The 61,730-nt window shown below is 40.4% G+C and overlaps 6 protein-coding genes and 1 pseudogene across 6 annotated transcripts; 5 read left to right on the plus strand and 2 right to left on the minus strand.

Annotated features, from left to right (window-relative positions):
• The first annotated feature begins 1,972 nt into the window (after positions 1–1,972).
• Positions 1,973–4,775, plus strand: LOC116190444 (protein WEAK CHLOROPLAST MOVEMENT UNDER BLUE LIGHT 1-like). The gene is given in 4 exon segments (XM_031520125.1): positions 1,973–2,291; positions 2,638–2,801; positions 3,053–3,767; positions 3,770–4,775. Coding segments are annotated over 3 exon segments (1,758 nt in total). The 5' UTR covers positions 1,973–2,291; positions 2,638–2,699; the 3' UTR covers positions 4,711–4,775.
• A 5,187-nt stretch (positions 4,776–9,962) lies between these two features.
• On the plus strand, positions 9,963–14,329 carry LOC116190445 (probable LRR receptor-like serine/threonine-protein kinase At1g74360). The gene is made up of 2 exons (XM_031520126.1): positions 9,963–10,281; positions 10,855–14,329. The coding sequence occupies exons 1-2, from the start codon at positions 10,218–10,220 to the stop codon at positions 14,100–14,102; spliced, it is 3,312 nt and encodes a 1,103-aa protein (XP_031375986.1). The 5' UTR covers positions 9,963–10,217; the 3' UTR covers positions 14,103–14,329.
• A 2,665-nt stretch (positions 14,330–16,994) lies between these two features.
• On the plus strand, positions 16,995–17,987 carry LOC116190441 (dCTP pyrophosphatase 1-like). The gene is made up of 2 exons (XM_031520122.1): positions 16,995–17,245; positions 17,570–17,987. Exons 1-2 carry the CDS (start codon positions 17,099–17,101, stop codon positions 17,813–17,815), a joined length of 393 nt encoding a protein of 130 aa, XP_031375982.1. The 5' UTR covers positions 16,995–17,098; the 3' UTR covers positions 17,816–17,987.
• A 14,634-nt stretch (positions 17,988–32,621) lies between these two features.
• LOC116190442 (pentatricopeptide repeat-containing protein At4g21065-like) lies at positions 32,622–33,986 on the plus strand. The gene has a single exon (XM_031520123.1). The coding sequence runs from the start codon at positions 32,622–32,624 to the stop codon at positions 33,984–33,986; it is 1,365 nt and encodes a 454-aa protein (XP_031375983.1).
• An 80-nt stretch (positions 33,987–34,066) lies between these two features.
• LOC116190440 (pentatricopeptide repeat-containing protein At3g47530) lies at positions 34,067–34,429 on the plus strand. Its single transcript, XM_031520121.1, has one exon. It carries the CDS (start codon positions 34,067–34,069, stop codon positions 34,427–34,429), a length of 363 nt encoding a protein of 120 aa, XP_031375981.1.
• Positions 34,430–34,712: 283 nt separating this feature from the next.
• On the minus strand, positions 34,713–39,038 carry LOC116190443 (annotated as a pseudogene).
• A 7,244-nt stretch (positions 39,039–46,282) lies between these two features.
• On the minus strand, positions 46,283–50,961 carry LOC116190439 (flavin-containing monooxygenase FMO GS-OX-like 9). The gene is made up of 7 exons (XM_031520120.1): positions 50,261–50,961; positions 49,812–49,882; positions 48,934–49,095; positions 48,369–48,451; positions 47,584–47,719; positions 47,257–47,436; positions 46,283–46,778 (listed from the first exon to the last, which is right to left on the minus strand). The coding sequence occupies exons 1-7, from the start codon at positions 50,844–50,846 to the stop codon at positions 46,557–46,559; spliced, it is 1,440 nt and encodes a 479-aa protein (XP_031375980.1). The 5' UTR covers positions 50,847–50,961; the 3' UTR covers positions 46,283–46,556.
• Positions 50,962–61,730: the final 10,769 nt, after the last annotated feature.

The raw sequence follows: 61,730 nt of genomic DNA on the forward strand, positions 1-61,730 counted from the left end.
GGCTAGTTTTCGTATTGTGCGGGTCCGCTTGTAACTTAGGGCACACTGTCCGCGCAGTTCCGCAGGACTAAAATTATTTCGAAAAATAATACCGTAATCGTAATTTATGTAATAACTAATACAACACATAATCTTATAATCATATAGTAATAGAATCAATATTATGGACGCTTGATTGTTAATAAAATTTTGAACATTTTATAAAGTATATAATTATTAATATATTGGTTATACGATATAAAAACTAACATCCCTCAGTACTTTGTCTAAATTTTATTTTTCATATTCAAAAAGTCATTTTTTAATTGGTCATTTTTCTCAGCTGATATTAAAACTTAAAAATTATTATAAAAAATTAAAATTTATTATAGAAAATTCATTTTAAAAAATCAGAGAATAGAACTTTGCGGCGAAGAGGAAATAATTTTGTACAATTATTCGGTAAATGTGAAAGTGAAAATATGGACAATCAAATAGACAGTAAATTAAAAAATGTCGAGTTCATTGGTAAAAAAGCATGAGCACAAGATTTCAAAAGGGAATTTTTTTTTCAGTTGATTGAATATTTTATCTTATAATTGTAAAGAAATTTCAAAATGATAAAAAGAATTTGTGGTATGATTTTGTGAGATGACTCGATACCGAAACTAACTTTAATTCATCATATACAAATAGATAGAATAAGATCTTAATCTTAATGTAAGACATGATAGTCTGTATAACTTAACTTTAATAGTCTAAATAGAATATTGGTGCTTAAAAATATTTTGAATATCTATTTATATTACTACAATAAAAATAAAATGAATTGCCAAAAAATCGCTTCATTATAGTTTAAAAACTTTCAAGAAATCACGTATGTAACCTATTAAATTAATTAATTTCTAAAGAAAATAAGAAGGTCCGTCTCTCGCAACAATCCATATTTGTTTAAAGAGTTAATTGCACTAGTGGTTTAAAAAGTTTCATAAATGTTACAGGTTGATCTAATTTTTTTTTTGGTAACTTGTTGGTACATTAAGTTTCAAAACCGTTTCAATGTAGTACATTTCGTCATCTCACGCTTGACGTCGTTAGTTCGACGTTGACGTGGCTCACTACGTGTCAGCACCTCTCTGACGTGGCCGAAACAATAAACAGAAAGGCGCCAAAATGTTTTGCAGAAGTTACATGATGGTGCAAACTCTTTTGAAATTGTAATTTAATAGTACAAAATGTTTTACAGAAGTTACATAATGGTACATAAGTTACAAAATGTTTTATCTCTCGTCCCTTTACTCTCCCCCTCATTCTCCTATGCGTGCATCCTCATAACCTTCACGCCTTTCTTTCCCCCATGGCCGACTGTGTATGTCAAAGCTCGGAGCAGTAGGAAGAGAGAGAGGTCTCCAGTGACCACGAGCCTTCCAACTACCGCTCCGAGCTTTGACATAGGTCGGCCATGGGGGAAAGAAAGGCATGAAGGTTCTGAGAATACACGCATAGGAGAATGAAGGGGAGAGTAAAGGGACGAGAAAGAAAACATTTTGTAACTTCTGTACCATTATATAAAACATTTTGTACTGTTAAATTACAATTTTAAAAGAGTTCGTACCATCATGTAACTTCTGAAAAATATTTTGGCATCATTCTGTTTACTGTTTTGGCCACCTCAGAAAAGGTGCTGACACGTAATGAGCCACGTTAGCGTTGAATTAACGACGTCAAACACGAGATGACATAATGTACTATATTGAAGCGGTTTTGAAACTTAATGTACCAATAAGTTACTCAAAAAATATTTTAGACCAACCTGTAACATTTAAAAAAAAATTTGGACCATCAGTGCAATTTATCATTATTTAAAACACATAGTTAAGTGAGAAATATTTTCTCTTACTTGAAAGCTACCTATGAGAATTGGGCCTTGGGTTTGGGTCCATTTTTTGAGCCCATTAAGCACTTGATTGACTCTCTTGCCGTCAGAGATCCCAAACCCGCAGCAAATCGGAAACGCCGCGACGTACCCCGGTCGACGATTTTCTGACATTTACGACGGCGACATACGGAAGACTCCGACCATGGAGCTTCCCCATCGATCGTTCCGAAGAACCGGCCCGTCAGCCTTTGTTCTCCAACTTCGTGGTCTCTTCGATCATGACGAGCTTTGGCAGCATTGTGTTCTAAGACACGCGATCCACGACAGCTCTCCTCATAGCCATGATCGCCCCTCCGAAGCTCCATTCCAGAAGATCTCTGGTTCCTCTTCCAATCCCCTGGTCGCTGGAAAATTCTACGACTGAGCTGTTCAGGTTGTCGTGATTACGGGTTCGGTCACTTTAATGATCTCTACTTGTCGCTAAAATGTGCTATTTTTGTCTACAAAAGTTGCTGTTTTTTCTCTTCAAATTCTGTGCTTCTGTATGTAAAGTTCATCATTTTCCGGGTTTGTTCGATGTTGAAGGCCGTCGTGTTTCTTTCTCATCAAGTAGTAAGCCTTGAACTCGTTCGAAAATTTGCCTTCTCTCAGTTGAGGACTCTCTGTGCTAGTCCCGATATCACCGGTTTTTCACGTAATTGGTCTATGGTGCTGGAGCTTTGCTTGACTTCGCGTGTTGGTTTAAGGGTGTCGATTAAAGCTGGCATTCATCTATGCAGGCTGCATTCTGTGCACTTGTGAGGGTCACAAGTAAGGTTGAGTTTGGATCGGGACCACAAATATGGGTGAAATCGATACCAAACCAATTGAGTCAGTCCAAGCTGCACTTTCCTTGTTTGGCGAGAAAGGAGATCAGAAGAAATACCGGACGAGCAGCAGTGAGGTAAGACGATCACGGTCTTGGTTCACAACACAACTTAAAAGAACGTGATGTTATGACTGGCAGGTCTGCTTTTGATTGCAGTTTCAATCATTTGTTAACGTGGAATAGTTTCATAGTGAACATGCTTTGTATCTCCGAGTCTGTGTGACATATCCAATAATCAGCTGAAAGTCCTTTGACTTAATCTGATGGGTTTGTTTGTGATTTTTGGTATTGATCTCTGATAAGTTGTCTGCTTGATGTTTTTACAGGGAGAAAGCGAGAAGGATGAGCTTCAGGTGCTGCAGAAGGAGTTGGCCAACTACAAGGTGCAACTCGAAGCAAAGGACTCTGCTCACATGCAAGTCCTTTTGAAGCTAAATCAGTATGAGGAGCGAACAAATGAACTTTCCTTGATGCTGATGAAGTCTGAGCTCGAGAGGGATCACCACATCGAGGAGTGTAGAGAAGCTGGAAACCGTGCTGATGAGCTTGAGTCCAAATTGAAGGAGATGGCTAATCATGTGTCGGAAACAGAGAAAATCCGTGAGCAGCTCTCGCATGTTATGAACGAGCTGAAAGCTACACAAGCGGAGCTTCTTGACCGGGAGAGTGAACTTGCCAGTGCAAGAGAGATGGAACTTAAGGCTCTGACACAGACAGAAATGATGGAGATGTCCGCTGCTATGGAGAGAGAGAAGATGGAAGAGCTGTTAAAGCAAGCAGAGGAGCTCGGCGAAGGTATCCTTGTGTTGAAGGCAGCTGCAGTGGAGGCTGAGAAAGAGAAAAGTTTGATATTGGCGGAGAAGGATGCTGAGATTGAGCAAGCCACAGAGGCATCAGTTCAAGTGCTAGAGCAGTTAGAAGATATGAAGAAACGGGTTGAACTGATGGAAGAATTAGAGAACCAGCTCCAGGCCAAGTCGGCGTTCATCGAGTCATTGCAGAGAGAACTTCAGGAAGCAAACGAGCTGCTCAGCTCATCTGAAAAGCCGCTTCTGAGACCCTGGTGAGTTTGGAAAATTTGAGGGCAGACTTGGGAGTTAAGGAAAGGAATGTCTCGGATTTAACTGTCTACATCGAAGTGATGGAAATGGAACGGAGCCGGTTAAAGGTAGAACTTAGCAACAAAAATGAAAATATCAACCACTTGAACGGCGACATTGAAGTGCTTGTGAATCACTTGGAGGAAGCAAAAGCCGAGTTAGCTGAGATCAAGGAAAAGGAGAGCGATGCTCAAGTAGAAATAGCTTTGCTGAAGGCTGAGCTTCATAAGGCAAGATCGAGACTAGCAGCAGCTGAGGCAGCTGAAGCGAGGGCTAACAGCATGAAGTCGGGACTCTACCTTGCTGTTCAACAGCTCGCGGTTGAAGCGGGAGAGGCCAAGAAGGAGAACCAGAGGCTAAGAGTGGGAGCTGATAACATCGAGGATGAAGCTGAAGCTGAAGACAAAGGCGACTTCCCTTTCGGCGGCGACCCCCAGATCCAAACCTCATCTTCTAATGAAGGACACCACGCAAAAACCAAGTCTAATATAACAATCCTGTTGGAGGAATACGAATCTCTTATTCGGAAGACTGAGATGGCTGATCAGCTATCAAGAGCGGAAGATCCCAATCAACACCCTATATCTGAAAACAAGGACGAAGTCGAAGCACTGAAGAAAGAGCTCGAAGCAGCAATGGTGAAGACCGGGGAGTTTAGGACTCGGGCTGAGCAGGCAATGAGCAGGGCGGAGTCGGCGGAGAAAGCTAAGTGGGCTCTTGAAGATCAGCTGAGGAAATGGCGGGAGCAGAAGCAGAGAAGGAAGATGGCTTTAGCCGTCCTTCGGGACGAATCCCAACCCCCGAAGTTCAATCCTCCCCCTGCATACGATGAGACCGTATCGACACGTCCTCCACTCGGCAAGTTTCTTAACATGAAATTCTAGATCCGAGTTGTAACAAAAACAAAAATGGACATCAGTTCCGAATAAAGTTGGGGACTTCGATTAAATGCCGATGCCTCATCAAAGCTGCAGGGATGTGATCATTACGAAATCGGTTACTTTCTTATCGGAGGTGAGTCAAAACAACCCGACACAGTAATGATGTAACGAACTCAAAATTCGGCATAACCTCCCTTTCCGGGCCGATCATTAGATGTCTAATCTCATTCCTATAAGAAATGAACTCACAGTGTATGAATGCGGAATTGTTTTCTATCAGTAGCTGTAAGAAACTGGAAGCAGAAACTGTCGTCTTTGGTTCACACGGATGAGGAGACGAGACCTCTTCACCCGTGCAATCCGACGATATCTTGGACCGTAGGCTCCCTTTTTTTAAGTACAAAAAAAAGTTTAATATTACCATATAGTAGTACAATATTTTGAAAAATTTTATCACATAACACGTGTATTTTTATTTTCACCATTTAGCACGATATTTTGAAAATTTTTTATGGCATAATACAACAAGTAATAATTTTACCAGATAGTACAAAAATATATATAAAAAAATTCACTAGATAGCACAAAATTGTGAATTTTTTTCATCATAGAGCACAAAAAACTGACGAAAAACTAAATTCGTGTTACATGGTGAAAAAATTTCAAAATTTTGTATTATGTGGTGAAATTATTATTTAGTGTGCTATGTCATAAAAAAATTTCAAGATATCGTGCTGAATGATAAAATTAATATAATATGTGTCATGTAGTGTAAAATTTTAAAATATCGCACGATACGATGATATAAATCCAAAAAAATAATTATGCTTAGGCAGCAGTCATTGCCAGTCAAAACAATGATATCCTGGTCTGACTTCCGCCCGCACCTCGTCACACGGAAGAGGAGCAGTAATTGCTGACCCCCCAAAGTCACTCCTCTCCGCATGTGAATCGACCCCGACAAGCACGTAAAAGAAAACCTCCGAGCTAAGTTTCATTACAGGACTCGACTTGACATTTTCCGGTGAATACCGAATAATGGACGTGGATAATCGTTTAAACTCGACGTTTGTTCTGTCCGTCGGATTGACGAGTTTCGGAATAAGATTACACATTATTCGAGAATGGTCTCCACAGTTGATTATTAAGTCGGGTTTGAGATATAGAAATACTTGCTCTCTCTCGCATGTTGTATAAGAAATGGCCAGTCAACTACTTGCAAAATGAAAGCGAGACATAAACTTTTTTTAGCTAATAATTACACATTTTTTACTTAAATTAGGTAATAATTCAATTAATTTATGACCGACCAAATGGAATTCGCTGTAGGGGGGAAATTGCTTATGTGTCTGCTGACGTGTGTGGTGCTGGCTGGTCCAACTTGCTTTCTGGATGATGATTTAAAAATTTTAACCTAATTAATATTGATTTCAACTTTTTCGGCTTTTAAAATTAAAAATTAATTGGTTAATCAGTCAATTGAATAAATTGTTCTCTTTTTTTTTTCTGGGTTTGGTCAATTAAATTGATTAATTAGTTCGTCTAGTCGTTCTTAGCGGATGCTAAACTTCAATTTCACGTGTGGGCCACTTTAAATTGTTCGAGTAAATTTTACAAAGAAAATCATACTTGTGTATGTTAACATGCAATGCAATATGTCACGATAGAATCGGCGTCTTTAATTTTTGTTTTTTTCCCTTAAATTTTCATTAAGAGAGAAATGGTGTATCAAAATACACTGATATGATAAAAATAATCTCGAACTTAACTATTTTTATAACGGAAGGTGCATCATAGACCTAATATGATAAATCCTGCACTCGCATGTAAGGTAGAGGTCCGTCCGTTTTAGCTTTATTTTCAAGTTATGTACGGTCAAAAAAATGTAATAAAAACAATTTTTAATTATTTTAAAATATAAATTGGAGAAATTATTGAGATGTCCAAATTAGTTAATGCTGCACTCTGAGATTTTTCATTTTTTTCTGGTGGGTATTTTAATTCAACTCCACAACCAGTATTAGTTGACATCCGCGCGTTGTACGGTAAATTTTTATATTGAATATTTAACATATATAATGTACAAATGGATATAGATGTAAAAACTATATGATAAAAATCTTATATTTTATCAAGTAGACAAAACAAATACTACAAACAATGAAAAAACTAAATATTATGATGGCAAACGAATATGTAATCAAACCATTTGATTATATGTGAAGATTATATGTATAGAGAGCCAATAATCCTATAGTATTAACCCGATAGTTGACATACATGGCTGGATGACTTGTCTCATGGGTTTGCAAGGAATTCATTGTATGATTGCAACGATTAGTCATACGAAATCTAAATACTCCATGTTATAGAAAAATATATTATAAATTTATAATTTGCATTAGTGTAATAGAAAATGGGGGATTTAGAGCATGGGAAAAATTGTCGTGTATAAAAATATGATGCAAAAAGAAGAATTTTCGTTTCGTATTTATAGAGCATTTAGTACATTGAATTTGAGAAAATATCACTTATATCGAGGAATTCGTTGAAGACATCGAGAATTCTTTTAATTTTTCAAAAAAAGAATTATATATATATTATTACATACAAATAATATAGACGAATAATCAAAATACGTCGAATATGATTAAAAAATATATAGTAAAATTTATTGAACTGAAATTGAAAGGTCAATTCAATGTGGAATTTAGGGTTATCGAAAGAATTGATTTGAGAAAATAACGATATTTTACCAGGAGTCAAAAGTTTTCAAATGGAGCTCTCATATTCCGTTCTTCGATTTCTATATATTATATATTGATCGATTGATATGTTAATAGTTGATAATTTGAATCTTCTCTTTTGACTTTTGACTTGTAACTAAATTATTATATGAACTATGTGTCTTTTATTTATTTATTCAAATTTATGAAATTCCATCTACTCGTGACCCTTAATAATCTTTTATCAATACACCGAAAATTCCTTTTAATCCATTAAATATTTTAAATAATTAGATATTAACAATCAAAGTTAAAGTTTCCTCTTTAAATTTTACATATAGTACGACATGAGAATATTGGTTTTAGAGGTTTGTCGTAAAGATTCTGTCTTGTCTTCTTAAACAAATCTTAGGGTTGTTTGTTAAAATTTGCATTTTAGTAATTTTCCTTCAAATGAGAGAGAGAGAGAGAGAGAGAGAGAGAGAAACTAGAACAATCGCCTTTGTATTTTTATTATATAAATAAGGAGCGATTCAGCAATTATATCAGAAAGAAAACCTCAATCTTACATTTTTGTATTAAAATGCTTTGTTACTCCTCATATTGTGATGATAAAATCTATATATATATATATATATATATTAATAAAGTTTCCAAAATCGACATAGTTTAGCTCAAAATTGAATTGAGGTTGAAAGTGAACAACTTCAAACTAGAAAGTGCTAAATGTCTACAGATTGAAAGCACAAAACTGTATTGCACATGCCTCGACATATTGCTTCTTTTCCGGCGGTCTAATTTCCATTAAGTAAAATTATATTTCAGAAATGATCAAGCGTGCTCCTAGTTAGGACGGTATGCATGTCGTGATTATTGATTGTCAAATATTTTCTTTTAGGTAATATTCAAGTTAGCCATCTTCTAAGTTGTCATATACTTTTGCATCCTTAGATTGATTAGGGTAATGTATCTATATATATGCCTTTATTCAATAGCTACTCGTCGGGAGCAAATGGGTGGATTTGGAAAAGAGGGTCCAAATGGGGAATAACGGGAGCAAAAGATGATAAATTAATTATATTTGGGGGAAGAAAATGATGATAAATTTAAAATAACGGTGCAATACAAATGTGAAATTCCACGTCAGCCATTGACCAAAAAGCAGTGGCTTCTAACCTCTTCTTTGATTTCTTAATCCGCATTTTGACTAAAACCGCCAAAACCACCTTCTCCAGTCTCTTTGTCCTCGACATAGGGATGGCAATTTTGCCCCGATCCGTCCCAATCCGTTCGAAGCGGATATTACCCGCCCCCGAGGCTAGGGCAGGATAGGGATGAAGCCAACATTGGATACCCGTGCACATGGCACGGTACTGGATATCTGATTCACATTGACTTTAGGATAATTTATCATCACCAGATTAAATCAATGCGGTTTTATTAGATTATTGTGGCCCGATATTACTATCATATCACGATAAATAACATCGAGTGGCTCCCCACAACATCATATCAAATAAAAATATTATTGTTCAAACCATTAGCTCAATCCACGATTAACTTGAGTTTAGGCAGGGCAGCTAATCACTATGCCTAATCTTTCAAACTCGGTGCTATAAACCCACGGCTAATTTTTATTATTCAACAAAACTTAATGGGGTTTAAAACTCTTAAAATGAAAATTGTCCTCTTCAAAAAGAAATTATCCGCTTTTATAGTTGTTGTTGCTTATAAAATTCACCAACCAAAAAAAGTGCCATTTTCGTCCACTTCCTTTGATGGTATTTAAAGTTTAAAATGTTACGACTCAACGACAACAAATCACAAAAGAGAAACATTAAGAAACAAATGCAGTTTTCATTTGAAATTAAGAAATTTCGTACTCAATTTTCACTAATTATTTGTCATTTTATATTTATATATTGAAAGCATGAGCTTTTTTATAATAAAAAAATTAAAGAGAAATTGAAAAAATATTTAAAAAGAGAGAGAGAAATTAGAGGACGCAAATGTGTCCTTCTAGAACTGACAAAATAGAACGACATATATAAATGGGAAAAGCTGAAAAATTGACTCTTTGCATCGAATACACGGGGCAAACCGGTCAATGGAGGCGGCTCAACTGCCTCTTTTAATTGGGAAACATGCTATATTGCAGTTTTTCATAGTTGGTCAAGATTCCAAATTCGCTACTCAGATTTTTTGTAATTCTTTATCCTATTTCCTAATTCTTATCAAATCCATAAAATCTCGTCATAATAGAAAAAATACTACAAAATTTTATTTAATTGGCAAAAAGAAAATCAAAATTTTAAAAGGAAACGAGAAAATTCAACTTCCAATAAGAAATCATATGATTAAGTCATATGAAAATTACGATCTTTAGATAATATGAAATAAACAAGAGCGTGCGTGCGGAAAGAACAGCGACACCCATACGAGAAAACAAACTGCTCAAAGATTATGACTCGCCGGACATTGGTCCACCGTGACATCAATATTTATTATAATGACAACAATCTCACAACTCAAATTAAGAAAAAGGCTTTAGAATAAAACAAGCAGAGGCTTGCTCCAGCTTCTAGTTTGCCTTCCTTGGTCGTTGTTATCTGCAGGTGCCCAACATCATATTTGTGCTTTCGCTCTTCAATTTCTTATCACGTTCTACAATAAGTTATCGGCGAACTTCTTGCTTCCGACTGGTCGGAGCCTGGCAAAGCGAAGAAGAGCAGAGTTAAAGAAGAAGAAGAAGGAGAAGATTGAGAGGTGGAGGAGAGAATTATCATGTCAGATGAAGAAACCGATTCCTGGAAAATTCTGCTGACTGTTTTCATGCTGTTCCTCGGGGGTAAGAAGCAGAAGCTGATTTTTCAGTCTGATTTTCTTTATTTTTATGCCAAGTTTTTGCATTTTTCGAGGAAGTCGATGTTTCAGATTAGAAAAATGAGGAGACCCTTTTCCCGAGGATGATTCCGGTTAACATATCACATGGTTTTCTGAGCTCAAATTCTATCCCGATTGATGGATTCTCGGAAAATGTTTTCTGGGTGTTTCCTGGGTACTGTATTGGTTTTGAGCTCGAAATCCATTCCCGGCGATGAATTTGGCAAACGCGTTTTTCTGGTATTACCCGATTCTTGTATTCATTTTCCAAGAACGCTGCTGTTTCTTTTTTTGTCCCTCTCCCTCTATTTTGAAAACGAAAACCCGACTCCGAGGAAGAGAAAACGAGGGAGATTCTACCAAACTTAAAAGTATGGTATCTGAGGCTTCCATCACTGTCAGATGGCAGAATCCCTGTTTAGCACAGGGACAACGGATTTTTAGTTTCCAGAAAGTGACCATTTTCCGTAGCGCCGAGGATGATCTCAACTGACAAGCATTGGTGTCGGTTTTTTTTTTTTGGTTGTTACGGTGACAGTTATAGCAGTTCTTGGGGATTCCATAGACAGAGACAGAGAAGTTCTGCTGAATCTGAAGCAATTCTTGGAAGAATCCAATCGGGTGAACCGAGGCCACTACTCGGAATGGAATTCAAGCTCCAGCCCCTGCGTTTGGAAGGGAATCCGTTGCAGCACGCCAAACGGCAGCACATCGGCAAGAGTCAGCGGCGTTGACCTCTCCGGGAACACCATCTCAAGTGCTATCTTCCATAACTTCTCTGCCCTGACAGAGCTCTCCTACCTCGACCTCTCCCAGAACACCATCGGCGGCTCGATCCCCCAGGACCTGAGCCAGTGCCCAAAGCTCTCATACCTCAACCTGTCGCACAACCTCCTAGAAGGGGAGTTAAACCTTACAGGATTACGCAACCTCCGCACTCTCGACTTATCGATGAACCGTTTCGGTGGAGAAATCCGGTCGAGCTTCTCCACTATATGTGACAGTTTGGTAGTCTTGAATATCTCATCCAATAATTTGACGGGCAGCATCGGGGACTCCTTTGATCAATGCTACAGGTTGGAGCACCTCGACTTGAGCACGAATAAGTTCATTGGGAACATATGGGGCGGGTTCGGGCGGCTCCAGAAGTTTTCGGTCTCAGAGAATTATCTCAGCGGACAGCTCTCAGCCTCGAGCTTCCCGCAGAACTGCAGCCTCCGGATAATGGACTTTTCCCAGAACAACTTCTCAGGTCTGGTCCCCGAAGAAGTGTCGAACTGCCGGAATCTGGTGATCTTGAACCTGTGGGGGAATAATTTCACGGGGCAGATGCCAGGTGGAATTGGCTCGATCTCGGGCCTCAAAGGTCTTTTTTTAGGAAACAACAGCTTCTTGAGGGACATCCCTGAGTCACTATTAAACCTCAGTAACTTGGCATTCCTGGACCTAAGCAGAAACAAGTTCGGGGGCGAGATACAGGGCATCTTCGGGAGGTTTACAAGTGTCAAGTATCTAGTCTTACACGGGAATTCATACACGAGCGGGATCAAGTCGTCGGGAATCCTAGAGCTGCATAACCTCGTCAGATTGGACCTGAGCTTCAACAACTTCTCTGGCCCTTTGCCGTCTAAGTTGTCTCAGATGCAGAGCTTAAAATTTCTGATTCTCGCGTCCAATCAATTCAATGGAACCATTCCAGTCGAGTTCGGGAGCTTTCCCAGACTTCAAGCTCTTGACCTTTCCTACAACGAGCTTACTGGCACGATCCCGCCATCGCTTGGGAACTTGACCTCTCTCTTGTGGCTAATGCTTGCGAACAATCAGCTGACGGGCCAAATCCCACCTGAGATCGGTAACTGCTCAAGCCTGCTGTGGTTAAATCTTGCTAACAACCAGCTCACCGGAAATTATCCGCCTGAATTAGTCAATATTGGGCAGAACCCAAGAGCGACTTTCGAGTCGAATCTGCTGGATAACGATCATGTCATCGCTGGCTCAGGGGAGTGCCTTGCCATGAGGAGATGGATTCCTGCTGATTATCCTCCCTTCAGCTTTGTATACACATTACTCACCCGGAAAACTTGCCGAGGCATATGGGATCGGCTTCTAAAAGGGATCGGGCTATTTCCGTTATGTGGTGCAGAATCCTCCACGCAAACATATCAAATCTCAGGTTACGTACAGCTCAGTGGGAATTCGCTATCTGGTTTGGTTCCTTCAGAGATTGGGAAGATGAAAAATTTTAGCATGATTAATCTGGGAATGAATAATTTTAGCGGTGAGTTTCCTAGAGAGGTTCGGCAATTGCCCCTCGTGGTGCTAAACTTATCGAGTAACGGATTTTCTGGTGCAATTCCTAGTGAGCTCGGGGACAACAAGTGCCTTCAAAACCTCGACTTGTCTAATAATAATTTTTCGGGTATGTTTCCAACAAGCCTCAACAACTTGACCAACTTGAGCAAGTTCAATGTTTCGTACAATCCATTCATCTCAGGGGCGATTCCAGCGACGGGGCAATTGGCTACGTTCGAGAAGGAATCCTTCCTCGGGGATCCGCTATTGCATTTACCTTATTCCTCCACAGGCCAAGGTCACTCCCCGAATAGCACAAGACATCGAGGGTCCGGTACCCCAAAGAAGCCCTCGAAGCTCGTTGAGTCCATGGTGTTCCTAGCTCTTATCTCGGTCTTCCTCCTATTCGGAATCTTCTCGTTCATAGTATGTACCCTCATTGAGAGCCCGCTCGACTTGGCAGACAGAGATCTCTTGGAAAATGCTAAGTACGAGCAAGAGTTTGGATCGAGTTCGGGCTGCTCTTCCCCATGGCTGTCGGAGATGGTCCCAGTGATCCAATTAGTAAAGCGGGCCTTCACTTACGCTGACATTCTGAAGGCGACTGGGAACTTCTCAAACGATAAGGTCATCGGGAAAGGAGGGTTCGGAACGGTTTACCGGGGAGTGCTCCCTGATGGAAGAGAAGTGGCTGTCAAGAAGCTCCAGAGGGAAGGAATCGAAGGCGAGAAAGAATTCCAAGCTGAGATGGAGGTCTTGTGCGGTGATAGCTTCGACTGGCCACACCCGAACCTCGTGCCCCTATACGGTTGGTGCTTATACAGGTCGGAGAAAATATTGGTGTACAAATACATGGAAGGTGGCAGCCTAGAGGATCTCATATTGGATCGGTTGAGGCTGACGTGGCAGAGGCGGGTCCATATCGCAGTGGACGTGGCCCGGGCCCTGGTGTTCCTCCACCACGAGTGCTTTCCCGCAATCGTCCATCGGGACGTGAAGGCAAGCAATGTGCTGCTGGACGGTAGTGGGCGGGCCTGCATGACAGACTTTGGGCTGGCCCGCACAGTGGATGCCGGGGACAGCCACGTGAGCACGGTGGTGGCAGGGACTATTGGGTACGTGGCCCCGGAGTACGGGCAGACGTGGCGGGCCACCACGAAGGGGGACGTGTACAGCTTTGGGGTGCTGGCAATGGAGCTGGCCACGGGGCGGCGGGCCTTGGACGGAGGAGAGGAGTGCTTAGTAGAATGGGCCAGGAGGGTTTTCGGGCCACCCGGCTCAGACCGGGCTGTGCTGCCTGTGGCCGTCCTGGGGTCGGGCCTGGCAGAGGGAGCCGAGGAGATGTGCGAGCTGCTGAAGATCGGGATCCGGTGCACGGCCGAGTCGCCCCACCTGAGGCCGAACATGAAGGAGGTGTTTGGGATGCTATTCAGGGTTTCTAGCAACTGGAGGGATCAAATTCACAGCAACGGATCTTCTCCAGCATCAAAGTGATTAATTAATCACACACTTCAATTGAAGAGCCAAATGTGAATAGTGTTTTTTGCTATTTACAACACACAAGCACATTGATTAGAATCTCAGACTTGTCTTCTTTTTTTTTTTCTTCTTTTTTTTTTCCCCTTTTTTCCCCCGCCCCCTTACTTCAGAGTTCAGAGGTTTTTATTCTTCTTGTACACAGAAATCATTGTCAATAGATTTACCACAATTTTGATCGGAAATGTTCCTGCTAGAGTAGACAATAACGTGTCGGGATCGAGCTCGGCTCGACTCGCCTAATAATAACATGGATAGTACTAGGATGTCCTCAAAATCTGACTTTACCCACAAAGACATCCGGAAAGTGTTCATACCAAATTTCCGCAGGACTCGAGATGGACTGCATGAGAAACGAAGAAATTCAACTGAGTGAGTGGGGAATTCGGCCCATTGATGTTTAATTATGGACTCGGGCTGAACTATGTGCTAAAGAATTAATGGCAAATCACAATTAGTGGAAGGACTAGGAGTGGGGCTAAACGAGATTGATTTAACTGTAATGGCTAAGATCGTTAGTGGACGAGAAGAATTGCGAGTTGATGATTATCAAACAAATTGGTTGCAAGCATGCGAAATTCGTGGGGGAATTCGGTCAATTGTTGAATAATAATTATCTCAAAATTAATAATGGGACTCAAGCGTTGTGCGAAATTATTTATTAACTATCTTTAGTATATTCTATTATTTAAAATTAAATAGTAAAACCTTAATGTTATATTTTTTTCCCCTTCAAGACACTCTCGCCCTAAAAATCCCTCTCAAGCATCATCATGAGCGACTTCATCGTCACGGTGCCGTGAACCACCCCAAACCACCATATAAGCCATCGCGACGAGTTTTTACCCTCACCACCACCGAATCCGAGCTCCAGTCAGTACTCAAAACCAGATTAAGTAGTAGTACCATTTCCTCTCAAGATCCGCTCAATTTTTGAGACGATTCTGGCGATATCTCTTTACGGGCGGACGAAATCGTAGGATCAATGAGCGTGATAAGATCGTAAACTTTAAAACATAAAACTGCTTTTGTTATACGAGTTGAAAGGAAATGCTTCGTGGGTCCGCCCCCGGATTGTGTCGATTGGGAATTGGATTGAACAATCAACATATTAAGGCCCGCAGCCCACGAGGAGGAGTGGACCACTCGCGGGGGCGGCACCGCTTTTCGATTTATTAAAGACATCATTTAAGCACTTGCTTTAAGCACAAATCATCTCATTCAATTGGTGCATTCGTACGAATCTGGCATAAAACAAAATTCTTAGGAAATCCATTCAGATTGCGATGTCGTGCCCTGACACGAGTGTATCTCACAAGATTCTGTCGACGACATAAGATAGAAAAATCATTTCTTGACCAAACTTACGATTGAACCGAACCCTCATATCCGAGTGGCATTCGCCGTGATTCAACCAGTCACAGCGAAGCGATGCAATTGCGCTTTCAACATGATACTACATATGTGAGATTGAATTCCATTTTCCTTTCACAGGTTCTGTTGTGGTGCATGCGTATTCAGGAGAGGAAATAGGGAGAATGTCCATTAATATAGCTCCCGGAAATGACCGGGTGATCTGAGGTGTAATCAATTGTATGGTTCAATTTAGCTTTTTCATTGTTGAATAATCAATGAATTATTTATTTACTCATCAGTAATTGTAATCAAATGGTTTAAAAAATGATTGCACAATGATAGGGATTTGCACCATAGAATTCCCGGAAATCGAGAAACAAATTTACGGGAAGCTTCTGGACATTAATGATGTCTGGAGATTGCTCGTGGAGTTTTTTTTTTTTTTTTTTTCCTTTGCATCACGATGCATGGATTATGGATCGACTTCTCGTCAGACCTATTGGGAAGGATGCCAGAGTGGGTTCCATGGTCTCTAAGCAAGGATATTGCGAATGGCCAAGAACAGCAGATCCGCATGCGTGAGGAGTTGAGGGAGCTAGTTCATATGCTGCAACCTCAGCAACGAGATCGATCGGTCTGGACAGTTTCCGAATGTGGACAGTTTTCTGTTGCTGCAACATGGGAGTAATTTCTGCCAAGGGAGAGTAAAATCCAATGGGGTAGGGCAATATGGTTTCCATGGAACATTCGCGGTACTTTCATTCATTTGTTGGATGGCGCTCAAGAACAAATTATTAATGAAAGTTAGGTTCACTACGATGTGGCGTTTATGGAAGAGTTTGCTTGGAAGGTTTGGGGTGTATAGAGAAGTGAAGGATTTGAACTCCGACCTGGCTTGGGTTTGTCTATTAAATGTTAGAAGGTTTGGACTCTACTATTCTTCACTTGGTCTGCACGTGTTATATATATCGGTGTGGCAGAAGCGCAACCTTCGAATTTTTGAGAAGAAGACTAGCCCGATCCCACTCTTATACTACAGATATATGATAGGTCTTGTAAAGTTAAAAGTGTGTGCAATTCCTAATCTTGAGGCTGGGCTAGATACTTCATTAGCTGGTAATTTTGACGCAAATAGTCCTTAAATTTTTGTACATTCAGGTTTTTTTTAATCAATGATATACTCAAGACACTTTATTTTTTTCTTAAAAAAAAAAAGAAGGAACCTACCTAGACTACATATGTGCTCGCGTGTGTGAGTGTTTGTGGGCGGGGGGACCTGTCACAATCCTCAGGCGGAATCAAATGGCCATAAATCCAACAATTTGCTGCCTTTGCAAGTTGAAGCGAATCGTTATGGAGAGTGGGACAGAGTCACTGATATCAAATCATGTTGTATGGGAAAGGCGAGACACGTTCACATTCTCCCCGATCTCGATATTATCAGGGTTCGAATTGCAATAGTTGATTGCGGCGCATCATCAGCCGCGGTGACTTGCCCGACCCGACTTTGCTGGCCCATGCCTGCTTTATTGGGTCTTTAAATTTGGGCATTTCATAATCAAATTTGATGCTTAGCCACAAGCTAGGAAGAGGAGAGTATGGAGAGCTCTCGATATGTCGTTGAGGAGCTGCCAACAATGGCAAAGGATGTTTCCTTGTTGGAGCTGAGACAGAGGCTTGCTGAGTTCGCCCATGTCAGAGGCTGGGATCAGTTTCACAGCCCCAGAAATCTCCTCCTAGCCTTGGTATATATATGTATAAATATATATATATATATATATTCCCTTTCCTATGCTTTTCTCACGATACTGTGGTTCCATGTTCGGGTGACGAACACCGACAGCCCGTAAAGCCAAACTGACTGACTCGGACTACTTAGACTTGTTATTTGATCCCATGTCATGATCCTATGGATGTGTCGTGGTTAACGGGAGCAGTCATCACCTTTAATGCGTACAGTTTAAGCAATGGTTGAATCTTTTTCACGACTCGGTTGAGGCAGTCATGAAATTCGATACGTCAGGTGATGAGATGTTATGTAAGTTAGATTGATCCATGAACTGGTGCAGGTGGGAGAAGTAGGCGAGCTGTCGGAGATATTCCAGTGGAAGGGGGAAGTGGCAAGAGGGCTGCCCAACTGGACCCCGCGCGACAAGGAACACCTCGCTGAGGAACTCTCCGACGTCCTCCTCTACCTCATCCAGCTGGCGGATGTCTGTGGCCTCGACCTCGGCGAGGCAGCCCTCTCGAAAATCATCAAGAACGCCCGGAAATACCCTGTCATCGACCGAAACTACTCCTCCCCGGACCATTAGCCTGGAAATATAATTTGAGCAGGCTTGCTCTGCCATACATCATATCGAGCCAGTGTCGACCGTCCAATAAGAGAGGCTCGTGAGATCGTTGTGGTCTTCCTAATCTAATATGGAAATTTTTGTTTCTTTGTTCTCTCTTAGTGAGGAATTGATAGTGCAAATCTTGTCAATCGTCTTTGAGTCGTCGTACTTTGCGGTCTTCAACCGTAACCCACGTAACATACAATCACAAGTCTATCTATTCTTCCAAGCAGTAGCTCGGCACTTAAAAGGACTTCTCAAGAACTATTCGAGAAATTGTTGCAAAAAACTTGATAAAAGCGATATCTCACTTGACGCTCTTAAGAATGACAACGACGGAAACAGAAACGGGGAAGCAATCCGGCTCACCGGTCATGATAAGCAGCTCAATTGATAGTCTATCCCAAAATAAAATGCCGATATGTCTGTGCGCACCCGAATTTCGTCTCGTCGGGGCACGCAATGCGCGCGCCTAAATGCAACGCGGCTTGGGAGTGTCCACCTTCCCGGGGACGCGCGACGGACGCACGTGAGAAGGAGTCGCCACTTGCCATTTTACGACCCAAGAGTCGAGGGCCGGCAAGTTTCCCGGGTCTAGGGGTACGGGGTACACCTAATTTGCTAAGGCAATGGTCTTGTACGGAACCGGAAATTCCGAATTCGGGGGTTCTATTACGTGTGGGCCTATATCCCACACGCCCTTTCGGTACTCTAGCTTGCTAGGCTTGCCCTTTTATTTATTTACCACATGATTAAGTTCCGCTCATCTTACGCGTTTTGACACCGTAAATTCGAAGGAACACTCCGACCGTCCACTTTCCGACCGGGATTATTACATGACTAAATATGCATCGTAAAACCCTTACATTGTTCTCTCAAATATAAATTACAATGACTGAATCCCGGTTGGTTCGTGTTCGGCCGTTATTTCACTCATGCTCACCGTATGGTTTGGAAAAGACCGAAATCGAAAATAATGCAACGCGGGCTCATGGAGCCGGTGGTCGGGTCCGACCGGACCGACGGATAACAGAAGAATCGTTTGATTCTTGAGACAGCCGTGGGACAGGTCGAGCTCCCGGGTCATGTCCTGACCACGACTCATTCATCCTATCTGAGTTGTCTTTCCACTTAGACATCACTAAGATTGGGACGTTGAGTCGAGGCAAGACCCGATGCCGCACTCGGGTTGCGCGCTCTCAATGTGCATTGGCGTTGGACCCCGTGATATCGTTTCCTATGAGTTCAGGCTTGAACCGCGATGAATACAACAAATAACAGAAAAGTACATGTTGCAAAGAGCACGTATTATCATGTTGCATACACATAATTACATAAACAAAATTATTTAAACGAGGCATGTGCGTTATCGGTGGGGAATCCAAGTAGGAAAAGCGATTGGATATCTTTGGAAAATGTCCAGAGGACTGAATTGAACGATTTTAAAAAATGGGGGACCGATTTGGAAATCCCGAAAGTTTGGGGACTGATTTGCAAATTCTAAGAGTTTGGGGACTGATTTGAAAATTCTAAAAGATGGGGGACTGATTTGTAAATCACAAAATATGGGGACTGATTTGTAAATTTCGAAAGATGGGGGACTGATTTATAAATTCCGAAAGATGGGGGACTGATTTGTAAATCATAAAATATGGGGACTGATTTGTAAATTTCGAAAGATGGGGACTGATTTATAAATTCCGAAAGATGGGGGACTGATTTGCAAATCGTAAAAGATGGGGACTGATTTGTAAAAAAAACTACTGAAAATGCCCTAGGACTTATTTGAAATGAAATTGAAAATCAGGACTGATCTGAAAGATAAAAAAAAGGCCCGAGGACTAAACTGAAATAACTCGGAAAGTTTCTTGGAATGCTAGAACAATTCTGGAAAATTCAAGGACCGATTGAAAAATGATAAAGTGACCGGGGCTTGATTGAAAATGATTTTGAAATTCGGGGCAGATCTTAAAAAATAAAATACGTCCTATGGACTGAATTGTGACGAAACAGAAAGTTCGTAAAATCGAGTTCGGGAAAAATCCATCACCCACGCGACTCAAGAACATACACTGCACATCATATCCATCAAGCAAACAATAATATTCAGGAAATGAGCCCTAATCATGCCACTAAGTTGAGAATTTACCTAGTTCGGAAAGTTGAGGGGTGATTCTGTAAATAAAAAAAAAAAAAAAAAGTCAAAGATATGATGGGTGAGTTTGACCGGGCCGGTCTGAACAGTATCGGGCCGGTCTGAGCTGGATTGGGCCGAACTCCGATGGAATGGACTGGGCCGAATGGAAGATTGGGCTTCGGAAGGATGGATGGGCCGAAGTTGGCGGACTGGGCCGGACCTGCAACAGAGAAATAATGGGCTAGTCCCGAGATGCGGGATAGGGCCTTCAAGAGTCGGGCTGGACCGTTGCCGAGTCGGGTTTGGGCTGTTTTGGCTTGCACAGACCCGAATGGTAGCAACAGACCCGACTGGAAGGGTGGACAGGCCCGACTGGCACAAGTCGGGTCGGACGTCGCCACGGAGGCTCCCGATGGAATTTTGAGGCAAAGTCGGCGGCATTGGACTCCTAACTGACTAAGGAGCACAGTGATAGGTGGCTCGTAGCGAGATTCAACCCGAGCTGACCTGTGCGTCCCTTCAAAGTTCGGATCAGAAAAGACGACCAGAGGAACAGGCCCGACTGGCACAAGTCGGGTCGGACGTCGTCACGGAGGCTCCCGATGGAATTTTGAGACAAGGTCGGCGGCATTGGAATCCTAACTGACTGAGGAGCACAGTGATAGGTGGCTCGTAGCGAGATTCAACCCGAACTGACCCGTGCGTCCCTTCAAAGTTCGGATCAGAAAAGACGACCAGAGGAACAGGCCCGACTGGCACAAGTCGGGTCGGACGTCGCCACGGAGGCTCCCGATGGAATTTTGAGGCAAGGTCGGCGGCATTGGAATCCTAACTGACTGAGGATCGTGCCTGCAGTGGTTTCATGAAGATTAGACATGTCTATTTGCCTGAGAGATGCAAAGAAAACCGGTAAAAACTGGAAAAATCTGTAAAAGGAGAAAAGAGAGAATGGCGGTGGTGCGCGGTTGAGCGGCTCTCGGCACGTGACCACCTCGTCACGGGGGAGAGTGAGGGTCATGAGGAACCCTTAGGAAATGATGGCACGACTTGCCATAGTCGTGAGGCGGTGGAAATGTCGAGGAAGCCCGGGAAAACCGTGAATATGTCCTCTGGACAGGGCGATTTTGGCAAGCTGGAAGCTTCAAATCACAAAACTAACATCGGAAATGGACTCAGGAGGTCGAATGCATGTGGGATATGAAGTTTGGTCAAGTTTGGATCGGGTTGGGTGGCGGTCGCCGGAAAACGGTGGAGTTCTCCGTTCTGGACAGTATTGATTAGGCCATTTAGAAGCCTCAAATCGCAAAACTAACACCGGAAATGGACTCAGGAGGTCGAATGCATGTGGGAAATGAAGTTTGGTCAAGTTTGGATCGGGTTGGGTGGCGGTCGCCGGAAAACGGTGGAGTTTTTTCGGCGGTTCCGTTTTCTTTTTTTTTCTCTTTTTCCCCAAGATCCCGAGAATGAGCTGCCCCAAAACAAGGAGGATTCTCCTCCCTTTAATTGCCAATTTTGCCGGGATTTCCACAGATTTCGGGGAGGAAATCGCGGAGATCCCGAATTTCCGGATCCGGTCGGCGGCTGCCCGGCCGGCCGGAACAGTAATTAATTTTTTTTTTTTAGAAAAGGTAATAAATTGGGAAATGATAATTTTGCCCCCCCTTGGAGCCGGTGGACCGAAATTAGGTGCTGACAGCTTGCCCCTCTTTGGTTGTATGCTCGGATGGAGGATGCAGCCAAAGACTATGAGAAGCACCAAGTTTGGTCCTGGCGATCGTCTGGCCATTCTCCTTGTTTGTGCTAATATGTAGGCCTGTAGCAAAATGGTAAAAACCATAAATTAGTAAATGTAGACGCATACTTGAAAGACACGAAGTCCAAAGGTAGTAAATGCGGACACGAAGTCTGGAATGTAATGAATGTGGACACGAAGTCAAAAATGCAATAGATGCGGACGCGAAGTCCAAAATGCAGTGAATGCAGACACGAAGTTCGGAATGTAGTAGACTCGGGCACGAAGTTCGTAATGCAATGAATGTGGACACGAAGTCCGGAAAGCAATAAATGAGGACCCGAAGTCCGGACTGTAGTAGACACGATACGAAGTCCGGAATGCAATGAATGTGGACACGAAGTCCAAAATGCAGTAGATGTGGACGCGAAGTACAAAATGCAGTAGATGTGGACGCGAAGTCCAAAATGCAGTAAAGATGGACACAGGGTCTTGAACACAAAGTCCGAAAAGCGGTAAAGATGGACACGAAGTCCGAAAAGCAGTAAAGATGGACACGAAGTCCGAAAAGCAGTAAAGATGGACACGAAGTCCGAAAAGCAGTAAAGATGGACACGAAGTCCTGGACGCGGAGTCCGAAAAGCGGTAAAGAAGGACACGAAATTCGAAAAGCAGTAAATGTGGACACGAAGTCCTAGACGCGAAGTCTGAAAAGCGATAAAGATGGACACGAAGTCCTGGACGCGAAGTCCGAAAAGCGATAAAGATGGACGCGAAGTCCTGGACGCGAAGTACGAAAAGCAGTAAAGATGGACCCGAAGTCCTGGACGCGAAGTCCGAAAAGCAGTAAATGTGGACGCGAAGTCCGAAGAGTGGTCAAGATGGACACGAAGTCCTGGACGCGAAGTCCGAAAAGCGGTAAAGATGGACACGAAGTCCTGGACGCGAAGTCCGAAAAGCGGTAAAGGTGGACACGAAGTCCTGGACGCGAAGTCCGAAAAACGGTAAAGGTGGACACGAAGTCCTGGACCCGAAGTCCGAAAAGCAGTAAATGTGGACTCGAAGTCCTGGACGCGAAGTCCGAAAAGCAGTAAATGTGGACACGAAGTCCTGGACGCGAAGTCCGAAAAGCGATAAAGATGGACACGAAGTCCTGGACGCGAAGTCCGAAAAGCAGTAAAGATGGACACGAAGTCCTGGACGCGAAATCCGAAAAGCGATAAAGATGGACACGAAGTCCTGGACGCGAAGTCCGAAAAGCGGTAAAGATGGACACGAAGTCCTGGACGCGAAGTCCGAAAAGCGATAAAGGTGGACACGAAGTCCTGGACGCGAAGTCCGAAAAGCAGTAAGGATGGACACGAAGTCCTGGACGCGAAGTCCGAAAAGCGATAAAGATGGACACGAAGTCCTGGACGCGAAGTCCGAAAAGCGATAAAGATGGACACGAAGTCCTGGACGCGAAGTCCGAAAAGCAATAAATGTGGACACGAAGTCCTGGACGCGAAGTCCGAAAAGCAATAAAGATGGACACGAAGTCCTGGACGCGAAGTCCGAAAAGCGATAAATGTGGACACGAAGTCCTGGACGCGAAGTCCGAAAAGCGATAAAGATGGACACGAAGTCCTGGACGCGAAGTCCGAAAAGGAATAAATGTGGACACGAAGTCCTGGACGCGAAGTCCGAAAAGCGATAAAGATGGACACGAAGTCCTGGACGCGAAGTCCGAAAAGCGATAAAGATGGACACGAAGTCCTGGACGCGAAGTCCGAAAAGCAGTAAATGTGGACGTGAAGTCCGAAGAGTAATAAATGTGGACACGAAGTCCTGGACATGAAGTCCGAAAAGCGGTAAAAAAGTAAATGCAAACTTGGTAGGAAGGGGATAGAGCATATGGAGGCAGGAGTCCATGTTAGACGATAGCGCTTGACGTTGAACTGTAGTCATGTGTGGCGACGCGGGATGCCGACTGTTACGTGGTGGGAAAGTCGCAAGGGAATGACATCAGGTGACCACAGAGGACCATCTACTCGATTTGAGATTGTGACCGGTCGTGTGAGGCAATCGTGAGTCCGTTAAGGAGGAGATGTCCCTTGTGGTTCCATGCGTATCGAGGATGCCCCAGTAGCTTGTGAATGTTATCATTGAGAGGCGGTGCTGCTGTCGACTGACGTTGTTACCGCAATGAAGTTGCTTCGTCGGTGCTTTGCCCCTGGGACGGCAGTGTGTTTGATCTGCTGGAAGCCGACCATGCTGTTAGATCGATTGTTTGTTGTTCTTGCTGGCAGCTGGTCTCGCCGCTGAAGCGATTGCTTGATGGGAATGCCCCGGTCTCGCCACTGGGACTTTGCTTGCGAGGCGGGACTCGAGCTCTGAGAGCGCCTACGTACCCTCTTGGACCGGGGATCAGAGTCTGCCGTAGTTCTTGCGCTTGTTGTACCTGTGATCCTGGCATCATTAGTAAGTCATGGAATCACTAGCAATTTACAAGCACAGGTAAAAGGATGTGTTCGCGACGCATGCTCTTCGGTTTCGGGTCGCCTGGGCGACTCGTGAAGAGTTTTTGCTTTGGGGATGCAAATGGGGGTCCAGCTTTCTGAGGCCCCGATGCGAGGCCTCCGGGGCTCCTGTTGGCCTTACATGGGCATATCGAGACGTTCTCAAAGGTGCCCAAGCGGCTCTATCGGTTGTTCGACGCGCCTGTGAACTTAGGACCCTTCTCGTCAAGATCTCGAAGGGCGGCTGCGCTTGTGACCCGCGTGGGGATTTTTTTGCCTAGATTTGATCAGGCTCGGTCTGACCATTTCCAGAATACTATGACTAGACCTCAGAAAGGAATGTCTGAGATTTCGGCTTTGTGGTAGCCTGTTGAAGGGTGGCTGTGACCCATTCTGGAGTAAAGCAAAGACAAACAGAAAAGAGAAAGCTTGGGGGGAACGCGTTGCCCCAGGCTAAAAGGATACACGAGTTCACGCTTGCCGTGAGATGTACCCCCTTCTCTTCCGTCCTTCGGTTAGTGTTGGCTGTCTTGAACTGTTTGGATTGCGTGCTTGGTCGCCCGCTTTGCTTGAAGAAGAATCCGCCTTGGATGGTTGAGTTCGGTAGGATAGCCGATCGGGGATCGTGTTGGAGTAGATAACCTGGCCATTTCCCTTGGGGAGCCCTGGTCCGCGCAGTGTGCGAAGGCCCAAGGTGACTATTTTGTTTATCTCTCGTTTTACTCTCCTTTTGCTACGGTCACCCACCTCGGGGCCGTACCTCTCAACCTAAAGGGGATGAACTCTCCTTTTGCCAAGACTGTCCGCCTCGGGATTTTCAGTCGTGCCTCTCTTTTGCCCTAACTTTTGCCTAGATCGCCCCGAGGGGTTTTCGACCTAGCAGGCTCGATTCTTTTCTCTCTCGAGTTTGCAAGGGCGAAGGGTTCGAATAATTCGACCTCCGAGTGCGTTGTGTTCTGTCTCCGTCGAGGAGTTGCGTTTGCTGCTTCCCCTTTTTGTCGGGGTTTGTTGATTCTTCTTTGAATTGGCGGTGCCGGAGTTTTATATCTCGACGGTACCTTGTTTTGTTCATTGACGGGTTTTTCCCGTGTCTTTTCTCTCTCTCTTCATTGGCGGGTTTTTCCCGCTTCTTTTCGCTCTGTGTCTTTTTCCTTGCAGCTGGGTTTATTTTGTGCCCCGTGTATTTCTTAAAGACTCCTCGACTTTGCATTGCGTGGTTGCTTTAGTGTGCCTTGCCCCATTTTGTGAAGGTCGGCCTTTCATGGAGATTTGGCTTCAGGATATTCGGAAGCCGAACTTCGCGTTGCTCGTCCTTGCAAACTTTACAAATGATTTCCCCTATCGTCTAAGAAGAAGAATAAGATTTTCCCAGGGATGCAGGTGACCGAGGTTGCCCCGGCATGGGTGTTGAACGCGGATGCCGTTCCTGACCGTGGAGGATGCCCCTAGGAGGATAGGTGCTCTTGAAGTCGGCGTACGTGCTTTGCTTCGGGGGCCATGCTTGCTATCGACTGAGATGGTTGGGTTGACAGCATGTGACTCACTTAGTCGTTTTTGTCTTAGGCTTCGTTAAAAGGGGGTACTTCCACATCAAGCCTCTTTCCTGTCAAAGTATAGGGAGAGAGACCTGATAAGAGTTCTCGTGGAAGTGCGAACCCGTGTATCGCTCTTCGCCTGTAGCCGGCGTGCCCCTGTGAAGGATGACAAAGAAGATGATGTATTAGGTGATTATACGGTGAAGTATGTGGTAAGAAATGTAAGGTGGACCCATGGAAAGTTCCCTCATCCAGCGCGCGACCCATGGGGTGCCGCGCGTGGGGGACACTCAATTTCGAGATCTAGTCATCGCCACCCCAGAGTGGGCAGACCGTTGCTAGGGGCCACATAGGTGTACTTTCCCCAATTGCTGGTTGGCATGCGCAGCCGTCCTAGGGAAGGCTCGAGAAGCTGGATCCCATGAGGACGACGAATCGAACAATTCCGACAGAACCAACAGGGCATCTTCAGGGCTATCCTAGTGCGCCCGTGAAGGGCTCGTTCATGTCGGGAGCTTGTTTGGGAATGCACATAAATGTAAAAGAGAGTTTAGGGAAGGGTGCATGTTGCCCCAGTGGCTAGTTGATGGCCATAGTGGATGGTGGGCAGGATTCATTCTCCGATCGGAGATGTGACCGTGCTAGTGACTTTCGCGGCGGGTGGGCAGGGCCATGCTCTGTTCGTCGGAGATGTTGCTTGTGATCTTTTGCGGTTGAAGGATTAGACTTGCTCCTCGGAGTATCGCTTGGATGAATTTGAATCCAAGTCGATTTTGGATTTCAGATGAGCCTGAAAACAGTAAACGCGAGGTGTCAAAACCTGAAAGTAGTAAATGCGGGGCCGGAGCCCAAAAGCAGCAAATGCGGGACCGAGGCCCGACGAGGGGCCGAAACCCAAAGTGGTGTCAAAGCCCAAAAGTGGGGCCGGAGCCTGATGAGGGCCGAAACCCAAAAGTAAATGCAAGGCTGGAGCCCGATGCAGGGCCAGAGCTCGATGCGGGGCCGAAGCCTAATGCAGTAAATGCGGGGCTGGAGCCCGATGCAGGCCCGGAACCCGATGCGATAAATGCGGGATTGATAGGAAAGTGCAAGAGATGCAAAAGTAAAGGTCAATGCTGAGGAACAGTGCAGGGCACTGCAAAGCGGTGACTCTGATTTTTCTTGCGGTCTTGCTTTGTGAAGCAAGGATGGGGACTTAGTGTTGAAATCCCAAGGAGCTGGATGAGAGACGTTTGTTGTCTCAATTGCGGTCGCCCAGTATTCAGGCTGTCTTCTTGTTGAGAATTTCCTGCAATGGGAAAAGAAAACAATGAAAGAGCATAAACTGATCAAGATTTCAATGCACGAGTGTAGGGAAGCGAACGGGCCTGGTAGGTGTCGTGCGAGCACACCAAGAGACATGCATTGATATGTTAAGCATGCGTGTATGAGTTGGTGTGAACGTGCATGGACATGTGTGAGGCGCGCTTAGTCGCTAGTAGATGCGCAAGATCTTGCGGAGAGATGTGCATATGATCATGCGGTGATTCTCTCCGCGAAGGTTTGCACGACTCGCCGGACATGCGGGGTGAGTTGGAGCTGTCGCCTGTGATCTTTCATGGAGGGATCGGTCTTGAGTGTTTGGAGTCCAAGGAGGTAGCAGAGAAGTGTTTCCTGTCTCGATTGTGGCCGTTTTGGATTCAGGTTGCCTTCTTGTCGGTTATTTCCTGCAATGGGAAAAGAGAACGATGAAAGAGCAAACTATGCTCGCAATTTTAACGCAAAAGTGTAGGGGATCGAACTAGCCTGGTAGGCGTCGTGCGAGCGTGCCGGGGGTGTATGCACGGGTAAAGTGAAAGCATGCTCGCACGACGCGGAAGGACGCACTCGGTTGTGCTGGTGGATGTACTCAGTTGCGCGAAGGGACGTGTGCGCGATCACGCGATGACGCTTAGTTGCGTGAGATTAGTGAGAAGTTGGCTTTGCCAAGGAAGGTGCATTGGTCCTCGGGTCACGACTTGCCTTGCCGTGAAAGTCGTGATTAGTCTACCTGCGAAGAAGGTCTTCACTCACTTGCATGGTGGGACGTTAGCTGTTATGCAAAACAGTAAATGAGTAGGATACATGTAATGCGTGAGTTTTTTCAAAACTAATGCCGCCATTCACATTGACTCAAAACGATCAAAGTACAATGTAAATTTTGTAGAATAAAGCCCTAATCCAGTCTTCCATCACACTCGGAGTTTAAGCGAGCTCCTGATTGCATTTTTGTAGTTTGGCATGGGTCGGAGTAAGCTCCCTCTGAGGTTATGGTTGGCCGACCAGTTCCACATATTTCTCAGCAGCTTACCGACGAAGGTGATTGATCCTGTTGTTGGTGAGGTCGACTATGGTGGATGTGCCAGAAGTGGGGGGTGTCCTAGCAGGTGTGCCGGTCTTGGTTTGTGGAGATTCGGTGGGAACCTCGTGTGTTGACGGACTTTGTCGAGGCACGAACAAGAGGCCGAGCAAGGCGTCTCTTACCAAGACGAAATGAAGACTGACTTAGGACTCATCCATATGAATGACACCCTAATTTTGTAAAACAGATGATGCATGTGTGCGGAAAAAGTAAATGCCCATGGCTTAATACAAATTACAAGGTACATCGCTCTTGAAATAGAAAAGACTCAAGTGGCACGCAGGCCGACTCAACGGACTGTTCGTCGAAGCCGGGTTGGAGGATGGCGTGGAGCTCCTGCAGAATGCATGGTTTTAGTACTACAGGGACCGTGCTACGTAAGGATGGGGGTTCCCGACTCAAGGGTGTCAATTCCTTGAAACCGAGCGGGATTCTTTTCAAGGCCTAAGCGGCAGTCGAACTGCGCGCCGTACCCCTACTTCGAACCCCTATCTAACCTATGCTCCTATTACCGGTCGTGGGACGCGACCCATAGGTACCTATAAGCTAGTATGATATGCAATGCGTGTGCGGAAAATAAAAGTGCGTAAAGTAGATAAGCGAAAAATTGCGGAAAGCGATAAATAAACAAGCAAACAAAGCAAGCGGGAACGAGCCCGAACCCTCTAAAAATCCCCAGTGGAGTCGCCAAGCTGTGCGCACCCGAATTTCGTCTCGTCGGGGCACGCAATGCGCGCGCCTAAATGCAACGCGGCTTGGGAGTGTCCACCTTCCCGGGGACGCGCGACGGACGCACGTGAGAAGGAGTCGCCACTTGCCATTTTACGACCCAAGAGTCGAGGGCCGGCAAGTTTCCCGGGTCTAGGGGTACGGGGTACACCTAATTTGCTAAGGCAATGGTCTTGTACGGAACCGGAAATTCCGAATTCGGGGGTTCTATTACGTGTGGGCCTATATCCCACACGCCCTTTCGGTACTCTAGCTTGCTAGGCTTGCCCTTTTATTTATTTACCACATGATTAAGTTCCGCTCATCTTACGCGTTTTGACACCGTAAATTCGAAGGAACACTCCGACCGTCCACTTTCCGACCGGGATTATTACATGACTAAATATGCATCGTAAAACCCTTACATTGTTCTCTCAAATATAAATTACAATGACTGAATCCCGGTTGGTTCGTGTTCGGCCGTTATTTCACTCATGCTCACCGTATGGTTTGGAAAAGACCGAAATCGAAAATAATGCAACGCGGGCTCATGGAGCCGGTGGTCGGGTCCGACCGGACCGACGGATAACAGAAGAATCGTTTGATTCTTGAGACAGCCGTGGGACAGGTCGAGCTCCCGGGTCATGTCCTGACCACGACTCATTCATCCTATCCGAGTTGTCTTTCCACTTAGACATCACTAAGATTGGGACGATGAGTCGAGGCAAGACCCGATGCCGCACTCGGGTTGCGCGCTCTCAATGTGCATTGGCGTTGGACCCCGTGATATCGTTTCCTATGAGTTCAGGCTTGAACCGCGATGAATACAACAAATAACAGAAAAGTACATGTTGCAAAGAGCACGTATTATCATGTTGCATACACATAATTACATAAACAAAATTATTTAAACGAGGCATGTGCGTTATCGGTGGGGAATCCAAGTAGGAAAAGCGATTGGATATCTTTGGAAAATGTCCAGAGGACTGAATTGAACGATTTTAAAAAATGGGGGACCGATTTGGAAATCCCGAAAGTTTGGGGACTGATTTGCAAATTCTAAGAGTTTGGGGACTGATTTGAAAATTCTAAAAGATGGGGGACTGATTTGTAAATCATAAAATATGGGGACTGATTTGTAAATTTCGAAAGATGGGGGACTGATTTATAAATTCCGACAGATGGGGGACTGATTTGTAAATCATAAAATATGGGGACTGATTTGTAAATTTCGAAAGAGGGGGACTGATTTATAAATTCCGAAAGATGGGGGACTGATTTGCAAATCGTAAAAGATGGGGACTGATTTGTAAAAAAAACTACTGAAAATGCCCTAGGACTTATTTGAAATGAAATTGAAAATCAGGACTGATCTGAAAGATAAAAAAAAGGCCCGAGGACTAAACTGAAATAACTCGGAAAGTTTCTTGGAATGCTAGAACAATTCTGGAAAATTCAAGGACCGATTGAAAAATGATAAAGTGACCGGGGCTTGATTGAAAATGATTTTGAAATTCGGGGCAGATCTTAAAAAATAAAATACGTCCTATGGACTGAATTGTGACGAAACAGAAAGTTCGTAAAATCGAGTTCGGGAAAAATCCGATCACCCACGCGACTCAAGAACATACACTGCACATCATATCCATCAAGCAAACAATAATATTCAGGAAATGAGCCCTAATCATGCCACTAAGTTGAGAATTTACCTAGTTCGGAAAGTTGAGGGGTGATTCTGTAAATAAAAAACAAAAAAAAAAAGTCAAAGATATGATGGGTGAGTTTGACCGGGCCGGTCTGAACAGTATCGGGCCGGTCTGAGCTGGATTGGGCCGAACTCCGATGGAATGGACTGGGCCGAATGGAAGATTGGGCTTCGGAAGGATGGATGGGCCGAAGTTGGCGGACTGGGCCGGACCTGCAACAGAGAAATAATGGGCTAGTCCCGAGATGCGGGATAGGGCCTTCAAGAGTCGGGCTGGACCGTTGCCGAGTCGGGTTTGGGCTGTTTTGGCTTGCACAGACCCGAATGGTAGCAACAGACCCGACTGGAAGGGTGGACAGGCCCGACTGGCACAAGTCGGGTCGGACGTCGCCACGGAGGCTCCCGATGGAATTTTGAGGCAAAGTCGGCGGCATTGGACTCCTAACATCGGAAATGGACTCAGGAGGTCGAATGCACGTGGGATATGAAGTTTGGTCAAGTTTGGATCGGGTTGGGTGGCGGTCGCCGGAAAACGGTGGAGTTCTCCGTTCTGGACAGTATTGATTAGGCCATTTAGAAGCCTCAAATCGCAAAACTAACACCGGAAATGGACTCAGGAGGTCGAATGCATGTGGGAAATGAAGTTTGGTCAAGTTTGGATCGGGTTGGGTGGCGGTCGCCGGAAAACGGTGGAGTTTTTTCGGCGGTTCCGTTTTCTTTTTTTCTTCTCTTTTCCCCAAGATCCCGAGAATGAGCTGCCCCAAAACAAGGAGGATTCTCCTCCCTTTAATTGCCAATTTTGCCGGGATTTCCACAGATTTTGGGGAGGAAATCGCGGAGATCCCGAATTTCCGGATCCGGTCGGCGGCTGCCCGGCCGGCCGGAACAGTAATTAATTTTTTTTTTTTTTAGAAAAGGTAATAAATTGGGAAATGATAATTTTGCCACCCCTTGGAGCCGGTGGACCGAAATTAGGTGCTGACAATGTCGATAAGTTTTCGTCAATGCTATTTTAATTAAGAAAAACCGTCACTTTTGGTTCTCAACCTTCCGTTGCATTTTCACTTTTATAGTAAACGCATTCTTCTTTTTTTTTAAATTAAACTTTGTCCTTAGCATTGCATGTTTTGTTCACTTCCATCCCACTGTCCAATTTTCCATCCAAAATTTTTCTAAAAATAAAAAAGCAAAAAATTGGAAAAGAAAGGGAATGGGCAGTGCGGTCCCTCGATTCCGAGGGAGGGAGGCTCGTTGGCAGCAGCCCCTCCCCCGACGAGGTCGCCGGCAGCCTCTGAGATCGCCTGCGACGTCGTAGGGGCAGCTCTGGCTGCTGTCGAGCCCCCCGCCTTAGAATCGAGAGATCTCTTTTTCGGCTAAGACCCCTCCACTGCTAGGGAAGGGGGCTTGTCGGCAGCAGCCCCTCCCCCGACAAGCCCCCTCCCTTGGAATCAGGGAATCATTCTGCCGCCCTCCCCATCTCCCTTTCTTTGCCAACTATACCGTTCATTTTTTTTTTCAATTTCTAAAAATATTTTGGATGGAAAATTGGACGGCAGGACTAAAGCGGATAAATTGGGCAACCTTTAGGAAAAGAATGATCGAAAAAAAGAAGGTCTAGACGAATAATGAAAAAGTTACGCAAGGTTGATGACTAAAAATGATTTTTTTCCCTTTAATTAATTCTTCGATGGATGGGGAATAGTATATTAATGGATGGATCATTGGAACTAGGAAAGGAATTTTCTTTCGTTTTCGATGAAATCACAATGTACCCTTAACCTATTAATTGCAACTAATCCTCGCTCACAATGTATATTAATGGATGGATCATTGGCTTGGCCTTGGCTATGAGGGAAAATTATTTGAAACATGATGGAAAATGAAAAATACGTGCTTGGATAATATATTAGGCTGACTATCGAGCCCAATTATATGGGCCTCAATGAAGACTAAACCCAAGTATGCGGCTCGGCCCATATTCGCCCATTCGTCTTCTTCTCCGCTTCATTAGCGACTGAAGCAGGTCAAAGTCAATCCAACGACCGCCATTGCTGGACCTTCCGCAGCAGAGAGCTGCTGAAGAGAAGAGCATGAAATGGTCACTAAAATCAGTCTCGCGGACTTCGAAAAGCCTTCTCAGACTGGCTAATCCTGCACCGTCTACATGCTCTCTGTCTTCCTCGTCAGCTCTGCCGGAGACCTCCTCGGAGACATGGAGCCGCTGCACAGGCTCCGCCGGACCAGGCAATTACGCCAATGGGGACCGCATAACCAAGGATTATGTTACGAAACTCGTGGGGCGTTCCATCCGCGCGGATTGGTCGCGACCTCGTGCTCCTGTTTTCGCTCATTGTGTGGAGTTCATCGACGTCGAGCTCTGTAATTCTGTGATACGACACTATGCGGATCAAAAGAGACACTGGCATTCTCTTTTTGTGTTCACGCAGATGCATATGGTCGGTATACGCCCCAACTCATCAACCTTTCCGGCCGTTCTCAAGTCGATCTCGAGGGTATGCCTCCGAGAAATCTGTAATTCGATTCACGCATTCGTCACTAAGATGGGATTCGAGAGGGATGTTTATGTGAGCAGTTCTCTGCTGAACGCGTACAGTGTCTGTTCCTCGGCCAAAGATGCGCGTAAGGTGTTTGATGCAATGCCTGAGAGAAACTCTGTTTCGTGGAATGCATTGATCACTAGCTGCACGCACAACAGGAAGTTCATAGAAGCTATCGATGTGTTTCGAGAAATGCAGGCATGTGGGGTCCCGCCCACTGCGGTCACTATGGTTGGCATCTTATCGGCATGTGCCCACTTAGGAGCTCTACGGCAGGGCAGGTGGATTCACGAGTACATCAATTGTAGTAGCTTGAACTTGAACGTGTTCCTTGGTACCGCACTTATCGACATGTATGCAAAGTGTGGGGTTGTGAAGGAGATGGAGGAGGTTTTCGATGCGATGAAGGTAAGGAACGTGTACACGTGGAACGTCTTGATTTCGGGATTTGGGATGAATGGGTGTGGAAATGCTGCTTTGAATGCTTTTGATAGGATGGTGAAGGAGAAGTTTAGGCCCGATGGCCTTACTTTCTTGGGAGTACTATGTGCTTGTTGTCATGAAGGTCTTGTTGATTCGGGTCGAAGGTACTTCTCCAGCATGACGGAAAAGTTTCGGATTCACCCGTGGATCGAGCATTATGGGTGCATGGTTGATTTACTTAGTCGTGCTGGTTTGTTGGTTGAAGCTCTGGATTTGATTGAGAATATGAAGCTGAGGCCAGATCCTATTATTTGGCGAGCATTGCTAGGTGGTTGCAGGATCCATGGAAATACTGAAATGGGGGAATATGCTATCAGGAAGCTTCTTGCGATCGAACCAGGAAATGCTGAAAACTATGTTCTGCTATCTAAATTGTTTGCACAAGACCGAAGGTGGGCTGATATGGAGATCTGAGGTCGATGATGAACCGAAAAGCAATACGGAAAGTTCCGGGATGCAGTTTGATTGAAGTCAAGGGTAAAGTTCATGAGTTTATGGCAGCAGATAGTGTAATAGCAAATTGTCATGAGTTGTACAGCTTTTTGGCCGACATTAATGAGGAGCTGAAACGAGCTGGTTACGTTGCAAAGATTGAGTTGGTTTCTTACGACCTCGAGGAAGAAGAAAAGGAACATGCTCTTACCTTTCACAGTGAGAAACTTGCCCTTGCCTTCGGGCTCTTAAAATCTCCTTTGGGATCGACCATAAGGATAGTGAAGAATCTTAGGGTCTGCCAAGACTGTCACGGATTTTTTAAACTTGTTTCTTTGGTTTATAAGAGGGAAATCAGTCTTAGAGATAGGAACAGGTTCCACCATTTTGTTGAAGGTGCATGTTCTTGTAAAGATTACTGGTGAATAGGAGTTGCAGAGGCAGGCAAGCTGTCCTCGAGCCATGGCACATCCTCATCATGAGGATCGGAGGGGAAGCATGTGGTCAAGTAAATTGGACTGCTCGGGTAATTAAGAGTTCATGCAAAAGAAGATCCTCTTTGGGACTTGATTCTGGTTGTCTATCAGATGAGCCCCTTCAAGGTAATCACTTTGTCAGCAGATTCGATGAGTCGATGACATTGATATCCATACTTTACTTGTGGTAGAAGTTTCTGACCCTAAAACAACTATGTACAGTTACGAGGAATGAAATGCGGAACAGTCCATTCTTTTTCTTTTTCACTGGTCAAAACGATAACAAAGCATTTTCAGATCAAGTAAAAAGAGATTCTAAACACCAACCTCCTGACAACTGCTGCTTTCTCTTACCCTGTTTTATCCTTATTTGTCTGCAATTTCTTCTGAGAATGTCTGCAAGTAAAGATTATGTATTCACGATTTGTTGACAGGTAAATCCGTAAGCTTCGAGGGTGAACTCCAGAGGCCTGAGCTGAGTGAAGTGAGGGCTTTGGAAGGCCTCCTGGAGCAACTCCTCGTCGCATTCCAGGGACTCCCTATAGTTCTCCAGGTCGGCTTCTGCCTTCAGTATGCTTGACACGCACAGCGACTTCTTCCACTCTTCCAGCTGAGAGAACCCGACATAATCTCCGTACTTGTCACAATACAGCAGCAGACAAAACACCTGACCTTCTTACATTGAATTGAGGATAGAAGACTTATCTAATGCTACGTTTGGTCATCTGCAATCAAACTGATTATGAACGGAGTTGGCTGAGGAGGGTCTGGGTTTTTAGGTGTTGATGGGACATATTGTAAGCCCACAACGCAAATATGTCGTAACATTTAACTGAGACATTACTCCGGCATAGGTCTAATATTTCATGAAGGACAATTCAGTGAGTGATTCAAATCCCAATTGAAGAATGGTCGCACGACCAAATGCTGGAACAGATATATGTACGTATGAAGGAGAAAGTACCTCAAAACTAGAAATCAGATATTGGGTCTTGTGCTTAGGAATCCCGGCAACATCAATGGAGTCATAGAACTCCTTGATCGACTGCATCATCTCATCCCATGTCGGCAGCGTTCTCTTCCCAGCTAGCAGCTGTGCTATTCACTTCCCTTGCGACTCAAAGAACGTGAACCCTATCAGCTGCATCATCGATCGAGACTCGGGATTAATTGAAATCACTTATATTAGCAGGTTCATTATATATGTCTCATTGAGAAAAGCTCTGTTCTTACAGCCAACCACGACTACTATTAACATGGCCCCATCGGAGTCATTGTTTGTCACATGGGATTCTTTCCAGTTGAAATGAGAATCTAATTCATTAAACTTTTTCCCGGTGGCTTAATTCATTAAACTTTTTAGTAGTTTATTTTAAGAAAGTGATTTAATTTGAGAAAGAAAAAAGAGATAAATTAAGGAATTTACTATTTACCCTTTGGGCGATGCCGACAAAGGAGAGGGAAGGGGCGAGGGAAGGTGTGCTCGAAGAGAGGACCTACTCTGTCATCATCGACGATCACTATTCCTTTGGTGTCAAGGAATGGGAAGGAATATGAATACGTACACAACACTAGTCTAATAAGCAGTCGTGTTCAAAATAAGAGATGTAGTATAACGACATATGCTCTTATTTAAGAAATAAAAAGTTTTAGGTTTAATTTCTGTCAGTGAAATTACTGTGATCGTTTATTTATTTGTTACAAACAACAATATGTGTTGATTTTGTTAGGCCGAGACAGTTTGTGTTCATCCATGAAGCACTAATTATTTGCTCTCTTTTTTCTTTTTTCTTTTAAGAATACTCTCACCTGAAATCAGAAATTTTACGTTTAATTCTCGCTAATAGAATTTCTCGTACTCTTTATTTTTCTTATTTTGATTTTTACTTAGTCACGAGCCTCCTATAATTGGCAAAAAAAGAAGAAGAGAGAATTATTTCCTTAATTTACTCACGGGATGAAAGAAGAAATTGCAAAAATAGAGATTAATTAAATGTAAAATAAATTAAGAAAGGGAATGTATTGTATTGGGACATGCCTTCATTTAATAATAAGGTTCTTTTTTAGTTTAGAGTTAGATTAATATTTTCTTATACTGATTTTGGTGAGCATCCCTTCTAATAATAATAAATATATATATAAAAATAGATGAGGGTAAAGTAAATGAAAATGAAATTACCCGGTGCAGTACAAAATAGTGTCGGCAATGACCCAAGAGCCGTCCACAAATAATACTCCTCCATCCTCTCTACGCGACTCTATCTGCCAAAATAAATTATCCAAGGCATCTAACTCATTCATCCATTGTCACTTATTTCCGAAAAAAGTAACTGAAAAAATTATTATTATTTTTAATTTAAAGAAGACCTTAATCAATTGAGTGAACTAATTAAAGTGATTGATGTTTGGTCCAATGAAAAGTCTTGTTTCAAGTTATCATTATTCATTCATGATCATTTATGGGGAGCGTCTGCAATGCCGGGGGGGTTTGGCGTCCCCCAGAACTATCGGATGTGGCTGTATCGTGTTTAGCAAGGGGTCTACTCCCCCATCCCACGGCTATGGTAGATTTCTTTATGGCACCATAAGATTTTGCTCGTTTCTCGTCCTAAACAGTTTAATTCCCATTATTTTCGAATGATATGAGAAAAATCATGATAATATTACGATGTCAGGGTATGAATAATAATGCGAAATTCCTAGAGGGAGAATATGTAATCATATGAATATATATAAAAGGAAGAAATACACATATATGGAGACAATATTATATATGATATATATGTAAAATTCCTATCGAGTGTATAAATGATTGAACTCATTTCCAACCTAAAAACTTGAGTCAGTAAGTTGTAATACCCAACTTTTATATCATTGGAGTCTTTTAGTTTTTTCATGTGGGATATAAACTCTCAACACCCGCCCTCACATAGAAATGTACGGTCTTTTCTCACTTTCCATCATATGCCACATGCTCTTAAATACCCACTCTCAATAACTGACCACGAGCCCGGCCCCTTTTCCGTGCTTAGACAATGGGGTATTGACACGAGGCGCACTTTTTTGTTGCTCTCAAACTTTAGGCCTGGCGTGGTGTGAATCCACACAGATGCGCGGAAACGTAACTCGCACTAATACGATGCGAGATTGTATTATATTATATATATATTGACTCTCAAGTCTCTAACAAATATAAGTGTAGGAAGAAATATATATACTCGGGGACAGTGATGCAAGTCGTGGTGTTTAGAGATGACTTTGGACAATCCTTGAGAAATGTTATCCGTCGATTTGGCGCTTAGATACACTTCTTTTGCTACATTCATCAGCCCCATTGATATTTCTCGGCCGCTAACTGAGTTCCCAACCACCACCACAACCTGTCCTTGAATTATCTTTCACAAAATTAATTAAAATTTCTCATACAAATTAAATAAATAATTAGACATGCATATACGTTCTCCGTTTGTATTATATATATGGCATCTAAGAATAATTCAGCGGTGCAGTAGCACGTCTTGCTAAAATAAAAGGGACTAGTCGATTCTTTTCCCCGCCGGGAGAGTAACTTTTAAATTAACTATATATTTACCTCGTCTTGGAACGGGTCGGGGACTCGGTAAACATGGCTATGCATTTGCTTCCGTTTCCATGCATCCATTCCTTAATGTACGCGCAAATAAAACAATCAACAGTTAGCAGAGACATGAGTTTTAATTAATGATCAAACCATGTCTATCGACGGGTACTTTGTAAACGTAGTTTCACTTTTTAATATGATTGCTACAAGCCAGGGTGAGTGGAAAGTTCACCAAAGAAATTTGGTCTTGTTTTGACCAACGGTGTTAGAAAGTGGATGATATTCTCATAATTCCATTTTGGTCTCTCTTTTTTTTTTTTTTTTTTTTTTCCAGTTTTTGTTAGATATTCAGTAAATAGAATATTCGAAATAAGATCTTACAATCTGTTGTATGGGTGTTACCTTTGATGGTAGGCATCCTAGGGTGAGAGTAATGGCCGGTAGCCACCACCACGGCGTCGAAGACCTCCTCCACCACCTTCTCATCTTTCTTCCCCCGCATCCTCACGACCCACCTCAGGTCTTTCCCGACCTCACCGTAGTCCAACATCCCCACGACTCGACCCGGGTGTTGAACTGTATCATCGGCCTGATCCCGAACGAGTCGCAGAAATCCTTGAGGTACAGGTAGAGCTCCTGGTGGCCCAGATACCTCCTCGTGTCCTGGCCTTTCTTCACCAGGAACGGGAAGTCGCTGTACCCTATGATCTCCCTCGGGTTCACGAGCCTTAAGGAGGCGTAGATGCTGCTGTGGACCTTAAGGAAATGCGAGCAAGGGTTTGGTGAGTTCCTGCTCCCTAATGGATCCTCCCCTTCCACATTTGGCTCATAGAGAAATTGCCCGCCGATATCATGGTTCTGCTCCAGGATAACCACATCGTGACCTTCCTTCCTCAACTCCCGAGCCACGACTAGCCCTGACCGCCCTGCCCCAATTACACATACCTATTTTTTTGCACTATTCTGCTCGGAGACCATAGCCGAGGCCTGATTTATTGATAATAACGACGATAAGGAGTTGGCAAGAGCTCCGCTGGGCAATTTTTGCAAGAAATACAGAAGAAGGGGTTGGGAAAATATGATGACTGATCATACTTTTTTAGGCATGAGAAAATTTAGGGGGCATTGGGAGGTTTATATAGTTGAGTCCCAAGCTGCCAGTGCCAACCACATAGTTTATTAAGAAATTCTGTGATGTAATCATTAAAAGTGGTCGTATAATACAGTCAGTAATTTTACTGAAAGTTTAAGTAAAATTTTCTAAAAATTCATGTAATTTACTTAATTAAAATTTATTATATTTATTTAAATAAAAAAGGAGGAAATTGACCCTCGGGACGTGTTAATTGATGACTTGAACATAACTTGTCTGATTTCTTGAAGGTGCCACACACAATGACATGATTTGAGAGCCTTGCATGAGCTTACGCAAAGTATTAGGGTTTCGAGAAAGAGGAAGTAGCACAATGATTTACGTCTTTACTTAGTAATTAAAAAATTTTTTAGATTCGATTCTCAGTACCCCTTTATTTTTTAGTTAAATTTTAGTATTTCTTTATTAGTTATTATGATTTTTATTTTATTATATTAAGCACATTGATTTTTTTTTGGTAAAAAAAAGTGTTTCCGAGTTCCTGTAAAGGACTCTTGAATTACTTTTCGCTAGTTAATAGGACCTACGTTGTATGTGCTTTTAGCTACACCTATAATTTGGAGGATGTATTTTATACTATTATTTAAGTAAGAATTTAATTTTATAATTACCTGAAATAAATTAAAGGATAATATAATATAGTTTATTTGACATTATTCTTCTATATCTGTTTCAGAAAGAAATTAAGCACATGATATTTACCATTCGGTTGATGCCGGGGAAATGAAGTAAAATTAAGTTATTCGACAAAATTGGAGAGTTAATTAAGTGAACAATCTCCAATTTTGGAGCCTATATAGATCATTTATAGATTATATATAGTGTGTTTGGTTTTAGAGTTGAGTTAAGTTGAATTTTAATTTTAATTGGTTTGTAATGATTGTGATGTTGAATTATGAGAAAAAGTGTGAAAAAGTAATGAATAGTTGAAAAAAAGTAATAATTGTATTGATGAATTATAGAAAAAGTAATGAATAGTCGAGAGAATTTATTATTAAAAATTAAATTAATGGTTAAAAAATTAATGAAAAATGAAAAAGTAATAATTATGTTATTGACTTTTGTTGTATAGTGAGTAAAGTTAAAGTTAGAGTTAAAATCTTAAAATCGAATTTAGAAATCAAACGGGCATTAGTCACTACTTTAGTGACCGACTAATGCAAGGTTTTGCTTCTTTAATGTTTTTTTTTCGGTTACAAGGAAGGCTCATGAGCCTAGTGCATTGAAATAGAAATCCTAAATATTTAATAAAAGGGCACGGGTAGTCCCACTGGATATCGAACCTGAGACCTCTTGGTCAGCAGGCGAGATGTGCACCACTGTGCTATTCCTTCTCTTGGTTGCTTCTTTAATGTTACTGGCTCGCTATGTGCACAACTTGAAAATGCTGCACGATCAGTTCGATCATCATAATATACAGCGTGATAAGTATTGGCAGAGCATCGATATCGGGAGTTTCATCTAATGAATCCCATATATTGCTGCGAATCATGTTGGTGCAACAAACGTCAGCATATATTACATAAACACACACGTTATTATATAATTAATTGCAAGTCGCGTGAGAAATATATTATGTTTAAAACGGCCTTGTATATGTGCTGGATTCTTTTGCAGTTTTTCTTACACTATTAATAAAAAATAGGTTTTCTCATCGAAGATTAGGCTTTGCTCAACTGAATAGACGTTATCATATAAAAACACGTGATTTTTTTTAAATTTCGAGATTCATATCAGCAATGCATAAGCTTGCAGTTGAATAGACGTTGTCATATTAAAACATGTGATTTTTGAAAAATTTCGAGATTTATATCAATAATGTATATATAATATTTATAAATCATACAACTTGTTTCTGCCACATTATGATTCTATTATACAATTATTTTCGGGAAAGGCGTGTGGGTATGTCCGGAGTTTATTGGTGCGTTTGGATTCAGAGTTAAAGTAATTTTGATTTTGATTTTGATTTTGATTTTGATCGTGAAAAATGATAAATGAGATGAGAGAATAAATTTGACTTGGAAAACGTGTATTTTTGTTGTGTAGAGTGTTGAGTTAAAGTTAAAGTTAAAATTTTTTACTTGAAAAATGTGTGTTTTTATTGTATAGTGTGTTGAATTAAAGTTAAAGTTAAAGTTTTTTAACATACAATCCAAACAATTCTTAAGAAACTGTCATTTTCCTTTTTCTTTTTTTGTATAAATAATAGGCAATCGCGTGAGACTAAAAAAAATTTATATGACGGAAAAAATAATAAGTTGCAAATGCTTACGAAAATTATAAGTAATGAAATGTGAAGTCAACATAAGGGACCAAGGGGAGGCACATTTTATCTCATGTTTCAACCCAGCATACTATTCATAACAGTGGCTGTGTCCATACAGCCTCTGCGAGTTGCATGTGAACAGTTCATCAAGCCATTTCTCGAACGATAGCTTCTCCTTGAATTAGGAACGATAGCTTGCAAGAGATTGGCATAAAACATGATAACAGATAATCTTAAAGGGTGTATATATATATATATATATAAGAGGTATAGGGTCTTTCGTGAGGGATCTGGTCATAGCATAGTGAAAAGAGCTACACACCTGGTGGAATGGGAAGGAATGAAGACTAACATGATATGAGTATAAGAACCCGTACGATAATCGGCTAGACCCCTTTAAATATAGGCTCAATAAGCTTCTTTTTCCTATTCGAAAAATTAGTCTTTTCGATCAGTCTCACCAGCATACATACAAAAGGGTCGCTCGAGAAAAATGGCGATATGTCGAATTGTTACTATATACCACACAGAAGTGAAAGAACAAGAACCCGCCAAATGTTTATAATTTCACAAACAAAATCACATATGCACTCATATTATCCCAAACTCCGTGGCGCAGGGGGTACCGGCAAGGCTCCCACCATCCCTTCTAATCACCACTAGTCCTAATTTTTACTTTTTTGATTTTCGGAACTATTTGTAAATTCTGCAAAGTGAAAATATGATGGAACTATAGTGTTGATACTACTTAAACACCATATTTATTGTTTCATAAAAAATCCACACGCCAAAACAGAGCAAATGGATATTCAAGACTATAGTTGCATGTCTGAGCTACATTGGGTGAGTGTATTATGCCAGCTTCTTGGGGCTTAATGAAGATTATCACTTATCATCAAAGACGCTGGAGGCAAATGAGCCACGACCGGAGAAGCTTATGCCAAGGGACCTGGCGGTGCCTTGGCCTGAGCTCCTGCCAAAGCCTAGATGTGCTTAATCTCCATTCACCAGCCTTCCAAAGAAAAGTGCATGTCAACATGTGCCATCTGAACTGGATTGGCCCTCTAAATAACTGAAGTTCCATGTTTTTAAAAAATTAAGCATATATTATTTTGAGAACCGCGACGATTATCATACTCATGACTAAATCAATTTTGGAACTTAGCAAGCTGGTCAATTAAAGGCTCTTATAAATTCTAATGTGTGTAGTGATCTAAGTCCAATTGAAGAGTTCGGAAATTATCAGCAAATTCATAATCCATATGTGGCCTCGTAAATTATTGAGCTCATAAGACTTCAGTGAATAATGTTAATGCTCACTTAGGTAGGTGACATGCTAGAGGAAGAACCTATTGAGACTTTACAATGGTCTGATTAGATCTAATTATGATTATTTCATTACATTACTTTGACACGGCTGGTATTAGGGTGTGGTGTTTCTTTCCCCACCTTAGTACTTCTTCTAGTTCTTTCTACATAGACAGGTAAAGCCTATTGGGTTAAAGTTCTCTGTAAAACCAATCAAAGGCACACAGTGAAATAAGTTTCTATATAGTCAATGTGCATACAGTGTTAATAGAATCTTGTTGCCTGTCTTAATACATTGGTTACTTAATTCTTTGCAGACATCAACTAATCCAAGTATTGATGCCTAAATTCCAAATTTCAATTGAATGGCATTAATGACAAGAAAGCTGAAATAGAAGAAGAGATCAATGAGAAGCCAAATAGAATAAGAAGATACCTAGAGCATGTACAGCCTCAGTCTCTTCTTGAACTGATTCTCATTCTTTCTTTCTTTTGCTCAGTGAACTAATTAAGCGGATATGACTTCTGCAATGTGACGACTCAGAGAAAAAGATGAACATTTCGGAAATAGATTAAAATACTATATATATATATATATATATATATTACGACCAATACTGTCATTACTATTCTTTGTAATAATTTGACGTGAGATTAAAAAGTAAAATGATATTGAATAGTATGTCAAGAAATGGGTCATAAACTGAAAAAACATAAGTAAAAGAATATTAAGTTAAGAAAATTACATGCAACTAAAATATCGTTTTATATTTTATGGTACTTTATACTAGCACCCACGCAGGCGCTACGCGCATGCGCGATTGCTTACTGGTCTTGGATCAAACTCGACTACTGGTTTAAAGTCCAAATTGTTACTCTCGGCCATTTGTGCAAATTCCACTATGGAATTTACGATCCAGTTCGCTGAATTATTGCTCTCCACATATTAGTACCTAAAGCTCCATGACTAAACATGCTTAGAAAATTGCTAGACAGCAAGGCGCAGCCTGCAGCACCGATTTTATATATCCAGATTTTGGTGCGGGCAGGCTGCGTTGCTGCCTAGCGATTTGTTTAGCCTGTTTAGTCCTAGAGCTACATTTAGGAAATAATATGTTGAAAGCAGTAATTCAGCGAGTTAGATCGTAAATCCAATAGTCTAATTTGCGCTAATGACTGAGAGTAACGATTTAAACCTTATAACAATAGTCAAGTTTGTTCCAAGGCCGAAATTGGTGCAGGCAGGCCATGTTGCCGCTAGCAATTTGTTTAGCATGTGTCAGTCATAGAGGTTTAAGTAATAATATGTAGAGAGCAACACTTCAGCGGATTGGATCGTAAATCCCATAGTCGGATTTGCGCTAATGGCCGAGGGTAGTGATTTGTACTTTAAACCAATAGTCGAGTTTGATCCAAGGCCAGATAATGTCGTCTATCCCTCTAAACTAAAATAGAATCATTCACCGAAAAATGAAAAATAATCATCATTCCAGTTAAATTTGTAGTAAAATTATACTCACTCATTGAAAAAATTAAATTATAATCATTATTCTTATTAAAATTTTAGTGTATTTATTTTATAAAAAATTGAGTATTGCACATAGGTTATAAGCGATCTCTTGAAATATCCATTCTCACGTCATAATACGTGATCTTTCATTCTTGTCATCACATACCACGTATCCAGAGGCAAATTTACAATAGCTATGATGCGGTCAAGTGACCCCTCAGGTTTCCAAAAAAAATTAAAAAAAAGGTTGAAATTGCAATTTTTTTTTAAATATGGCTAAACTAGGGCTCAATTTTCCAAAATTTTTAAGATAAATATAGTATAAAATAGTTTTTTTTTTGGGGTAAGGATATATGTTTTTTCGGTAAGAAAGTGTAAAATAAATTTTGATCTCAGTTTTTTTCTCACTCTCTCTCAAATGCGGAAAAGAAAAAGATTTGGAGTCAATACAAAAACAACACTCTTTTCAAACTTGGACCTATTATTTAATAGAAAATTAAAAAGAATCATAAGCACTTGAAATTCTTCATAAGCCTCAAATTTCACAATTTTATTTCTTATTTTTCTCTTAAATCAAGTCTTATTTCCTCATTTATCGAATAAGTTTCGTGCCCTCCATCAAATTTCTTCTTCTCTTATAGTTAAGCATTAAAAATATCCCATCTATAATAAACTAATTTTAAGTTTTTCTCCACTTATTTGACATTATACGCCATTGTGGAGGATCGATCTTTTTGTTAAAAGAATTTAAAGTTTAAGATTTCAAATACGAAGGAAGATTTTTTTTTTCCTTGTTGGGTATTTTATTTTGGTTGAAACAAATATCGGAGATATAAGCAGGTGATTGAATCCGTATTCACCTAAAAAATTTAAACTAATAGCTAGGCAGTAATAATCAATCATCTCATAAATCATGCTTTTCATATGAATTCTCATACATGGAATTTTCTTGTTCTCAATTGATAAGTTGCTCTCTTGTCCAAGTGCTATATATCTCGTAACTACTCGTGGTGGGGCAAAGCCGATTCCTAGGGTCGATTAACAGCTAGCGAGAATAATGCATATACCAATTACAATTATTAACCTTTCACGGAAAAAAAAGGGGTACAATTATGATATTAACCTACTTTAGATGACTCTTGAGTCTTGACCATCCGTTTTTATTTTATTTTATTTTATTCATGATTTACTGCGAGTCTGCGACCATATGATATTCATTTTGCCACTTCCATGACAAAGTGGGCCCCTCATTTCCTCACTTTTTCCAACACCGAATTATGAAACCAAAAAGTAGAACAGAAATAAAAATAGGAAGAGCGTGGAGCGCAATTATGACACAAATATTACAAGTTCAATTCTCGTCATGAAATTATTTATGTCATTTTATTAATTATTAAAATTTATATTATTTTATATAAGTTATACTAAATGTGTCTTCGTAACCAAAAATAAAAATAAAATAAGGAGAGTAAGGATTGATTCTTACAATTATTCATCCTCTCTGTAATGACGACAACCAAGAGTGCGCCTGATTTGAAAAGAAATATAAGTGCCCACATGTACGTATCGTCAATGATAGATATTTACTTTCAACTTATGCATGGATAGCTTGCAAGACAAAATTCATTCATGATGTTCTTGCATGGTCCCTGTGTACTCTCTCTAAACATTAATGCAATTTGATCATTAAGGAGCTATATACTATACAAATCATGAAAATGTTTATCAAAAGTTTCATGATGAAAAGAAGCTGGTTAGCTAATCTATATATATATATAGAAGATCGCCGAGATCTGATCGATGATGATGAAACGAAAAGCAATTACGAAAATTCCGAGATTCATTCGGTCGAAGTTTGGCGACAAATGTTCACAAGTTTGTGGCAGCTAGCGGGTAGCGTAATAGCAATTTTTTGTCACGAATTTAATAGCTTTTTGCTATCATGAATGAGGAACTGAAACTGAGCACCTGGTTAGTTGCAGTTTGCAGAAGCAAGGCAAGCAGCCATCAAGCCGCCGCGAGGCGGCGTGCATTCTCATTATGTGGACCGGAGAGGACGATCAAATATACATATACATATACATATACGAGTGGAATCATATATGGGAGTAGTGTTCCTCTTTCTTTTTTTACTGATCGAAATAATAACAAAAAATTTTCAACTTATGTCGGGAAGAGATTCTAAACACTAATTGATCTCCATACAACGACTGCTTTGTTTTCCGTGTCTTAAGGATACAGATTCGTGATTTGTTATCAATAGTTGAATCCGTAAGCTTCGAGGGTGGGGTCCAGAGGCCCGAGCTGGGTGAAGTGAGGGCTTTGGAAAGCCTGCCGGAGCAACTCCTCGTCGCCATCCCGTGATTCCCGATACATCTCCAGGTCGGTTTCCGCCTTCACCAGGGCTGACACACACAGCGACTTCCTCCACTCTTCCAGGTGAGGGAACTCAACATAATCCCCGTACTTGTCACAGTACTGCAACGAAACACAAGACATCACGACCTTGAGATTAATTAGGTTTCTTTTCCACAAGGGGCGTCCTATGTGGATCTAATTTTATTTCATGTTGGACTATTAATACCAAGTGGGCGATATACATCCCGAATTATCTATTATATCTATCTGTCTGGAGCTCTCATCCTGATTGGTTGCGCAGCCAAATTCAGGAACGAACTGTGAATGTGAATTGTATAATACTGTCTTTGGTTTCAAAATAGAATTTTAAAATTAAATTTTGATTTTGAAAAAGAGTGGTATAAATATGACTCACCATTTGACTTTGTATGAGTTATTTTATTTTGTTGTGAAAAAAGAATTGTATAAATGGGACCCATCCTTTAACTTTGTATAAGTTATTTTGTTTTGTTGTGAGTAAAATTAAGTTAAAGTAGAATTTTAAAATTCTACTATGAAACCAAACAAGTCAATATATATTTAGGATTGAATTACGTACCTCAAAAGCAGAAAAAGCAAGATCGTGAGTGTTGTGCTTAGGGACGCCAGCAGCATCCTTGGAGTTGTAGAACTCCTTGATCGACTGCATCATCTCATTCCATGTCGGCAGCGTTTTCTTCCCGGCTAGCAGCTGAGCTATCCACTTCCCTTGCGACTCGAAGAATGGGAACCCTATCAGCTGCATCGTCGTTCGAGACTCGGGATTAATTATTTCCCATGAAGAAAAATAGATAGTTTAATTTAATTATTTCTGAAAAGAAAAGAAAAAAAGAAAAGATATATAGATTGGAGCTACGTAACTTTACATTGTAAGTGTTCTTAGTACCTTTCTAGGGATGCCAACGAAGGAGAGGGAAGGGGCGAGAGAAGGGGGGAAGGTGTGCTCGAAGAGGGGACCCACTCTGTCATCATCGATAACTACTATTCCTTTGGTGTCAAGGAATGGGAAGGAATACGAATACCTACACAGCACACACATCTCTAATCAGCAGCCATGCTCGGAATAAAATACGTAATACAGTTGCATACGCTTTCATTAAAATCCAAAATATTTTAGGCTCGATTCTCGAGTAGAACTACATGCGTACTTTTATATATCTGATGCAAATAACATGTGTTGATTCTGTTAGAGATGAACATTAGTGTACCAAACATATGGACCCGACATTCGCCAAGACAGTTCATGTTCATCCATGAAGTACTAATTATTTGCTTTTCTCCTTTCTTTTCCCTTTTTTCAAGAATACTCTCACCCGAAATCAGAAATTTTATGCTATGATTTTCACTAATAGAATTTCTCGCGCTCTTTGTCTCATTTTTGTTAAGTCACAAGCCTCCTCTATAATTTTCAAAAAAAAAAAGAGAAAATTATTTTCCTTATTAATTTACTCATGGGATGCATGAAGAAATTACAAAAATGAAGATGAAAAATAAATGGCGAAAGAGAGTGTACTATAGTGGTACATGTCGTTACCTGATGAGCCTTCCTTCTATTTAGATTTAAATATATATATTTTTTTATACTTGACTGATGAGCTTCTCTTCTAATAATATGAAGAAAACACAAAAATAAATGAGTGTAAAGTGTAAGGTAAATAAAAATGAAATTACCCGGTGCAGTACAAGATAGTGTCGGCAATGACCCAAGAACCGTCCACAAATAATACTTTTCCATCCTCTCTAAGCGACTCTATCTGCCCAAAACAATTATCGATTATTGAAGCATTTAATTTCCCTAAAAGTAAACCAAATTATCATTATTTGCATAGCATAAAGAAATAGTCTATTCATAGTCATTTAGAGTTAGACACGGATCTAACGATCTTAATCAGTTGATGGGATTGTCAAAAATAATCAATGCGCGCCGATGAAAATCCTCTCGTCTCTATGATTTTAGAGAAGCCTTCCATCCCCGAACCATCATATTGGACCCCTACGGTAGATTAATTTTGCGGTGGCGCCATAAGATTTTCCTCAAATATAACCTAATTGCCCGCTTGACAAATCCCACGAGTGGAATACTTAATATATTGCATGATCAATCAGGACATTCCAACTAGTCATCTCCAACAATCTAGCTAGTTACAAATTTAAAAGAAATAAACATAGAGGCAAATATAATATAAGTATAATATATATGTGTATGTATAGATTTATAAGTGTGTGGTGGACATACTTGGGGACGAAGGTGCAAATTGTGGTGTTTACAGATGATTTTGGACAATCCTTGAGAAATGTTATCTGTTGATTTGGCGCTGAGGTAGACTTCCTTTGCTACATTCACCAGCTCCATTGATATGTCTTGGCCGCTAAGTGAATTCCCAACCACCACGACAACCTGTCCTTGAATTAAAATTCACAAAAATTGTCTCGTACAAATCATATCATATATTAATTGCAGGTCCACGCTACATTTATATGTCATCACATTTCTCTTTTTTTTTAATAAAAAGGGCCTAATTAATTTCACACATCCAATGTCTAATAATAATTCAACAACCAACGTAAAATTGCAATAAAAAGGATTAGGGCCTCTTTACTTATGTAGAATTCTTTAATTTTTTAGAAAAATTTATTAAAATTAGGAAAACTACAAAAAAATGTGTTTACTTATATTGAATTAAAATAAAATTTCAAAGAAAATTTTCTTCTTCATTATTCTAAATTATATATAGATTAGAGAAGCTCTTTTTTTAGTTCTCCAATTTTTCATTTGCCCATCATTTCTTTTTATATATTCTAATTAAGAGCTACCTTTTCTATTGACTTTTCTATTTATAAATTTATTTTATACCATCTTTTTATGGTGATTATTCCAATTATTATAATATTAGAAGATTTTCTAATTTAACATTAGTAAACATATTATTATATTTTTTTTTATGAAGAAATGAATTTAGAAGATGAGAAAAAAAATATAGATGAACAGTGAAAATCAATTTCCTAAAAGCAAACAAGCCCTTAGATTCTTCATCCCGAATCCGGGAGATTTCTATCTACTGTTTAACCGGCGTCAATCGGGATTTTACTAGTATATATAAATTTCTTGCTTACCTCATCGCGGAATGGGTCGGGGACTCGGTAAACGTGGCTATGCATTTGCTTCCCTTTCCATGCATCCATTCCTTAACGTGCAAATAAAGGTGACAAACACGAATCAACAGTGAGCAGGCAAGAAGGCCGCAAGAAAAAGCAAAAGGGAATGATTGAATATCATAGGAGCTGGTCGTGTAATTAATTTTAATGAAATCATATCTATTGACTTGACAATAAGCGTGACAGAAACGATCATCAATGAGTGAAAGTTGGTCTTGTTTTTACCAATGGAGAAGTTAGAAAGTGAAGTTACATTCATTCATTAATTCCCTTTTGCTTTTTGATAGTCCTTGTTAGCTTTTCGGGAAAGATACAAAACAATCAATTGCAACTATGAGAAATGATATCATCTAGTTTCCCATTCGATAAGTTAATAGAATGTTCGAAATAAGATCGTGATCTGTTACCTTTGATTGAAGGCTTCCTAGGGTGAGAATAATGGCCGGTTGCCACCACGACCGCGTCGAACACCTCCTCTATTACCTTCTCACTTTTCTTCTCGCAGCTCCTCACGACCCACCTCAGGTCTTTCCCGACCCCGCCATAGTTCAACATCCCCACGTACTCAACCCTAGTATTGAACCGTATCATCGGCCTGATCTCGAACCAGTCACAGAAATCCTTAAGGTACCGGTAGAGCTCATGGTGGCCCGGGAATCTCCTCGCGTCCCTGCCTCTCTTCACCACGAATGGGAAGTCGCTGTACCCCATGATCTCCCTCGGGGACGTGAGCCGAAGGGAGGCATAGATGCTACTATGGACCTTAAGGAAATGGGAGTCAGGGTTTGGTGAGTTCCAGCTCCCTAAGGGATCCTCCCCTTCCACATTTGGTTCATAGAGCCATTGCCCGCCGACATCGTGGTTCTGCTCCAAGACAACCACGCTATGCCCTTCTTTCCTCAGCTCCCGAGCCGCGACTAGCCCTGACGGTCCTGCCCCGATAACACACACATTTTTCGACTGGCCGACACTATTATTCTGCTCGGAGACCATAGTCAAAACCCCAGCCAATTTTATGATAAGGATGTTACGGAGGGCGGGGTTGGGAGAATTGATGAATTGATGAACTTTTTAAGGTCGGAAGGGGAGAGGATGGAAACATGGGAGGCATTGGAAGGTACTTTTATAGTTGAGTCCTAAGCTACAACCAACCCATAATTCATTGCCTATTAATCGATTATAATTTATTTAAACTTTATTTTGATTTATTTAATAAAAAGAAATTGACAGACGAAATGTGAGGATTGATGAGTTGAGCAGAACTTGTTTGCTTGAAGGTGACACACGTGATGATTCTAGAACCCATGCCATGCATGAGCTTGGGTTGGTAAATTATGTTAAGGCTTCCAGTTCCCCGCGGAAGGAAGTCAAATTATTTTTTACTAGTCACGCACCTCCGCGCACGAAAACCCATTAACTACTATGTAATTTATGGTCACAGAAAAAAAACGATGTAATTTACATATTTATTACTCAATTAGCCTTTTTTAACCATGCATTGCACATATTATTTTTTTTATAAATTTCATTGAATATTTCGCACTCCAAAATAAGATTACAAACACACGTGATCTTCGAAAATTTCTATGTATTTGTGTATGATAGATCTGGAAAATTTTCACAATCATGCGTTTATGTTGATATATGAAAGCATGTACGTTAGTCCCAATTCTGAGAATTATTAGAAATCACCCTTCTTCTTTATATATTATAATTTATTTATGTGACAATTACCCTTCTGCTTGATGTTTGGGATATAAAAGGAGACAAAATTAAGTTGTTCCACCAAATGATTGGAGACTCGGGTAAATAGGATCAGACATTATCGATAAAAACGCGTTTGTTTGATTTATAATTATTAATTATACATAGTTGATGACTTGATGGATCTCGAAAATTTTAAAATCACGTATTTTTGTATGAAAATGTCCTATCAGATAAGGAAAGCCAACTCATCTTCGATTGAGAAAACCAACTGTATTTTTCAGCACCGGCCAGGCCCCTCATTTTCTCCAACCTACAAGGTCGTTTTAATCAATAGTCAATTTCTTAGACTTGTAGTTTCGTTTCGTTTCCTTTTCTTTTCTTTTTTTTAATTTTGATCATATATTTAAAATATGAGGCATATTTAATTAACCAGACAATACAAGGACTTTTGACCTTTCAATCATATCTATCACCCCAACTCAGCTCCAATATTGAAGATGAACAGGCCAGCGGCGACCGGCGATTGACCTTGACTTGATGCAGTTAATTGTACAAATCAAAAGATCCATTATGAATTTGCAGGTGGGAATTAGAAATTAAGTGAGCATTTTTTTTATTACAAAGAAGGTCAAAGGCCAATACAATTAAAGAGAAATTCTATTGGTGTGTTTGGTTTTAGAATTAAGTAGAGTTGAGTTTTGATTTTAATTGGGTTGTAATAATTGTGTTGTTAAATTATGAGAAAAAGTGTTAAAAAATAATGAATAGTTGAGAAAAAATAATGATTGTATTGTTAAATTATGGAAAAAGTAATGAATAGTTGAGAGAATTTAACATTAAAAATTGAATTGAATGGTTAAAAAATTGAAGAAAAATGAAAAAGTAATAATTGTGTTGTTGATTTTTGTTGTGTAGTGAGTAGAGTTAAAGTTAAAGTTCAAATTTTAAAATGTGATTGTAAAACCAAACGGAGCGTAATATAACTAATAAAGAGACAATGATAGTCTCACCAAATATCGAACATGCGACCTTTAGATCAATAAGTAAGAGTGTGCACCACTGCACTATACCCTCTTTTGATAATTGAGTGGGTGTTTAGTATAAGATAATCCATGTAAATTATTGGGAATTCCATTTTAAATTCCCTCAGCCCCACAAATTACCATGTTTGACTACAATACATTAATGGTAATCTAAATGTCCAAGGTAATCCATTCATCTGGTAATATACTATACTTTCCCACCCCTTGAGTGTCTATCTAGATTACCAGCAATATTACTAGTAATATAAACATTATCAGTCCATAAAAAACATGGTAATGAACATTACTAATAATTTTAAAAGTGAAAATCTATCTTATTAGAAATTTAAATTACCGGTAATCTTAAATGATAATGCAGCAAAGGCCACCTAAGAGAAATAGTTGAGTCCAATCCACTTCCAATCAGCTCAGCATGAAATTTAAAGTTTTAGTAAAATCCACTAAGGAATAGTAGATAATGTAAGGAAGGTCTAACGTGCAGTAGTTACACTACACATGCAAATAAATTACTTAAAATTGTATTAAAATAGCTTAATTTTTAAGTAAATCACTCGTTTTCCAAGTAAAGTATACGCTATTTGAGAAATTATTTAGAGTGCGACACTTACAAATTCTTAGTAAAATTAGGTTAGGTTTCGAGCAACTTGCACGTGCTTCAAAGAGTTCTTATCTTTCACATTAATAAATCACATACTTTTGAGTGAATTTTACATAAATGTTTAGTAAAATACTTGAATGCATCGTACTAATAGAATTTTTCTATAATATAATCTTTTATCTATTGATCGATTGCGAAAGTGGACTAGGCGTTAATTATTCGATCTCATAGTCTAAGTATTAAATGCACTTTGAGATGGTTGATGTGCATATATACTGCCCCAATTGATGATGTGGAAGATTATTGCGGAAACATAAACGGAGACCACAGACTATATAATTTTGATCAAAGGAGACCAGGACTAACATAGACTTGGAAGACTAGTAATAGGTTGTCGTTTGGTTCTGAAAGTCGAACCCGGACGATGCATACTTTGGATTGATTATCCGATATGCACGGATCATCCTTTTGCATTTACCTCGCTAATTTATTAACGAAGTTTTTCAATCGTGAGTCGTGACAACCAAATTAATTAATAATAGAAAAAGATATTATAAGTAAAAGGAAGTGTCTCTTACAAATAAAAATAGTACGCGTAAAGAGTAGCCTCAAGATGGAAAGAGAAAACTTTTATGAAAATATAAAAATGGAAAAACATGAGGCAAGGAATCGATTTTTGCGTTTGTTTATTTTGATGAGGAATGGGACGGGGTACGAGCATGATAAAAAAGATAATGAGAGAAGGAATTTTTTTTTTAGTTTTTATGAATTAAATACTTTATTTATTTTTAATAAAATATAGTAAATATATAGACAAAACAAGTAAATATAACATCTAATATAATAAATTAAATTATTAAAATAACATAAAAAAAAATTTGTTCAAGTATGAAAAAGTTCCCTAGCCTACTGTCTCCCCGAAAACGTTCAAAAGCATACAAGTTGATATATTTTTAATGGATTTTACATATATATATATTTGTAAGTTGGAGATTTGTGCATCGCACCAACATAAATTTTATTATGGGATTGATCAAATGTAAAACTCCGCATATCGGTCTATGCTCGATTCATCAATGCCATAATACTATAGGTAGCTTCAGAATCTCTGATGAGTTGATCATATGCAACGGTCGTTTCCAAGGTTGTGCATAAGTATAATGTTGATCTATATTCTATAAATTAAATTACAATCATCATTCGATCTTAAAAAGTAAAAGGTCAAAAATATTTCATCATAGTAATTAATTCTGAAAAACATTAAGAACGAAACGTTATTCTCTATTACTTCAGAATGATGGGTTTTCTTTTTTATTTTTCTTTTGTATGGGATCATTACCAGATATTAATGTACTCTAATAATATAATAAAATAATTGGAATCCTAATTACATGAGTGTGTTTTGTTTTTTAAGTTGGATAGTGATTCAATTCAATTCTATTTTGTGCAATGATTACAAGTGTTGTGAAAAAAAATAGATATGTAAAAATGTATATATGTATGTATATATAGATGTGAAAATAGATGGATAATTTATTATTAAAAAATTGATTATAAAAAATATTAGAAAAAATATGAGGGAAAATTATTATTAAATGAAATAAAATAATAATGATTATATTGTTGAATTTGGAAAATAATAAAGTTGAGTTGGGTAAAGTGGTGATCCGACTTGAAAACAAACAACTATAATTGATGGTCACCTCAACTCCAAGAAACAAATTTGATAAACAACTAGGGAAATAGTTCACTTAGAGGATACTTCATTTTAATTGTACTCCTGATCATCGAGATCCGTAGTCATCGTATTTTATGATTTAAAATTATTGCATATTTCCAACGAGACTAATATATATTGAAAATGAAATTTACCTTTTTACCAACGTGAATTGATTCAAATAGTTTAATGTTTGTTTTGCTTAAGCACGGTCTCGAGTTGTAGTCTTGTGAATAGAAAAAATTCACGCTGGAAAAACTTTATCTTATAATGGGCTAACCCAGCTCGATTGAATTAATCGGAGATCTATTGAATTTCAGGATATTAGGGTACATTAAAATTCACCGTCTTTTATGCTATTTATTCGAACATGCAATTAATGAGCTGTCACTTTTTTTTTGGCTCAACAATCAATGATTGTCTATTGATAACTAAAATGAGTACAAATAAAACATTCAAGAGAAGATTATAAGAACAAAAAAATACATCAGATCATCGAAATCACTGCAAAAAAAAAAAGGCAAAGTGACTAAGCACAAATATTGAGTACAAATACAGTTGCAGAGATTATTGAAGTTGTTGTATATATATTTCCAACCTTTTAGAACTAGACTCTATATGGTCCTAGACAAAGTCGGGGAGCGGAGCCAAGTTGCAAACATATAAAACTGCTACTATGTAGAAACAAAGGAACCGAGGTAAGATGGGTCTTGAACTGATATTCAACAGGAACCCTTCACAGATTAGAACTCTGGATCTAATTAATCAAACCAAATTTATAGACAAACTCAATCCCTAGATAGTCAAACCAAGCAATCATATTTTTTTTATTAGTTCGAACTAGCGATTTATCAACTAAGACAATCAAAACAAATTAATCGATATGCCTGATCGGTTCAAACCAGCGACTATGAATGGAGAGGTGATACTTGCAAAAAATTGACAAAAAAGGCAAGTCCCAAAAAAGGCAAAAATTCGACCAATAAGACAAGTAAGTTGCTACTTGTCTACCCAATTTCGGGTTCAAAATCTCTTGAAGCCATCGGAACGATTTTGGCGTGATTATTTGGTCCATGTCCCACCGGAGGTTCACGGAACTTTAGGGATTAGTAGGACGAAGTTTGAACACCCCGGATTAGCCAAAAAATACATATATATGCATGTATGTATATATATATATATATATATATCTGTGTGTGTCTGTCTATATATCGCGAACCATTAGTCTATTCTCTCTATGACTTGACCTCTCATTTTAATTTTATTTATGATTTATGATTGATACGATACTCGTTATTCATTTGGCTTTTCTTTCTTCCATGATCGAGTGAGCCCCTCATTTCCCCACTTTTTCTAACAGAAACCAAAAGGAGAGTAAGAATTGAAAATTACATATATATTATCAAAGTAGATGTAACATACGTTTTCGTCCGATAATCAAGACATTTCAAATTCGATATTCATTATGAAATTACATGTGCCATTTGTTCACTATTAATTTTTATTTTATTGTATTAAACTTATATACCTCTATTGTAACCGAATTTTTTTTTACATAAATATGTATTTGTATATGCACGAAATGATTTCGTTTGTAACTCAAGGAAAAAAGTACTCTTTGAAATACTAAAATAATGGCAATTCCAGCAATTTCATACACATACATCTACATATATAAGTGTGTTTGTGAATCTATATATATATAAAAACTGCCCCCTTAAAAAAGAAATAGCAGTGCCCACATGTACGTATCATCGATTCGCTCTCCACTCATGCATGGATAACTTGCAAGACAAAATTCATTTATGATGTTCTTGCATGGTCTCCATCTCCAGATCACATTATTGCAATTTTTAAGGAAGTATTTTATAGTTTCCTTCCTTCCAGAGAATCAAATGATATCGAGATCGAATAATTAAAATATAATATTCTGATCGATCAATATGTATTATAAGGAGTTGAATTATTTTGTATGGTTAATTTTTTGGTGATTCTCGAGCAAAGCTCTCTACACTCGAATATCGGCTCAAAACCCCTCCTATTTTGTTGTCATGTATGGATCAAATTCAAAGTTCCCTCACAAGATGACTGAAAATTGCATGAATCAGCAGCTTGATAACGATCCTTTTTCCAGCTTTTTACCAGGCTCATGTAGATCTACGTGGATTGCGATTAGGTTTCAATATGTGTTGGTAGGTCAACCACAATTTTATTGGGCCTTGAATGTGGTTTCTCACATACATCTTATTTTATAGTTAATTTAGAAGACTCCTTCGATATTCCCTCATCTTGTAATCTTTGTTTTTAAGCATTTTACCTTGTATTCACTTTAGAAAGAAAATTTAATTTGGATGGTGCACAATAACGACAATGCAATTATTTACACACCAGATTTGTCTATCTCAATTTAGATTGCACTAACAATATGTTAGTACGAGATTTAAAGACCTCCTTATTCAAGAGAGTCTAGGGGAGTGACGCATGCCCTCACTTGATAACTTAGCAGTTCTAGATTCAATATTTAGGTGAAACTATTCATGCCCATTAGCCTGACTTATAACTAAAAAAAAGAAGAAGAGAGAAACAACCTCATATGTAAATATTATATATATAATATATATAATTAATGACATGGAAAAGTTTCTTTGTTTTGATATAAGTAACATGGAGAAGTTTTTGTGCATGCTTAATTGGTTATCTTCGGTTTTACTTTCGCCATGTATCAAACCCTACATAGACGAGATGATGCATGATAACATCTTGTCTTTTTCTTCTTTTTTTACCCCAAACCTAGTTTGATCATTAGGTAGCCATACTATGCGAATCATGAAAAAGAAAATCTTTATCAAAAGTTTCATGCTTTGGGGAGCATTCCCAAGTAAGTAATTGTTTGACTAAGGCTAGCTAGCTCTAAGGTTCTTAGAGTGGGTTCATATACATAATTGCTTTCCATATGTGTACATATATATATATATATATATAAGCATCTATTAGCAGAATCATTGTTAATATAAACTATTATGTTAATTAGTTATGTTAATTGATGCTTCAATCTATTAAAAAATTATAGTAAACTATTCTTTTTTTTTAACCCGTGCATTGCACGGATAATTTTTCTACAGAGATTTGTTAAACCTTTTGCCTTTAGATGTAAGATTATAATTCTTTTTTCCCATGAAGAATTTTTATGTTTTTCAAAGTTAGTTATAGTTTCATTTTGAATAAAGTAGTTTTCATAAACTATGCAGATCCAAAGTACATGCAATTATATCGTCATTTTATACGGATAAATATTAATTTGTCATATATAATATAAATTTTATTTGCTATAATAAATTTTTAATATAAAATAAATTGAAAATCATAGGAGATTTATTGCAATGTCTAATAATATATTAAACTTAAGTTGTAACTCGTTTATAGATTGTACAGTTAATCTATCAATTGGAAATTAATTTTTTACAAATAAAATTTTTCTAGAATGAGGGTAAAAATATTTAGATAAATTAATTCAAGTAATTTTTTTCTAATTTTTTTATTTTTAAATTTTTAATCTAAATTAGATATAGAAGTAAATATCATCCATATATTTATCTTCCTAGCCCCTACATCAATAAATATTTCCCCTTCTAACCTTATTTATTGCATACATATTGACATTTTTAGCCCTATATCAATAAATATTTACCTTTCTAATCCTATATTATCACATGGGATATAACTTTACATATATATAAATTGAGGAAGGAGTTTTTTGTGTAGCAGCACAGGGCATTAATTAAATGAAAAGGATAGTTAATATTCAATCAAAGGAATTTGGTCCCTTTATGTCTTTTCCATTCTTGTAGCAGGCCGATGGTCTCCTTAGGGCGAGAGTCAATATGATATTTGCGTTGGTTTTTGCAACAAACTAAGAGGGCGTTTGGTTTCAGAGTTAAATTATAATTTCGTTTGATTTTTAAATTTTTAAAAATTAAAATATAACCCATAAATTTTTAATTTTTTAAAAATGCCCCAAGCTCTCTCTCTCTCCACACTCAAACTCTCTCTCTCCTGCTCTTCCCATGCCCTTCCTCCCTTGAACGGTGAAGCTGGACAAGGACCAGATCGCGGAGCTCCGCGAGATCTTTCGCTCCTTCGACAAGAACGGAGACGGCAGGCCCTCACCGAGCTCGAGCTCGGCTCGCTCCTCCGGTCGGTCGGGCTCAAGTCCCCCCGAGCAGCTCGAGGCACTCACCCAGAAACCCTAAAACCAACAACGGCTCGTGGAGTTCTTCAAGTTTGTGGCCCTCGTGGCATCCTCATTCTCCCCAGCCCCTACAAGTCTCCCTACTCGAGGAGCAGCTGAGGCAGATCTTCAAGCCGTTCGATCGGGATCGGGAAGGGACGATGAACAGTGTGGCTTTGAGGAGGAAGACGATGAATAGTGTTCTGGAGGAGAGAGAAAGGGTGGGGCAAATTGAGAAATTTTAAAAAGTGAGGGTTGTTTTGAAATTTTAAAAAATTTAGAGTTGAGTTTAAAATCAAGATTTTAAAATCATATCAACAATCCAAATAGAGCCTAAGCACTTTTTGTCTTTTATCATTCGGAAGGCTCGGTCCCACACTCTAACTTCAAAAATGGGAACAACCTTTGTACTCTGGCACTCCAATGAACAACAGTATTAGAGATTTAATAAGTTTAGGAGCCTCACAAGAATAGACTCTTCATATTCTTGTATTTAATTTTTAGACCCAAAAGTAATTAATTTTTTTTGGGTGAATTGCGAGGCTGAAGCCCGATTGCGTTAAAATAATTTAAGAAATATAAAGTCGGGGCATGGTGACCCATATAACATCACCAAACAATAGGAACCGAGCTTAGATGAGCAGTGACTGAGAGAGTGAACACCTAAAGGTTGCGAAAGTGCATAATTAGCAAGATAGTCTGCACATGCGTTGCCCTCCCCGATATGTGCGTCCAATGAGTACTATCCAGGGTCGATTAATAAAAGCTCTGACGTCTCGCCAAAAACCTTCATTCCATTCCCACCGCGCATCACTTCAGATAAGAGAGCCGGTTTAACAATTACCTCGGAGTCTACTTCGAGGATAATCCTTCTAGCTCCTGACTCCCAAGCCAACGCTAATCCCATCCTTACTCCCCACATCTCTGTTGTGATCACAGAAGCAACTCCAATATTCTGAGCAAAGCCTCCAATCCACCTCCCCTGGTCGTCTCTTAGAAATCCCCTGCCCTGCATACCCAGGGAACCCTTTGCGCTCCATCGATGTTGAGTTTCAGCCACCCTGAATCCGGCAGGATCCAACCAATATTCCTCACAGTTCTATTGCTAGATGAATAAGAATTGAGTGTTGTTCGAACAAATGTGAGCAAATTCAGATGCCTTCCTTCATATCAAACCTGCTCCATCAACTGGACGAAAAAACTGGGGGTTGAAGACCGATTTGTTGCGCCAACTCCAGATGAGCCAGCAACCAACACCAAATATGCATGCCCACAACCTTTGATTCGAACTTGCTGCCAGAAAGGTTCTTGAGCAACCAGTCCACCCTGTTGTCGGAAGATAAGGTGATCATGCCTCTTCCAACTAATAGCTGCTGCCACATTTGCTGAATCGAGGGGCAATCTCTCGATGCGTGAAGAATGGATTCATCATCACCTTACAAATCGAGCAAAGTTCCAAGTTAGCCATGCCCCTTTGTACCCTCAATTCATTAGTGAACGCGCCCATGACCCACCAACCACACGAAATTCCTCACTCGTTGAGGGCCTTTCCATCTCCATATAGATTTCATAGCAGGTTGTCGGCTGCAATAATGTCCTTTGTGAATTGCTTGTAAGCTGACCCCATTGTGAAAAGCCCTCGTACAGATAAATTCCAAAAAGGTCGGTCCTCACCTCTATCCATACTTGGAGGAACCATTGAGGCAATCTTCAAACAGATTGATGAGGAAGGAATTCCGAGAAGAGGTCCCATCTCCAGTTTCCTTCATTATTAACATAAGCATTCACCGGATTCTCCCGTAGCTCCATAGGAACAACTGCGTTAGCTGCAGAAGAGAGGACAATGATTCGGGACCCAGACATCAGTCCAAAATGAACCATATCTCCCGAACCAATAGACAACCAACTGCTTCACTCATCGTAAGCCAAATAGAGCAAATTGAGTTCCAAAGCCTTGATGCTTTTTTCATTCACTGCAAAGTCTCGAACTATTGACAAGGGGTCATCATACTTATGACGAAGAACTGGAAACCAGAGTTTACCCCAGTCATTCATTAGACCCCAACATATTTTAGCCAAGAACGCATCATTGAACTCCTTAGTCGTCGAATTCCTAAGCCACCACAAGATAGCGGCTGAGCTACGGTGTCCCCATTCACTAAATGGATCCTCCGTCTCTCCGCTGTATGACCCCATATGAAATTCCTGCAGAGTCGTTCCACTTCATCAGTGATCGCCTGTGGGATCCTCGTGGATTGCATCGTAAACACCAGTATGGATATGATGACAGACTTAACAAGTGTTACCCTTCCTGCCATAGATAAGGTGTTTGCCGACCATCCTGACAGCCTCGATTTGACACGTTCGAACACTCTATAATAAAGTGTATCGATTAACTCAAGCATGTAGAAGTGAAAAGTGAGTATCAACTTGTTAGTGATGTAGTGGTAGAGATATGATTATTTGTGTCATATATCTCATCTTCGAAACTGAATATTATAACTAGATAATTTATTGAACCTTAGACAACTTTCATATTAGGATATATTGTACAATAGTAAGTAAATATTTATTCTCTCATTAA

This window comes from Punica granatum, unplaced genomic scaffold (genome assembly GCF_007655135.1).
Source record: "Punica granatum isolate Tunisia-2019 unplaced genomic scaffold, ASM765513v2 Contig00437, whole genome shotgun sequence".
NCBI lineage: Eukaryota > Viridiplantae > Streptophyta > Magnoliopsida > Myrtales > Lythraceae > Punica > Punica granatum.

Excerpts from the sequence above, each read along its gene's own strand:
- LOC116190441 (XM_031520122.1), top strand. The coding sequence starts at position 17,099 with ATGGAGAGCTCTCGATATGTCGTTGAGGAGCTGCCAACAATGGCAAAG. Across the intron at positions 17,246-17,569 it reads GAAATCTCCTCCTAGCCTTG|GTGGGAGAAGTAGGCGAGCT; the intron begins GTATATATATGT and ends GAACTGGTGCAG.
- LOC116190445 (XM_031520126.1), top strand. The coding sequence starts at position 10,218 with ATGTCAGATGAAGAAACCGATTCCTGGAAAATTCTGCTGACTGTTTTC. Across the intron at positions 10,282-10,854 it reads TTTCATGCTGTTCCTCGGGG|TTATAGCAGTTCTTGGGGAT; the intron begins GTAAGAAGCAGA and ends TTACGGTGACAG.
- LOC116190440 (XM_031520121.1), top strand. The coding sequence starts at position 34,067 with ATGGCAGCAGATAGTGTAATAGCAAATTGTCATGAGTTGTACAGCTTT.
- LOC116190439 (XM_031520120.1), bottom strand. The coding sequence starts at position 50,846 with ATGGTCTCCGAGCAGAATAATAGTGTCGGCCAGTCGAAAAATGTGTGT. Across the intron at positions 48,452-48,933 it reads ATTTGCACCTTCGTCCCCAA|ATAGAGTCGCTTAGAGAGGA; the intron begins GTATGTCCACCA and ends TGTTTTGGGCAG. Across the intron at positions 47,437-47,583 it reads TCGTTGGCATCCCTAGAAAG|CTGATAGGGTTCCCATTCTT; the intron begins GTACTAAGAACA and ends ACGACGATGCAG.
- LOC116190442 (XM_031520123.1), top strand. The coding sequence starts at position 32,622 with ATGAAATGGTCACTAAAATCAGTCTCGCGGACTTCGAAAAGCCTTCTC.